The 72,089-nt window shown below is 36.8% G+C and overlaps 5 protein-coding genes and 1 long non-coding RNA gene across 12 annotated transcripts; 4 read left to right on the top strand and 2 right to left on the bottom strand.

The window, feature by feature from the left end:
* Positions 1-18,282: 18,282 nt before the first annotated feature.
* Positions 18,283-20,803, top strand: LOC127844369 (uncharacterized). Its single transcript, XM_052374507.1, has 5 exons — positions 18,283-18,387; positions 18,656-18,832; positions 19,234-19,284; positions 19,887-20,016; positions 20,374-20,803. The coding sequence occupies exons 2-5, from the start codon at positions 18,656-18,658 to the stop codon at positions 20,649-20,651; spliced, it is 636 nt and encodes a 211-aa protein (XP_052230467.1). The 5' UTR covers positions 18,283-18,387; the 3' UTR covers positions 20,652-20,803.
* On the bottom strand, positions 18,792-44,151 carry LOC127844370 (mucolipin-1-like). Of its 4 annotated transcripts, XM_052374509.1 has the most exons (6): positions 44,092-44,151; positions 43,198-43,311; positions 42,734-42,856; positions 40,810-41,025; positions 28,636-28,775; positions 18,792-18,915 (listed from the first exon to the last, which is right to left on the bottom strand). In XM_052374509.1, the coding sequence occupies exons 1-6, from the start codon at positions 44,095-44,097 to the stop codon at positions 18,897-18,899; spliced, it is 618 nt and encodes a 205-aa protein (XP_052230469.1). In that variant the 5' UTR covers positions 44,098-44,151; the 3' UTR covers positions 18,792-18,896. The 4 variants fall into 4 exon arrangements, 2 of the variants coding, with proteins under 2 accessions (XP_052230469.1, XP_052230468.1); XM_052374508.1 differs by lacking the exon at positions 18,792-18,915 and having other exon boundaries at positions 28,416-28,775; XR_008032693.1 differs by lacking the exons at positions 18,792-18,915; positions 40,810-41,025; positions 42,734-42,856; positions 43,198-43,311; positions 44,092-44,151 and adding exons at positions 31,149-31,278; positions 31,989-32,282 and having other exon boundaries at positions 28,416-28,775.
* Positions 22,491-26,980, bottom strand: LOC127844367 (actin, cytoplasmic 1-like). Of its 2 annotated transcripts, none has more exons than XM_052374502.1 (3): positions 26,925-26,980; positions 26,619-26,747; positions 22,491-25,933 (listed from the first exon to the last, which is right to left on the bottom strand). In XM_052374502.1, exon 3 carries the CDS (start codon positions 25,924-25,926, stop codon positions 24,787-24,789), a length of 1,140 nt encoding a protein of 379 aa, XP_052230462.1. In that variant the 5' UTR covers positions 25,927-25,933; positions 26,619-26,747; positions 26,925-26,980; the 3' UTR covers positions 22,491-24,786. The 2 variants fall into 2 exon arrangements, with proteins under 2 accessions (XP_052230462.1, XP_052230464.1); XM_052374504.1 differs by having other exon boundaries at positions 26,915-26,961.
* LOC127844368 (uncharacterized) lies at positions 30,711-38,235 on the top strand. Of its 2 annotated transcripts, none has more exons than XM_052374506.1 (4): positions 30,711-30,912; positions 32,674-32,896; positions 36,756-36,880; positions 37,108-38,235. In XM_052374506.1, exons 2-4 carry the CDS (start codon positions 32,869-32,871, stop codon positions 37,972-37,974), a joined length of 1,020 nt encoding a protein of 339 aa, XP_052230466.1. In that variant the 5' UTR covers positions 30,711-30,912; positions 32,674-32,868; the 3' UTR covers positions 37,975-38,235. The 2 variants fall into 2 exon arrangements, with proteins under 2 accessions (XP_052230466.1, XP_052230465.1); XM_052374505.1 differs by lacking the exon at positions 30,711-30,912 and adding an exon at positions 32,453-32,561.
* A 4,352-nt stretch (positions 44,152-48,503) lies between the features above and the next one.
* Positions 48,504-65,197, top strand: LOC127845008 (mucolipin-2-like). Of its 2 annotated transcripts, none has more exons than XM_052375621.1 (15): positions 48,504-48,592; positions 49,541-49,684; positions 52,180-52,358; positions 52,938-53,034; positions 53,581-53,675; positions 57,110-57,239; positions 57,509-57,632; positions 58,011-58,101; positions 58,626-58,728; positions 59,097-59,209; positions 59,759-59,935; positions 60,408-60,521; positions 60,859-60,981; positions 61,413-61,628; positions 62,509-65,197. In XM_052375621.1, exons 2-15 carry the CDS (start codon positions 49,603-49,605, stop codon positions 62,785-62,787), a joined length of 1,923 nt encoding a protein of 640 aa, XP_052231581.1. In that variant the 5' UTR covers positions 48,504-48,592; positions 49,541-49,602; the 3' UTR covers positions 62,788-65,197. The 2 variants fall into 2 exon arrangements, with proteins under 2 accessions (XP_052231581.1, XP_052231580.1); XM_052375620.1 differs by lacking the exon at positions 48,504-48,592 and adding an exon at positions 48,885-48,899 and having other exon boundaries at positions 49,264-49,684.
* On the top strand, positions 50,273-52,141 carry LOC127845009 (uncharacterized). Its single transcript, XR_008033006.1, has 3 exons — positions 50,273-50,603; positions 50,875-50,991; positions 51,802-52,141. It is a non-coding gene; the product is annotated as an uncharacterized LOC127845009 (long non-coding RNA).
* Positions 65,198-72,089: the final 6,892 nt, after the last annotated feature.

Here is a 72,089-nt window from a genome sequence, read left to right as displayed (position 1 = left end):
ATTGTCCTCTGTGAAGTAGATCCTTGTACTTCAACTATTACCTTTCCATAATCCTCATGGCCTTGGTCGACGCCGACTACAAAATCATTACATTTGGTATGAATTAGGCAGCAATGCTTTTCGTGTTCAACAAAGGGTTCTCATTGAGCCAATCGGCCATAATGACCTCCTTTTTCTCTGAATAACGTCTTCTTTTTCTTTAGGCGTTAGCTTCTGTGGGTGGTATTGATGGCTGTTGATCTTCTTGTAAATGTAATTGCAATCTTGATCTGGGCCTTATCCTGTTTATCCTTGTAGTTGCTGTTCTTTGTCGGTAGCGGATGCTGCTATCTTTTTGGAACTGGAAGGCCCACTTTAAGATACGTTTAGGTTTATGAGGTGGCATTTCGACGTTTTAGATATGTAAACGTGGCTACACCTTCGAGATTTGATTTCAGAATGATGGAACCACCGAAAATCAACCTGCTTAAATACAAGCTATTGTCGGTCCGGCGCATATCGTGATCGGTCCGTATGGATGCCGTGTTAGTCCATGTCGTTGTCGTGTAGGTCCGGTAGTGGTCCGTGTAGATGCCGTGATGGTCCGTGTTTATCCGTTTTCCTGCAGTGTAGGTCCGTAGCTCTGCCGGGACAGTCCGCGTAGGCGCCGTGTTGCTGCCGGGCTGGTCAGTGTGGATACCGTGTTGCCATCGGGGTGATGGTCTTTGAAAGACCGTCGACGCTCAAATCCCAAAAGGCCCCGAATCATCGCGGTTCGTCCCGGTTCTGATCCGGGGAGATCCGGGCGATCCGGGACTGCCAAGTCCATCCGTGCTTATATGGGACTGGGGCTTTAAAAAACAACATACCTGATGAAGACCAATACAACTCTGTACATAATTGCAAAAATGTTTAAAACAAATCCTTAAAAGTATTTACACAAATATTAATGAAAATTAACATGAAATATAAAGAATGGAGAGTAAAAACAATATGCACAGAAAAAGTAGCATTGGACTAACAGTTCGAAATTCATGCTTTAATATTAACAGACGCCAACAAGATGCACCCATATACAAATGTTACTCATCTTGAACAAGTTCAATAATAATAACAAACCACGGTCATTTACATCGTCAGACCGTCTGGAAATCGGCTATTTAAAAGACCTCGTGCAATAATGAGAGTTCTCACCTTCTGAAGTGTCACTTTTCTGAAATGAGACGGACATGAATGAGTAATGGAACAAATAGAAATTTAGCATTTCGTTTATTAAATGTTGTTCAGATATACTGCTTAGGTGTTTACACTATTCGCTTATGATTAAGATGTTTTTCCATTCGGACACCCCGATACAGTTATTATGCTCTTCTGTAATTTTGATAAAGATGCTCTGACTTTCGCCGATATTGCTCTGGTTTGCTGTAATTCCGATAAAGCTGTTATGCTATTAGATAATTCTGCTAAAAACTACCTGACCTTTTGCCGATGACGTTCTGGTTTGCTGAAATTCTGATAAAGCTGTTATGCTATTAGGTCATTCTGCTATAGACTACCTGACCTTTTGCCGATGTTGTTCTAGTTTGCTGTAATTCCGATAAAACTGTTATGCTATTCTGTATGCTATTAGAAAACGCCAAATGTCTAGGTAAAATGATTAATTATTATGGAAAGAAAGGAGATTATTAATTGACGCGATCGGATATCGCCGGGGCAAATATTGGAATATCAGGCGCGGACAATTGGCCGGTGATATTGCTTAATTAAAGCAGAGCTGTGGCTTAACATGCAAAACGACAATCGAATCGGAATTTTTCAAATAAAAAGGTGTTCATAAAAGAAATGTGTGGAATGAGGAAATTTCAAAGTCGTTTTATTGTTTAGCCCCGCCCCAACTATAAAATAATTTCGATCAAAGGGATCATTGTTATTTTTTGGATTGTGGTCTAGGTGATAGGAAAGCGGAGTCAATGAATAACTCTAGCATTGTTTGATGATCCTTGATATCAAACTATAAAAACACTTGATGGAAATTGCTGATGTAAAGATACATATCTGTGACTAATACAAGACTATTAGTCATTGTGAATGGAGAAGTATTTTATTTCGAAAAAGCGAGCAGATTTCGGCTAGCTTTTATTCATTTACAATGCAAGATGTTATTCGCATGTATTGAATCTACTCATAAGTTGAGTGTAAAAATGAAATTAATGTTAAAGCATGCCTAAATAAATACACACAAATCGATGTGACCCAATTACAAATATAACTTTAATAACTCGCGGTAAGCGATAAAATCGATGCTCAATCTAAATAATTGTGTTGTAAATCATGGATTCAGTCGTTTAATAATTAATGTTTGATATTAATGAGACAACACAATCACGTCGGAAATTACCAGCCGAGAAGCGATCGTACACGTGACAAGTGCAAAGAGAATGATGTCTAAAGTTACGTGGTGGCGAATTGGAGCCCTCGTGCTAATGAACGCGGCACTCGTAGTTTCAGCATTTCCAGGTGAATTAATTTGTCCTTTCTTTTATATATTTTATTAAACGAGTTCAGGAACTTTTGTTTGTACGCTTGCCTTTCGCGAGCACACGATCTTTTCTCCTGAAGGGTTGTAATAGCAAATGATATGAACTGGCAACGATGGTAAGATCTTTTTATTATATGTTTTTTAACGAAACTTTGCTATTTGTTTTAGCAACATACATCGACAACACAATCTTTTTACACAATATGTTTTACCCAAACAATCAGTATATCAAGCATGTCTTTATAGAACCAAAATGATATTATTTTCCTTTGATCCATTAAATTACAGTTTACAAACCCGTATAAATCCTGACTTGCTTTTTATTGTATGTGTTTAAATGTGTTTATACATGTACTATGATGTGAATGATTTGGTTGTAAAGTCGTTGATATTCTAAATTATTTATGTTTTATGATACAGTTTTATGGCAGAGAACCCACTTATGTGAGAACAGTAGTTGTTCTTGAATACTTTGAGCTTTAACGAGTTCATACATACAGCTGAGAGGTCAGTAGCTGAACGTTATATTATTGCAACTATAAAGAGAAAAATTCAGTTTATGCACATGATTCTCACAGTATAGTTTCCATTCCGATATAAACAATATCGAAACGGGCGCTGTTCTAAACTAACTTTGTTTTATGATACAGGTATATGGAAGAGGCCCCACTAATGTGAAATCTGGTTGGTTGGTTGATTTGACACAACGTAGGTGGCGGTGATGTAAACTATCTTTATGTTACGAGACAGTTTTATGGAAAAGGCCCCGCTAATGTAGGACAATTCAGAGCAATAGTTCTCTCTTAGAGCTTTTAAGAGTTCATTCACACAGCTGAGAGGGTCAGTATCTGGTATACCACATTTTCTTATGAAGGAAAAGGTAAAACAGAACAATACAACATTATTTTCTAATGAAAGAAACCCTTATACGCAAGTGTGGCCCTCAGGGCATTAAACGTATCATTTTCGTGATTTATACTCTTATTCATATCACGGCCCTTCCCAATTACAGCCCACTCGCTGTCCCGGCCGCTGTTTCGAGCTAGTTCCGTTCAAGGGCCCCGTTTCTAAAAACGAGTTGGTGCTCTGCATGGGGAGGCATATTATGCAGCAGGTGACAGTGCCATGCCCCGAGTACACGGGTACGTAGATTCTCAAATTCATGCATATTTACATATCTATCTATACAATTAAACTACTAGTATTTATTTAAAGTATATGGAATAATAACTTATTGCATTAAGTACGAGTAAATGTTTGTTTAGTGTTTGTAAAAGGTCTAATTATGTGTACTTATATCTATGTGCATAAACTTGCAAGCCCCGTTGCACTATCGTTCACACAACAGCAACAAGAAACAAAAGCAATACACATATAGAAAATAAATAATAATAAGATGCACACAAAGATTTATAGGCAAGTCTATAATGAGAAATATACCAGAAATAACACTGATATCCGTTTTGCCATTTTCTGTGCACAAAACAAGTTGATGTAATTATGGATTATAAATTATATTTCTCTTCCAAAATGTGTCACCGTTGGTCCTGTAGTGAATGGCTCAGACGATGCCGCCAGTGATGCTGCATTAAGAAGCTCAGTACAAGGTAATGTCTTGCCCGTCTGGCCCGCGTGGCCCAAATGGTCATGCTGTTGCCGTTGGAGACGCTTCGGGTGGTGGCCCTGCTTGAAACCCGTGTGCCTCGCCTACAACACCCTTGGCATCTGCGTCAACTGGGTTTGCGCCCAATCGCATTGGCAATGGCACTGGATTCAAGACTGCGTGTGTGGCTACGACTGGCCATTCTTTCCATGGCGGGGTTAATATTGATGTCACGTGAGAGAATGTTGCGCTTAAATGTTTCATTTTTCAAACATTCAAACAAGTCTAAGCAACGCAACGTTCAATATGCTTTTTTTGTTTAAAAACATTTTGAATAAATACCACGTTATTTGTTGTTTATTGTTGTTGTTTGTTTAGTTGATAAAATTATATATGTATACTCTCTGTGTATGTTAGATTGTTGCAAATGGTGTTTTCGTGTTAATACGAAATGAAGAATGGTATGCGATTGTCTTGTACAACATCGATATAAAAACATTTTGTGTCCATAATGTATCGAGGTGAAGCGACCGAATACTTTTTTTAACATAATGCTCGTTGATCTTCAGATAAACGAATGACAAAATAAATCGTTGTAAATTAACACGTAAACAATTCCGAAAGATTTCATCAACCTGAACAGCAAATAGCAAACAAATTTAACAGTTACATTGTACAATTATTTATGAAAATATTTTAGAATCGAAATGTGTATCGCTAGTGATTGACTAATAAACAACATGAAGTCACACTGCGTTTCTGCTTTTCGTAGTTCAATTATTACGAATCCTAACTCCAAATTGATGGGTATTGACAGATGAACAAAAATAAAACAAACTTCTTAAATAAACACTCCCAGGGATGGCAGTCGTATACACATAAATAGCCAGCTTTATTAAATACATTAGGATTATCATCTGTTCAACAACTATTTCCTCAATGTGTGTAGCGGTTGTAGAGTGAAGGAACATGGCATACACAGTCCATAGATGTGTTTTATACATTTTATTTTTACGTCGACCAATATAGTCGCATAACCGCAAGACCTTCACAAAGACAATAACAACAGTTGTTACAAATAGAACACAACAGTTGATACTATGAACTATGAATGAAATGAAATTAATTAACGCACAGTTCATTACACAATACCATAAAAGATTATATCAATATGAACCTTATTTTAACTAGGTTGGAATACAAGTCGACCACGATTAATTTAGTCACTAGACGGTCTTGTTGAAATAAATGACCAATGAGAAGCTTGCATCGGAGCATTTCAAGAACTATTGCATCTGCCTGCATGGTTGAATACAAATACAAATACACAATATTTAGCGAACAAATTATTCGACAATATTCAATTGCGCATACAAAGTTGTATCACTTAAAAAGCTTATGTGTCATAAAAAAGCAAAACAAATGCGTTTTAAGTTTAGTTTTAAACTGAGGTTAACTCTGAGTGCATTTTAAGTCTTTTGGAAGCATTCCACTACCGGGTCCAATAACTGCTATCGACCTATCAGCCATCTTAGTTCGAGTTCTTGGGATGTTGAAGTTGTTATCATCACTCGATCTAAGTCTGTGTTGCGTTGTAGGATTTTATCAATCTGCAAATTTTATTTGACTGTGAGGCTTCGATATTCATGTTGAAGTCGCCTGTTACAAGTATATTGTCGTAGTGTCCACATAAGGCCTGATCAAGACTAGATCTATGCTCCATATTCAACCACTGAGTGTTGTTTGAGATGGGTGGACGATATATCCCACCAATTAGAAGTTTACGTTGGTTGATGTGAATTTCGATCCAAAGGGCTTCTAGACCTTCTACTAAGAGATCCGGCCTTTCAGCCACCTTAATTGTGTTCCGAACATATAAAGAAACTCCTCCACCAGCTCTGTCTCGTCTGTCACGGCGGAACGGAAGAATAAAGTTTGGTATTACCCTGTTGTCGTTAGACACGGTTGCATTAAGCCAAGTTTTAGTGAAGACTATGGAATCATAAGGTTGAGCCTCGAGTTCAAGAATATCACGTTTTTGCCGTATGCTTTGAATATTGAGGTGCATTATAGCAAGACCATGAGCGGTAAGTTCCGTTATTGAATACAACGTGGATTCAGACATATTTGGCTCTAAAGAAGGACCAGGGTTAATTTCAACATCACCAGTTCTACAGATGTGTAGAAGGTGTAGATAGAAGGCAGTTGATAGTGGGCAAATGAATAAATTGTGTATACGCATCCAGGCTGATGGCGTCGTGGTCATTCGTCTTACACGGGAGAACATACTATGGGGGTAAGAAGTCATGCATATTGATGTTTGACACCATGAACAAACGACAGACACGTAGAGAGAATGATACGGATCAGAAACCGCCCGAGACCCACTGACAAGTGTGTGACAAAGTTATACAGATAGAGATAAACACATAAAAAATACAAAAGCATGCTGTTAGGGATGAAGGTTGGGACGTTATGGGCACATGTGATAATCATTCAATTCTTTAGTATGCGAACGTTCAGCTTGAGCAAATGAATATAGATGTTGTTGAAGCACGTGATATTAAGTATACAAAGTTATATAAATATAAAGCTTTTGGAAAAAGTTATCTCCAATAGCATAGTTCGTGAACAAAAAGAACTCCAACATGAAGATGAACAAGTTGACTAACATACATGAGATACACATACTACTAGTTGACATTTACATTAAGTCACAACAAGAGTAAGCAGAGTGTAATATATAATTTCATGCACATGATAAGTCAGCATCATGAGCAAGCAGTATCGTTAGAAAAAATCATCATAAGTTTGAATAACTTTGACAAATATCTGTAACAATTTTAACTCAATGCTGTTAGAAAAATGCAAAACGTAAAGAGCAAATAACGTTATCAGAGTTTTTCCAATGTTTGTTCATTAATAGGTATTGCGTTTCAAATACTCAAAAAGTGTTTAGACTACTTATTTACCTTTGAGTAATTGTTACCTATGTTTTGGATGATCAGTGTCTTCATGAAAGTAGATAATAGCAAAAGGTGTCTACACAATTATGTTCAATGGACATAATTTCAAGTATGCTATATGTATACAGGTTTGAGTCACACATATCAAATAACAAAGGGTGTCAGAATAGTTATTAACATTTGAGTAATTATTAACTATGTAGGATTGTAGAATTAACATTGATACAGTTAAGATTGTAGCAACAAAAGCAATCAAAATAGGCAAACTGTCATATATACTTTGATACACATGATAAGTCGGCATCGTAAGCATGCAGTTTTGTTCCAAAATCAGCATATAATCAGTTTAATAGACTTTGAGGCATAACTGTATACAATTTTAACAAAATGCTGTCAGCTTATACGAATTGCAAAACGAGCATGTGTACATTTCAATCACACATATTTCAATGTTTATCATGCGTGCGTTACTAATCACTAGTAGGTCGCTATTGTATCGTGCTCAATATGGTTTTATTGAGACAAGCCAGTTTAACGGTTCTTTGCGTATATCTGTCAGAGGGTTGATGTGAACGTGTACCGATTTAAATAGTTGTGTTGACAAAAATCGTGTATTGCGCCGATATGAGACACTGTACGCAGAAGAAAAGGAGAAGGCATGTTACGTTCCGTTTATCATTATGCTGTCAAGGTCACGTTTAGATTCGACTCGGTGGACGTGCTGCTGTTTATCCTTGACTAGGATGACACCATCGGATGTCCAAGTGCCACAGATCTTACTTGATTTGAGAATGTCCCTAGCTGGGCGATATACATCGCTCCTCTGTTTAGTGAGATCCTCGTTTAGGAATACACCTTTGAAGCCGTTGTCCTTAAGACTCGTTTTCTTCGTAAACAGATTTTGCCGAGCTCTGTAGCTAGTAAATTTGATTATGATATCCCTTGGGCGGGGGAATCTGACTGGTCTGCTGCAGGCCTAGGTTTTCCGACCCTGTGCGATCTTTCTATTTCGTTAAAGTGATATTAGACGCATATTTCACTGTTGAATGGAGCTGAAAAGAATTAACAGGTCAAAAGAGTTAGCTAAAATGTGGTAAATGACCTATTATCTGCAACTCATCTTGCTACCAGTTGGTTATTGAAAAATATATTATATTCGATATTTTACATGACTAACCCAGTCATCTAAGCCGAGCGGAACTGCTGCGTATTTACGAAAGCGATACGATTTGAATCTTTCTCATAAAGTCACTATACTGACACCTCATTTATAATATAGTTCTTTGAAGGAGCATGGCCGAAGATGAGGTTGACAGAGACACGAAGGTAAATGTATTCATAATTTCAGAATTGTCATATGTTTTCGCGATGAGTCCCAGATTTTAAACTTACCAAATATACGTCAAAAACGAAAGTACGGTTGATATTCAAAAGAATCCTTTTTCTCTTTCCGGGATATTGTTTTAGTATGTTGATACTGCATTAACAAATATAAGTGTATATGAAGTGAAAACACAAAAAATAAACAACGGTTGCGATAGACACCTATATACTGTTAGATGAGTCTAATATCCCTTTAATAGAAATCGTGGCGCCCACTGTTTTGCACATGCTCACGACAATATTGTCTGTTGATTCGTCAGGACCTTCGCGAAAACAAGTTATGCGAAGGCCATTTCGTCTACTGTACCGGTTCTGTCGGTCTTTGTTATCCTTAAAACTTTGAACTTTGGTTGTAAGGTCAGCCAGAGTTTTCCGGAGAGATTTGTTTTCGCACTCTATGGTTGATATTTTTCATGAAGCTCTTGTACGACTCGAGCAGCAACTTGTTCAACAATGGAGGTTATTTGAGGTTCAAATGATTTGCTTAGGGCATCGCCTATTTTAGCGATGTCGCTGTCAGAGAGGCTTATCTGAAGAGGCGCATCAGGAAGGGACTCGGTCGATGTTTTCTTAAATTCAGTCTGATCGAGAGGGGATGTAGCGGCTCTCTTTGAAGTATCTTGTGGAGCCACCGTGGGCGTGTTTGCCGCGACAGGAGTACTTGATGATTTTTGTTCATTTTACTCATTATGCCCTTTCTTATTTTGACCAGTATACGTGTAGTCCTTGTTGACAGTCCAACGCTGTGCTACGCTTACTGATTTATATAGATATGCACAATGGTATACAAAAGCGCAAGTGAACCGTGACCAAGACGGAATGAAAAAGTCCTCAAATATCACTTTTTACTTATTATTACGAATGTTTGAGATCAGAATAACATGGTATACATACAGTTCAAATAAGCGTCAATTTCCCGCGAAAGTTCACACACAAATTACAGAGAACTTTAAATTTAAGTAACCCAACGTCTACAGACGCGACTACCTATCCGCCATATTAGTTCACTCATTGAGGGCCCCTTAGTAATGTTCTCTCTGTATACGCAAGTATACGAATACATACCCATTCATGTGTATTATGTACATATACTTAAGTACTTAGTATTTCAATAACTCACATCTACGTGTATCATTAATCCAGGTTTACCATACCACAAACATGTTTTTATATTTGTAACTCGATACACATCATGACTCCTCATAATGTAAATAGTAATGCAAATCCAACTAATTTTGTTCAAATTAATGCGCGCATATTATCGAACAAAATACAGACTTATATTAAATATCGACGTAATTATGTATTATTTCTTATTTTACGGTGTTTGCAAATAGCACCGTAAGAAAATCGTTTAACCAAAACGATAACGGATGCGTTCCCAGTTATCGACTTAATATGTCTTTATATATAAGATTTTTATAATAAGCTGTCTTGATTTCTTCAACTTTTCTTCGTATATTGTGTAAGTTTCCCGGCATATCTTATGTGGGGTTTTGTAGACATTTGTCTATAAATGGAGATTGAGTTGATTCATTTGATACTTGTACTAAGACGTACATTTGTGTATACATATATATCAGTAATATGTTCAATGACTTGTTTACAAGTAGACCATTCCTTAGGAATCGTTGTAGAAGTACACAACAGAATGTACACTTGTTTCAACTTGACTCTTATTCAGTGTATTACTACATTTTCTTTTGCAAAGTGTATTTAAATTTTGGAAGTTCATTCCTGAATGAAGACACCATACGACATTGTCCTTTTAAAATTCCGCTTTTATTGATGAAATTAAATTACAACTGCAATTTGTTAAATTTAGACTTAATTTCTACTTTCTCGCATATTTCAGCCATCAAAACGCACGCGAGCGGGCTAATAAGATTACTATATTAAATGTATTTGTCAAATGGTTTGCCAAAGGGAATGTTACCCAAGCAAAACCAACCAAACAGCAATTAAAAAGACAACATTATATTACAACGCAATGTACATAGCTTAGTACGATTGTCATTGGTGACACCGGTAACCAATGGAATGCCGTTTATTGATGATATGTATCTTAATTAAAGCATTCTAAGTGGATCAGCGACATCATAATCTACGTTTTAATGTTACGTGTTATACACGCATTTTATGTTATGTTCTTATCTGAATGCATTAACATTTCGATGTTAATGTGTCTCGCTCAGATAAAACAGGGCTTAAAGCATGTGCGTAAAGTGTCGTCCCTGATTAGCCTGTGCAGTCCACACAAGCTTATCAGGGACGACCCTTTCCACTTGATGGTATTTTTCGTTTAAATGAAGTCTCCTTTTCGAGCTGATCAAGTTTTTCTGTGGACTGCACAGGCTTATCTTGGACGACACTTTACGCACATGTATTAAGCCCGTTTTTTTCTCCAGAGCACGGCTCATTTTATTACAAGTTACAAGCACAGGAGAAGTTTGTTGATTGAAAATCTATTTTTAACTGCGTCCTGCATAGGCTAATCTTTGACGACACTTTATACACACGACAAGCCAATGATCAGCTTATTAAGCTGACACCAGAAACCAAAGACTGAAAATCCGGTAATAAATGGGAACATGGATCTCAGTTAATAACATGATTTAGACAAGAAAACAGTAGCTGGCATAGAGTAACCCCCACTCTCAACATCGGATCAATCATCATCATAGAAGAAGGTGGTAAAGCATTATTAAATACAAACTCATTAGCCTTTTTTACTTCCTGAAGCAAATGTGACAAAATAGCAAACATACCATACCGCCAGTATGTAAAGAGAGTATATTGTATACACAATTAGTGTGCAAATAATGTTTGGTCCAACATAGAAACCAAACGGACAAAACCACACGCCTTTTATTAAAGAATACTAGTGGTTATATTAAAATGCAAAATTTATATTGTATTTCATCTTTTTAGCAGAAGTACATGATATTTCTCAATGACAAAAAAAACGTATCGTTTTAAAACTGATTATCAACAACACACAGATATGTCTCAAATCTGAGCTAAATTCTGAATGCAAATGCACACATATGCATTGGTGTTATTCATCGGTCAATAAACAACTTGTTGTCGTATTGATGAGTGGCTATTTTTTTTTTAAATTGGGTTCACACCATTTTAGTTTGAAATATACGCATCATAACTTCAAATTATTGTTAATTGATGTAACTATATGCAACAATTAATGGAGAAGTATTAAGGCCACATCCACAACCACTCATTATATAGAATTAAAATCTAGAGGTCCTGGATGGTCGTGAAACGCTCACCCGAGCTAAAGGTGTACCAAATGTCGATGACTTGACCTAGTGACTTAGTTCTTTACTGCATTCGACTTAGATTCAAACATGGTTTTAATATTGTAAAGATAAACAAAGGTTCAACATATTTAATCTTAAATGTTTCCTATAGAGTGAAAACAATGTTTTTTCTAAGATTTGTATTGGTGACCTTGCTTTTGGACGCACGTGACCTAGATTTGTTCTTGGCCTAGGTATTCAAGATAAACATTATGACAAATTTCATCAATATTGAGTCATACATGAAGCTATTAGAACGGTATTAAGGCTTGTCATTTTTTTGACCTAACGACCTAGGTTTTGGTCGCAATTAACCCAGATTTGAACTGGGCCAAGATGCACATTCTGAAAAGGCTTCATCATGAGTGGATAAACAAGAAAGAATCACTTTCACAGGTGCCTCTTCTAGCCGAGGTCGAGTGGCTAGGCTTCACAGAAACATCAAAAGACAAAGGACACAAGATATGGTTCAGCGGAGAGGATTCCAACCATAGCCACGAGCTTGTTTTCATCGTTAGAAAGTAGGTAGTCAAAAGCGTCTTCAGCAGTTGCACCTCACTCTCCAGCACACTCATCTCCAGCCGTATCTCAGCCAGACCTCACATTATCACCATCATCCAGGTCTGAGCCCCAACATCAGACTACGAAGAAGAGGAGATTTTTAAGTGTTATGAAGCGTAAGACCGCATCATAGCTGAGGTCCCGAATAAAGACATCCTCATCATCCAAGGTGACTGGTAGTTTGACCAGACGTCTACCAAGACAGGTCAGGGACAGTATGTAGAGTTGACATAGAAGTGACAAACGACAGAAGGCTGCGACTTCTTGAGTTCGCTAGAAGCCAACAACTCACACTGGCAAACACGTTTCACCCAAACAAAAACTCTCGCATTAGATTGGATAACAGAAGCATGTCAAGCACAGATAGGTGGAACTTTTGGAGCCCTTAACATTGCAGAAAATAACATCGACACTATCACCCACCACATCAATTAAGTCCTGCTGTCATCTTGTGAAAAAGTTCTTGGGGGATGGAGAGGGAAGAACAAGCCATGGTTAACGACCGAAAATAAATAGAGCTGAGGCATGATAAAGTGCACCAGCCAGGACTCTAGGTCAGAATACCAGAAAGCAAACAACGAGGTAATGAAGAAAATGAAAGAGACCAAAAAGGAGTGACTGGCGGAGCAATGTGTCAATATTGACAAAGCGATGACCACAGGCACCAGTAAGAACGCCTACAGCACCCTAAAGTCCCTAACAAAGACCAGTCAGCCCAAGGCCAGTACTATAGCAGACGCGGACGGGAACCTCCTGACCGAGAGTCCCGCGGTCATGAACAAAAGAGCCGAATACAGCAGTGACCTCTATAACATCCCGCTTCAACCAGACCCCAGTCTGCTTCAGAACGATCCCTTACCAGCAGCTGACAACGAAAGCCCATCCATACTAAAGACAGATATGGTGGAGGCAGTGCGCAGTCTGAAGGTAGAACAATCTCCACGGGTGAACAATGTCCTTTTCCAGCTGATTAAGCATGGGGGACAGGCAACGACTGTAACAATGACGTCACTATGCCAGAAGATCAGAGAGAAGAAGAAGTGGCCAAAAAAGTTGTCCCAATCTCTGGTCATCCCCCTACCGAAAAAGGGCATCTTCATGCTGCGCGCGAATGTCTGCACCATTAGCTGGACGGACGGACCATTATGGAACAAATGTTTAACTGCAAAGTCATCATGTAGAAACACCTGCAGCACCAACGTGAGATCTTCCACAACTCAATTGACTTTAACATATGCTTTCGACCGCGAGTGGCATGACGGCCTATGGCAGATTCTGAGATGTTTCAACATTGACGAAGGGCTGGTGCAAGTCATCCAAGAACTCTATGGAAACGCCAGTAAATGGACAGATGGATGCCTTATGCAGAGCATCAGAGGGCATCCGTATGGGATGTCTGCTCTGCCCCGTTCTGTTTAACCTTTTCCTTAATAAGATAAATTACGAGAATCTCCAAGACCACTTCGCTATCCATCTCCATGGGTGGTAGACCGATTTCCAACTTAAGATTCGCTGATGAAATTGACCTCATTGGTGGTACCTTCAGCACGGAGAAGTCAAAGATCATGGTGAACAGCACGACCAACACCAGTGCGGACATCACCATGAACGGCAAGTAGCTGGAAGAAGTGACCAGCTTCAAGTACTTTGGAGCAAATATGCCCATGGATGGTACCAGTACCGCTGAAGTCCGAATAAAAACTGAGCAAGCTGTGGACACGCAGCTACATCAGCTTCACCACCAAGCACAGGCTCAACAAGTCCCTAATAATTTCTATCCTAATGTACGGCTGCGATACATGGACACTTCACGCGGGCGCAGAACGGGCGCAGAACGCAGGATACAGTGTCAAGTGTCTACGAAGACTGCTCCGCATCTCTTACATTAAGCAAACGGCCAACGAGTATGTCCGGAACATGACATCAGCACTTGTTTGCCCACCAGAATCCCTCTTGGCGACCATCAAACGACGATAGCTTGCTTGGACAAGTCATCAGGCACGAGCCTCTGTACAAGACTGTGCTCAAGGGAACGCTTGAGAGAGGTCGCCGTTGAGGCCGTTATACGAAAAGCTGGATGGACCATGTTAAGACTATGGGCGTTCCTCCCCTTTGATAAGCTACTCTCCGCAGCCCACAACAGAACCGATTGGATCTCTGTGTTGTCGTCTCTCATTGCCCCCAACGACCAGACCGGTCAAGCAAATAATGATGATGAAGAACCTGAACCTTCTCAATAAGTCGCAAGCCAAAAGCTGGTCAAGGTCTCAATGAGGTCGTGTGAAGAGAGTGTATTGAAAGTGTTTAAAGACAGTAGCAAAGCTTTGTAGCAAGCAGTATTGATGTAAGACCAAGTGGATCATTTTGGTTTAACCAAGATTATGGACCTTCTAATGAATCGAAGTCCAAAAGCAGGTCAATGTCAAGGTCAAATTGAAGTCATGTGATGTGGTTGTATTGGAAGTATTAAAAGACATACATTATCCATGTAAATATAAAAGCTTTGTAAAAAGCATTATCAATGTTAGCCGAAACACATCATGTTGGACCAAGATCCATAAATTGGTGAAAATCAATGTCAAAACGAGGTAAGGGTGATGAAGGTGCGTTGTGACAATTTTCATAGACAACATCCAAGAAAGTATCGAAGCTTTGCAGCGTGTGGCACTGCTGTTGGATAAAACACGTAATTTCGGGTTAACAAAGAAGTTGATCCTTCTCAATTAGTCAAAAGGTATGTCAATGACAAGTTCAAATTGATGTCAGGTGGTATGGGTATGTTGAGTGTGTTCATAGATGCCCGTATAAGAGCTTTGTAGCAAGCGGTACTGATGTAAGACGAAACACGTCATTTTGTTAAAATGGTAAAAGGGTAAATGTTATGGTTTACACGTCCATAAACGTGAATGTAAACACATACACGAAAATATGAAAATATGATGATGAAAAAACACACTTTATTTAAAAACTTAAAACAGGCTATATGAAAATTGTTAGCACCAGAACCCATGTATATTTCCAAGCACAAAACAAGCATTTAATTCCAATAAACAACCCTGTCCTCACGTAATGCCCTTTCCGGTCTATCTGGTGAAGATGCTCATGGGTGCATATGTACTTGCCCTCAGTAAACTCGTTCACGGCCTGTCTCGTCTAGCTTGAACGAAAAACCAGTACAGGCGGAACGTATCGTCTCTGGTTAGCCTTTGCGGACTGCACAGGTGAATATGGGACGACAATTTACGCAGACGCATAAGGACCAGTTTCCCAAGAGAGACATGCTCATATATAAAGCATTTTAGTTACAAGGCAATTATTATGTTAAAGGAATTTAAACATGTTTTTCATTATAAGAACACATCGAAAAATTAAATTCACCATAGGACTATTTTCAAAACCGGTGGAAAGAGGGTATAAAGGTCAAACAAGGGACCTCTTCACAGGCAAATTTACAATTACAAAAAATCCATGGATTTCAAATAGAAAATATAAGTGACCTTTAAATAAGTGAAATAGCACTCGTGACTAAGAAAATATCTTTAAAATCGCGTTGTTTGTGGATAATAATAAAAAGAAAAAAGAAAATAACGACGCGTTTGTAACGTTGAATCGATAAATTGGAAATATGTGCTTATGAACACATTGTTTAATTTAGCCTCATACGTTCTAAAGCTTGCATGGCCCATTTATTCAAACCTTTTCTTTATTTTCATTACCTTATATTATTTTAAAAAAAATACAGTGTTTTAGGAAGATACATATAATAACTGTTTTCAACAATAAATAAGTCTATGATCAAGTCACTTTAAGCTTATGATCGTTTTTACTCATGTGTTAAGGTATTAATGGTAGGTTTAACGCATGGTTAAAAACAAAACCCGTATGCCCTAAAGCACAAACATTATGTGAACAAATAACTATGTACATTTCTTGATACCTTCCAACATTTACACCTAATGCGGATAATATCGTTATTTTCATGAAAGCACACACTATAGTAACTAACATATAAGTCAGTATTGCTGCTAGTTGAAATGACTTAAGGATTAAGAAGGGCGGTTATCAGTCACTGGCATAGGTATATGCACTTAGTATTGGTACACCAACTAACCCACGAAAACACGCTTTAAATTTATGAGTCATGTACACTTAGTGTAGTTTGTCAAGTATTTCTATCTACGCGTACATATAACATAGAGTTATACAAAATGTACCTGGGTACAATACCAATTGATGTTGATATACATTTGTTGTTATTTATAACATTTCCAACTCTGAGATAGACAATATCGTATAGGTAGGCAAAATGTACTAACTAAAACTTCAACTATCTGTATAATCATGTCACTAAAACAAGTCAGGAGCAAATACTACATGGTAGCTATGAGCACCACATGATAGCTATGAGCATATGTGCGACGGTTTCCGTCACCGCCACCGTCGCACATATGCTCATAGCTACGATGTGTGTACGTATCAAGGTTCTAGTGCTAATAGTGTAGGAGGAGATAGTGGCCGATCAAAAAAAAAACGAAGATCAATACAATATCCCCACGCTTTTTAAAAGCTTGGGGATAATTTCTTTCTTTTTGTATGGGGTAAGATACATTGTGTCTTGAATATAAGAACTGCAATAAACATGTAAACGTCTATTTTAATTTTTGAGACTTTGAACTTTAAAACATAATGTATTAGTCAAACAGGAAATGTTACCAACGCAAAATCGACAATGCAAAAAAAAACTTTTTATTTGAACAGCATGTACATAGCTAAGTGACATTGGCATTGGTGGCACAAGCAACCACTAGAATGTCGTAATTATATATTGATGTAATTTAGTAAAAGCAGTTTCACACCAGTAGCTTCAGAATCTTTGTTTTAATCTTATGCGTGATGAAAACGTTTTAAGTTCTCGTGTTAATGAATTAGTAGTATCAAGCATATGATTCATACTTGTAAAGTCATTTAACATTCACACGTCTTATTTCTTATTGGTTAGGTGTTTTTCATGTTGAGACGTACATGAAGATATGTTGATCGAATATGACCAATCAGGTTGTGTCAGCGATGTAGTTCATTATCCCGGATGAACGGATCAAACGCATGAAGGTGATTTCAAAACAAAACTAATTCGTTACACAATAATATTGAATTTGGGTAAATCAGATAGAAACAAACATATCCGGTTGTTTAAAACTCATGCCTAGGGCTGTTGAGCAGACATCACTTTACTTTATTTAAATAAGCATATATACAATTAATGTTTTGTTCGTAAAACTAACAACACAACACATATAGAAACCAGTATTCAGCATTGGACAATTGCAGTTTGTAATCTCTTCAAATACTTTAATGCAAACGTGCTTTAATTGAGTAAAATGCTTATAATAAATGTTCTAAACATGGTCAATTTATTTGCATCGCATTAAATTGTTTTCCTATAGATATTCAACACGTCACTGTTGCCCAGCCAAGGATGAAACCAAAAAGGAGCAGGATGCAAAACCCTGCTTTTTGACTCTACATGTACCCATACTTTATATTTAAAAAATATAGTTGGTCTTTTTTTTCATAGTCCTTGAGAAATGTGCCATTCTGTAAGTGAACTATTTATTCATCGATTCTTAATGCAGCAACGTCGTGCCTGAAAAACTGGCATTTTATTTTGGTATACAAAATATGTTGATTTATTTGGAAAACACATTAACAATAACGTACATCGATAATGAAAAAAAAGTTGCTTTATGTAACATTAACTATATAATCGGTATACCATTGTGGACATATCGAAACGCCATTTAATACATATGATGAAAATCAAGCAAATATTTCAGTAATGGATTGTGGATAATTCACGTGCAGGTATATCCATTAGCAAACACGGAACCTTTTTGATTGGTCGTATAAAAGGGTAAATGTATATCAATGAGTCAGTTTACATGTCTCTAAGTGATTGGTTATTTCTTTTACATTCGTTTATTATAAAAGCATAGGACGACATTGTTAGGTATCAGTTCTGAACTAGTTCTTACTGAAAAAGTAAGTTGATAGTTGGTAGGCTTTTGTTTTGAAGTTTTTTGACACGGAGTCATTTGTTTAAATTTTGTTTAAACGAAGTTATTACAGTTAATACTTTTTGAAAGTGTCTGGTTGTATCGTTTAATGTATGAAAACATTAAGTACAGTACTTATAGGCGTTGGACAAAACGACCTAGAATAACATTGTATCACTATGGAAACGTTGTATTTATATATTATTAAAGTTTAATGTTCGTGTTTTAAAATAATCTAATTTTGTTCATAACAGATGCGCTTGTTTGCGATTGTCTTGCTGTGTATCGTGGTCGCTGCCTTTGGCCAAGAAGTGCCACCAGAAACCTTAACGGATGACGAAGGCAATGTGTTCATCGTTAAGGTGGATCGAGAAAGTATGCAGCTGCTCAACAGCACCGGCAGCCTGGTATCGACGGTTCTCAACTCAAATGTACGTACAGTTTGCAATTCTCTTCAGTTTTTTGCTTTGTGGGCTTCTCTTATGTGTAGTTTCTTCACGTGTGAAATGTCATCCTGCAAAAATGTTATCACAATTAAAAAACAAAAATTATAATAAACAAAATGTGATGGAGTATTCAATCCGTTCAAAGCCTTGTTATTATTACGTGTGCCAGTATATATATCAAATTGGTTAAACCAACTGCTCTGAATCTTATTATATGTGAGCAGTATACAGGAAATCAACATACAAATGCGCGTGTTAGCAATTATTTTCGTTAAATTTCATGATTTAATTAAACTTATCAGACCTTGTTGCAATTTAAACACTAATTTTCATTGCGTGATGCGCCATGTACATGTCACTTAGATTTAAAGACCTTTAACTTTTAGGGTTGGGTTGTCGTGATCTCCTCTGACAAGCGAGAATGCATAATCTCGGATGTAAGTACATTTTTGACTTGATTAACTTCATTAATTAAACTTTGATATGATAGTACGTGATAGTAATGTCTATTGTTGTACATATTTATTTATTATCGGTAAAAAATAAGCTTACAACTCAAATTGTTTATTTTAACATCTAAAATAATATGATAACTAATGTGATAACAGGATTACAACAAGAGCTTACACATTGAAAAACACTAATGTACACATATGTTTGTGAATTTTCTATAGTAAGAACTATTAAATACATGTAGCAAAATAAGTAACATATTTGGAATCATTGTAAGAAAGTCTGAAGTAAAATAGACATAAGTTGAAGTGAATTCACGTATCAACCTGCCAGATTATAGATTTCCGCATTAAGTTACCAAGCATTTTAATTAAACCATGTTTAATTATTATTTCACCGAGTGATGTCATGTCAGTGCTCTTTTCTGCCCATGATTAGTGTTCACCAAATGGTCATTCCAGGCAGGCAAATCCTCTTTAAAAGCTCAAGATGCTATCATCATGTGTGAAATAAACCTTGATACGCAAAGTGTGGCCCTCAAGGCATGCAATATTTAGTGCTCTTGATCTATCGCTCCCAATTACAGGCCAGTGTCTGCCCCGGTCGCTGTTTCAAGCTTGTTCCGTTTCCGAAAGGCGTTCCTGCCGAGGTGCTGGCGTTCTGCAATGGGTTACCTATTATGCAGCAGGTGACAGTGCCATGCCCTGAGGACACGGGTACGTAGATTTTAAAATTCTTAAAAATAAAATCATCTATTTTTTTAAATAAAACTTTTTATTTAAACTAAGTTTTTGGATAAAGTACGTATTGCATTCAGTACGATTACATGTATGTTTAGTGTTTGTGAAATGTCTAATTATTTATACTAATATCAAAGTTCATAAATGTGCAAGTCCTGTGCTCTTTCTTACACGCTACAGCAACGAGAAACAACAGTAACATTTTAATAGAAAATCAATTCAACGTAGCTGTAAAGATTTAAAGGCAAGTCTTTCAACCTGATCTTAATGAGCAACATACCAGAAATTGCACGAAGCGAGTTGAGGTAATTATAGATAATATTTCTCTTCCAGTAACCACCGTTGCTCCTGTAGTAACAGGCTCAGAAGATGCCGCTGCATTAAAAAGCTCAGATCAGCTCTTGCCCGTCTGGCCCGCGTGGCCCAAATGGTCATGCTGTTGCCGTTGGAGACGCATCGGGTGGTGGCCCTGCTTGAAACCCGTGTGCCTCGCCTACAACAGCCTTCGTATCTGCGTGAACTGGGGTTGTGCCCAATGGCATTGGCACTGGCACTGGATTCAAGACTGCGTGTGTGGCTACGAATGGCCATTCTTTCCATGGAAGGGTTAATATTGATGTCACATGAGAGAATGTGGCGCTAAAATGTTCCATATTCCGAACAAATCCAATAGAAAACAAATAACAAGTTTAAGCAACGCAACGTGCATTTGTTCCGTTATTCTGTGTTTCAAAACAGCTTGAATAAAAGTTCATACCACTTTTTTGTTTTGTTTGTAGTTGCTGTTTGTATAGTTGATAAATTTATATATGAATACTCTATGTGTATGTTATATTGGTGCAAAAGGAGTTTTCATACAAAATGAAGAATGGTATGCGATTGTCTTGTATAACATCGATAAAAAGCATTGTGTGTCCATAATTGCATTAAGGAAACTCGATCTAATGATGATTCGTTTTTCGAACATTGATGTCCGCTGATCTACAGATTGACGAATGGCAAACATAGCGTTGTAAATTAACAAGTAAAGAATTCAGAAAGATATCCATAACCGGAGCAGAGAATAGCAATAACGTTAACCGTAACATTGCACGAATATTTGTGGAACTATTGAAAGGGACTTGTTCACAGATTTTGGCATGTTTTGAAGTTTGTCATTAAATGCTTTAAACTGATAAATATAAACATCAGAGTTAAAGAGCTGAAATATAAAAACAAGAATGAAAGTAAAACATAAAAAAGTTAACCGCACCAGGGCTCGAACCACTGATCCATGGAGTAACGCCAAGCGCCGAAACCACTCAGCCATCCGTCTTTACGAGTGTATGTGTGTAATTCAGAGTTAATGTTCGGGTCGTCGTTGAGTCTTTACGACAACATAATGTGCGGACCTGACCATCCGTCTTCACATGGGTTGCCATTTATTTTAAACTTTGTATAACTATCCACGTGTTGTTACAAAATATAACGATAACACAAGAAATCGATTGTTTTGGATCGCTTCGATTTAATAAAAAAACATGAAGTAACACCGCATCGTTTCCGCTGTTCTTAGTTCAAATCTTACGCATTATAAATCCAAATCGTTGTGTTTTGACAGATAAACAACGAAAAGTAAAACACTTTTCTTAAATAAACACTCCCACAGATGCGCGTCATAAGCGCATGAATAGCCAGCTTTACCAAAAACATTTGATTGTCATCTGTTCAGTGATATTATTTTGCTCAAATGAGAATAGAGAGGATATTTATTTTCATTTCATTGTAAGATAATATTTTTATACCTTCACGAATGTCGGGTTTTCATTCACTTGTATAATAACATCAGTGCACTAAATTATAATTGGTCAGGTATTGTAAACGGGATGCGGAGGGGTTCAGACAATCGAACGATTGAGTGAGTTGGAAAGGTTGCAGCACATAACAAGAGACCGTATTCCCCACGGAAGCTAAGCTCGCTCCAATGCTGACACGCTTCAATAAATATCCTCGACTCTGTAACTCTGTCGTTTAATTCAGAGAACTGGTTCAACAATCTCTTAAATTGTAGCTCTGGTGTAAATGATATTAGTTTAAGAAACAACCTTTAATCAGCTTCGTTAATGTTTAAAGAAGCAATTTACTTAATAATATCTAAATGTCTGACACCACTACAATAAAATAACTGAATAACTAGTGGACATAAAATAAAACTAACGTACTGTACACTGTATAATGCGTATTTGCGTGCTCTGAATTGATCGAGTTTCCCTTATAATGAACTCTCTGTATTCGAATGTATACTTTACGAATGCATACCCATTCGTGTGTATCATGTACGCATACACAATCTCGACGCAAAGTTGTCGTTCCATGTTCTCCCATACAACTATGCTGGTTACAGTCAAATCTCTGTGCGGAGGTTGGTAAGCATAATGCAGTACTAAGTATTTCAATAATTCAACTCTATGTTTATCTGAATATATTTATTACTCGATACACAACATGATTTATTATAATTTAAACATTAACGAAATTCCAACTTTACTTCAAATTTATAAAATGATTGAATGAATATTTAAACAAGTTATTAAAAACAATTCTGTTAATGCTTTTCTTTATCGTATATTAGAAAGTATTCACAACAAGACATACCAGCCTCCTTACGTTCACTGAAAGCCCGGGCCCGCTTATCATACCTTCTATTCGCTGGTTGAGGAATACCAAGATTATACGTGTATTATACTTTTGAATTGTCGATGCTAAAATGAAATTCGTGTTATATAAAATTGATATTTAACATCAATATTTTTGTCATCGAAAAATTACACTTCTCGTATCAATACGTTTTTAAACAACAAAAATAACCGACGAGTACACATTAAATGTCTTGAAGCCAATAAAGTACGTTCTTTTTGTACTAATTTTTTAATTATTAGTTGCTATGTGTGTATGCAAAAACAACTTTTATCATTCGAAACATTTTCTTTTCTATTTAAGACACCATTCTTTTCGCTGTTAAAACCATGCTAATTTGAGTTAAATAAAACTACCCTTTTCGAAGTTTCACAAAAGTTTTGGCTCATATCTTCGAGGTGCCTGTTCCTCTTACTTACAGGTAGCAATTTACTTCGAGATGTCCTTTATGGATGCCCACTGAGATTACGGTCTATTCAAATCAGCATGCAATGTTTAAATGTGGTGTTAAACGTTTTCTGTTAGTAAATCGATACTTTGCCCACAAAAAAGTAGTTTGCTTTTCAAGACATATGTTTACCTTTTATTGGGGTTGCATTATAAATTCAGCTTCATTTTAAATAATTAACCTGTTTTTGTTCTTTATATAAAGATATTATATTGGATATCAAAGTCGTAATTTAATTATGAAGTTTACTAAATATGTTTAACAGCATTACTATATAAGATTCGATTTCATTTATATATGCACATTTTTTTTAAACGATTGTTAAAAATTAACAGGATATCTTAAAAGGGTCCATGAGCCTAAAACCCCTAACCATTATTTTATTTCTTGTATACATATACAGTAAAATGTGTCATATAACTGTTAAACTATCTGTGTAATTTTATCTGTTATAATATATGTGTAATGCATTGTAAAACTATATTAGTAATACATATGTTAAACTTAGAGCTTTGAATTAAATGATTTGCAGGGATCGCTTACCACCTAGTATATTTTTTCCACAATTCGACACGAGTCGATAATCGATAGATGACAGTCCGCGTTTACAAAAAGGAAGTACGATTTAATTAAACGATAGACTAGTTACGATTTTAATTATTTTAAGATGATATAAAATATAATATAGTGCAGTGCAGTGCAGTGCAGTGCAATGCAGTGCTGTGCATTGCAGCACAGCAAAGCATAGCGCAGCACAGCACAGCATAGCACAGCACAGCATAGCACAGCACAGCACAACACAGCATGGCACAGCACAGCACAACACAGTACAGTACAGTACAGTACAGTACAGTACAGTACAGTACAGTACAGTACAGTACAGTACAGTACAGTACAGTTTAAAATAATATACAAATGTATAAATGGTTCATTATCATTCCGATGATACACAATTGGGACTACACATTTTTACAGGAAGTAGAGCACCATACATGTACTATATATATGATATATCGTCTGACTAAAAGAAAGTTGTTTTTGGAAACTTTTTTAAACAGCAAAAATAGAAGAAATAACGTGGACGGTGCGAAGTGGATGTTCTCTTGGTATAAGCCTACTATTGTGTTTGATCACTCCAATAAAATAATTGTTTTGTCTGTATGCGTTTATTAACACAAAGTTGTTAACAACATGTATAAAACGCTAACTCTCACTATCTAAATTCTAATAAAACGTCATGTAAAATGAAAGACATTAGTTATTAGTAATAATAATGGCGTTTTTTATGTCCATTCACGTTTCTTTGTAAAGAAGAAAAGAATAAACCCCTTGGCACAGTATAAATGTGCTCCATCTTTCAATATTTAATCACTATTATATTAACCTTAACTTGCCAGGTATAGAAAGTGCCATCTACGTCTTTATGAAAATGGTCGTATGAGTAACAGTTCCATAACACGTGTTTGCGTTTTCAAAGAATAAGTACCATTTAAGGAATAATTCAACCTGTGCCAGCAAAACGATTTACATCACAATTGCGTTTAAGCGGAGCAACAACATAGACTATTAGAAAACTTTAACTTTAATCACGCCATTCTCAAGTAGGGACCTCAGTCTTACACCTAGAAGCACTTCCGGTGAACGATTTCCGGTCCGACCTCGTCGTACTCCTGCTTAGAGATAAAAATGGCCTTGTAACACGTAAGAGAGGCCAGGATAGAGCCTCCAATCCACACTGAGTTCTTCCGCTCCGGCGGTGCGATTACCTTAACTTTCCTTCCGCTTGGTACCAGCTTGTTCAGCTCCTTCCTCATCCGGTCAGCGATGCCGGGAAACATCGTCGACCCACCGGACATGACCACGTTGTTCCACAGATCATTTCTTAAGTCTATGTCGCACCTCCTCACCGAGTTGTAGAGCAGTTCATGTACTCCACAGTTCTCCAGTCCTATGAAGTGAGGCTGGAACATGGTCTCCGCGCACCGTAAACGCTCGTTTCCAATGGTGATGACCTTTCCGTCCGGCAATTCGTAGCTTTTGTCAACCGATGATGTGACAGCTGCAGACTGCATTTCACTCTCAAAGTCCAATGCACAATAACACAGTTTCTCCTTGATATCACATACTATTTCCAATTCCGAGGAGGATGTAAAGTTAAACCCGCGTTCTTTCAGGATCCTTGCAAGGTATATTGTAAGATCCCTTCCGGCGAGATTCGTCCGCTCGACCGCGTGCGGCAGCGCGTACCCTTCGTAGATCGGGACAACATGGGACACACCGTCACCGGAATCGAACACAACTCCCGTCGTGCGGCCGGACGCGTAAAGCGACAAAACCGCCTGAATACCTACGTAAAAGGCTGGCACGTTAAAGGTCTCGAACATAATCATGGCCATTCTTTCTCTGTTCCTTTTCGGGTTTAACGGCGCTTCCGTTAGAAGAACCTTACGTTCCTCGGGAGACACTTGAAGTTCGTTGTAAAACGTGTGGTGCAAGATTTTCTCCATGTCGTCCCAGTTCGTGACGACACCGTGTTCCACTGGGTACCGCAGTGAGAGGATTCCCCGTTTGTTCTGCGCCTCGTCGCCGATGTAGGTGTCCTTGTCTCCCATTCCCGCAATCGCGATGTCGTATCGTGGACGGCCTGCAATGGCCGGAAAAACGACGCGGGGTTCATCGTCGCCGGCGAAACCCGCCTTGCACATTCCACTTCCGTTGTCAATGACAATGGCGGCGATATCATCGTTGTCGTACGTTGTCATGGTTACACTAAAACAATATGATATTATTAATATGTACATTAAAAAAGGATAAAATTGTATTTCACGTCTTACATTTTGTGTAAATGAATCTTTAGTTTGATTTCTTTTAAAGGAACACAACTAAACGTAAGTAAAATATATGAATATTTATATTAACATGATGGCGTTTTATATGAATAATTAGTAAACAATAAAACAGTTTAAAGCATTTATAATGCATTTTTTTCGGCGTTTACCATAACATACATGACCCGGGACATATAAATAAACTTTGTATTAAAGGCTCCTTAGTTATGTTTTGAATCAGTTATAAGATGAGGCAAGGGTTTTTACTAAAAGACAGTTATATATATATATATATATATATATATATATATATATATATATATATATATATATATATATATATATATATATATATATATATATTGATATAATTAAGTGAGTTACAGTTTAGGCATTCACATGGGTGTTTTTCCAAACACACTAAAAGCAAAAACACTTTAAATGGATTGCACATGCTGTGTTTAAATGGAAAAACGACGTCTCACTGCGTATATATCGAAAAGGAAGTTAAACTGTTAATTTGAAATAGAATCAAAATATTTGTGTAAGTATAAAGACTTAGAATAATGAAACACGCGTATTTCTCAACACTTTGCAGTAAAAATATAAGAATAAATAACACTTACCTTAATATTTATATGTAGGTGAACCCTTTGCTTATTAAACTTTCCTGCGGTTTCACTTGTCACTATTTAATTCTTGTTTATTTTATTGGATACAATAAAATTGATTGTATCCATGCCAGAACTGCTTAGCTGGAAAAATAAAGGTGTTTAATAACTTACTTAGATTCATAACATCTTGAATTAAAATAAGTCACCATAAAATGAGAAAATAACTATCTTTGTATAGCTAACAAAAGTTGACTTGAGTCAGCCTGTTAAAGCGATCGATCGCTATAGAATCGGATTGTTTATCATACCTGTATTTACCTGTTATATACCAACCCTACGCTCTACGGCCGTATTAAGTATATGGTATTGTGATCTATAAATAGTTGTTGGCCGTATTATCGACCCAAATAGAATTATATCGCATTCGTGATATATCGACTATCTCCGGAATCCTCCGTAACATAGATTTAATAATAAATCACCCTGCTGATCCCGAGTGCACAAATCGATGATAAAGTAAAATCTATGTTTTATGGCGCTGGCTTAAACGCAAACGAGAACGCTATAGGTGCAGACGAAAAAATACGATATTTATAAAGAAGGAAAACGCAGACGGAATAGTGGTTTTATAAAATGGGTTCTTGTTTTATTTTTGTTAAAATATCGAAAATGTTTCATACACCTATAAATCATATAGGTTTTTGGAAAACAGCAGCATGTAGTACTGTATATCTTGCCGATAGTTTGGAAACAATAATAGGAAAGATCGCATGTAATGTGAACGAGTGTAATGCTTCGTTTTTAGGTGTAAATGGCGTATGAAATAAAAATAAAAATGGAAGAAGATCTATGTTTGTTAAACACAATTTCCTCTACTGCTACTGCACTTTGAAGCCGCGCAGCAACAATTTCAAAAGTCAAAGGCCTTAAAGGCACGTAACTTCTTAAAAAACAATTGACCAGCTCGGCGAAACTCAAACTTGATCTGCAAGTCATGTAGGTAGACTCACACATTAAAATGAGGTCATTATCAGAATGCGCTTCGGGAAAATCGGAAATTCTTTAACAGAACAGACCAATGCCCGTTACTTGGTAAAAAATCAAACGACCGGAACGAAAACCATACTTGATCTAAAAGTCATATAGGAAACCTCACACGCCAAATTCATGTCAATATCTGCAAACGTTTAGGTAAAAGGTCTGGAAAATTGTCATTCCAAAGGACATGTCTAAGTGAAAGGCCCATAACTTCGCGAAAATCAATGCAGCAAACGAAAATCCAACTTGAATCTGTACGTCATGCAGGCAGACTCACAAACAAACAATCAGGTGAATATCTGTCACTATAACTTATAGGAAAAAAACTCCGGAAACGAATGCCGGGCGGACGGATAGACCGACAGAGGGACGAGCAGATGGACGGACAGTGCGACCGCTATATGCCACCCTACCAGGGGCATAAACAATGTGTATGTTTGTGTCGTTTAATAATAAAATGACATGTTTGTTAAATCTTAAATACATCAATTTAAAAAAAATGTATAAAAAATACATCCGGCCCATTATTAATACGAAATATTATTTAATAAATTAATATCTTAAGTTGTACATAAATAATTATATTTGTAATACGTTACAAATAATACATATTAAATAACCAAAACATGATTGTTTTCCAATTTGTGTGATTAATTATTTTCTTCTTAACCCATTTATGCCTAGCGTCCTGAAAAAAGGACATTGCAAACAGCGTAGACCCAGATGAGACGCCGCATAATGCGGCGTCTCATCTGGGTCTGCGCTGTTTGCTAAAAGGAATTTCTTTACGAAATATTCTAAATATAGAAATAAATATACTTGACATCCCTAATTTTGGAAATAAATTGATCCAATTTAGAAGGATGGGAGAGTCAACTAGGCATAAATGGGTTTATTTCATGGTTCGGAGTGATGTCATTGATAATGGTTAGTTGACCGCAACACCCGATGTTACCACGGTCGCCATTAGTTTAATATCCTCTCTATTAACCTGCACAAGAGAATTTGTCTTTGACCACAGGCCAACACTTGCTCTGCTGGGCCCACGAGATTTCCCTTTTGGTCCCGTGGTGCATGATCGGCGAAGGTCACGCGAAGATTGTCGGCTTTTGACATCCTTAGGAGAGTGTTCTGTGAATAATCGTAGACATATGAGCCTCATTCCGTAAACAATTGGCTAATTGCATTTACATAAAATGTCACTCCTGGTTAGCCTGTGAAATCCGCACAGCCTAATCAGGGATGACTCTTTCCGCTTATAATGGATTTTTCGTTTAGAGGTGGTCTTTTCTAAACGAAAATCCAGAGTATATGAAATGTGTCGACCTTGATAAGACTTTGGGAACTTAACAGGGTAATTACATTGAAATTTGTTTTGAAAAATTTAAAAAAACAACATAAAACAGCATCGCAAAAATACGTATGTCGTCACAAAGTTATTTATTGAAACTGGAAGACATCATAACATTATCAGAAATGAAAGAATTTGTACTAAAATAAATATTAAAATATTTATCTGTTCCGTAAACACTTGATTTACTTTTGCGTTTTGATTAGTAAAACGTTTCATCCAATAAAACAATTTTCTTTGTTTGCAAATAACGACTAAAGGGAATTTAATTAATACAGCATAGTTGGAATCATATTGTTTTTAATAAAAAAAAAAATTTTGCAAAATGAGTACTTCAATTTATCAATAAAAGGGTTGTCATAGATACTCCAAACATATGAACCATTAAGTATAATCGGCGCTACTTATGAATCGTTCAACGCTAGTTTTGTATTGACATCTAATTTGACAAGGCTGATAATATATACCAGATGATGACACGCTATAATTGCGCGTTCATTTAATATATAACAGAATCAGACATATTTCCAGTGAAGTGGAATTGTATACCCAAGAACACACAATTATTAAACATAAAAGAAGTCCGAATATGACATATCCAGACTGTTTTTATACATGATAAACATTGGCATATGTACTTTTTATCATGGTTATCATTTAAGATCTGGTTTAATCAATTATATTCATAATGCTTCGTGGAAAACTTTATCGAGTGCTTTTTTGTAATCAATAACTGCACAATATAATATATGTTTTTGCAAAAGAACATAGAGGATAATTGTTGGATTCGGTGGATTATCGATTTTAATTCACGAGTGATCATAGAAAATATATATTTTATATGATCACGAGTGAATTAAAATCGATAATCCACCGAACCCAACAAATTTTCTTTTTATTTTATGCTTAATTTCACAGTTTATATACATTGTTAAAGAGTTTAACTACAGAATTTCGTTTGGAACATGACGTCATTTTGTCAAAAAATGACGTCATTTAACATAAACAGTGAAAATTATCGATAATTTTCACTGATAATTTTCATTGTTTAAAACAGTGAAATTATCAGTTTTAATTCACTGATATTTCTCTATAAACCACCGGAAAGCATAAAATAAATTTTGTATAATGCTGTGTAACATTATACTGTAACGATATGAGAATTATTTTCTTAACTTAATCCGCTCGTGCAGTTCAAAAATGAAAAATATTGATTTTGCAGCAATGTCTGCTACATGTATTGACTTCATTGAACATTTAAATTGCAATATAAACACAATAGACCGTATACTTTAAAACGTTAAAAGGATGGTCTGAGCGTTAAGTGTTTGAAACAAAAAAATATATCACTGTTTTGAGCAGATGATATATAGTACATTAATTTTGCACCTGTGCAATCTGAAATTTAACTTTAAAAAGATAAATAAGACAGTTTAAAGAACAGTATTCTTCAATTTCATATTTCATTCAATGCACAATCTTATCAGAACAGAACAGAACGATTGTGATTGAACGGTGTAGCGGGGCTGCTTCAAAACTAGGATTTGCTTATTATCTAATCAGAATGCACTACACATGCTTGCGTTGATAAGATAAGAATAAGGATATTATATTTGCTTTAGATACCATCATATTGAGTAGGCAAAAATAAATTGAGATAAAAACCAATACGTTCTTAGTGTTTGGGCATGTCACAATCATCGAAATTACCGTAGTTCGAAAACAATAGATGTAAAGATATAATAATTGGGATGCAGAATTAAATAAGTTTTCAGCGATTTACACACTGGCAGATCAGAATGTGAACACACCGTTGAAAACTTTATTTTTGCAAATATCTCAAGTTATTGAAATACACTTGGACAAATCTTTAGTGCATAATAGAGTTCTTCTTGCAGTTTGCGCCGTTATTTTAAGGTATATGAATAGATCTATGAATACGTCTGAAATCGGTGACAAAAGTTCACGTTGCGTGATGCGTAATCGTGCAGTATAAATAGATTTTTTTAAACAAGAACACAGGCTTATTAAATAAAGTAAGTATGATGTATTTCAAATTGCTTAAACAGCATAAACATCTGTCTTTTATGCACAAGTTGAAATTCTTAAGGAACATTGTTTTTAAAAGTTATTTGGAAAAAAGAAGCACTTACTGGTGTGTCTACATCCATTAACATTAAATTGTGAACCAACAGAGTCACGTGATCCTGCACCCTTATAATGTAGATATGTATTTGTTATACCAGTTCTTTCAATTTAGTGATTTTTTTTATTGTTACAAACCTAATATACAAGGGGTGTTCCAGAAGTTCGTGGATTTTCGCTATAACTTTCATTTGGTAACATAAATGGACAAACAAATAGCATGTTAAGAATATTTCGTCCTTTCCAAATCTACTCTCCAAATATCATGGAAATACATAAAACAATAAATATATATCAGAGATTTAAACATGTGCACAATGCGCACACCGACGCACGTGTAACGTTTCTGTTCAACGTAAATGACGTTATGAAGTTAACAACTGTCAAATCTTTTCCACATTATTATCTCCAACGCGAATGCACTTTATGTGTCGGGAAATCCACTTGTCAAAAGTGTCTCTTTACCAGTCAGCGTCAAAAGACAGCACGATTCGCTTTGCTGCAACTGTAAGTTCCTGTTTACTTGCAAAGCGAATACCGCGCAACTGTGATTTAACTTCCGGGAAGACGCGGAAGTCCATAGGGGCCAAATCCGGGCTGTAAGGAGGACTTAGGCGCTGTAACGTGAAATTTGCCGTAAATTCTGTTTATCAACGACATTTAAGCCAAATTTAAATTCGCGTAACGCTCATATTTATAATAAAATACACGCCTGCGCCGCATGTCGTTACTGAGGTCTCTATGGCAACGCGTTTCAAACGCGCTTTATGGAATTCATGCATTTTTAGCTTATATATAAAGTCCGTGATAATTGGTTTGTATAATATGTAAATTTCATTGACTTTTACCAGCAAACTCATAAGTTATAGCGAAAATCCACGAATTTCTGGAACACCCCTCGAATACCGGCACATATGATCTCTTCTTTATTACAACAATGCACCGTTTTATTTGAACTACCCTTGATCACCAATCAGGAGTGTTTAATTAATTTTCATACTACATTTATTTGATAAACCAGTATATTAATTCTGAATCCATTTTTTTATCATCTGCATTTGCAACTTATACGATATAAACGAATGTGTGCGCAATTTATAATCTCGTCTACAATAAGTAAAATGTAAATGTTATTAATAGATTCCTTAATATTCTTGACATTTTTAGAAGTAAACAATACATTGAAATATTTAAATGTCAATATCAGTTTTAAAAACACATGCAGAATAAGTCAGTTAGTAAGTTTGTAACAAAAGTTTGTATACACAAATTGTTAACCGCTTGTATGGAATCGTTTTACAGCAGTTGAGACGGACGCGTTTATAGCTGATATGAATATCATTACATTACGAAATGTGATCACTTTTTAATTTGATCTTGTTAATGAATAACCCAAATGACTGTTCATTGGATTTTATTTTGTACGTAAATGTTTCGGTATTATTTAAATAGTTTGCTTCGATGTTATCTTCTTTGTTAAGCTTTCTTTCATTAAATATAGTTAGAATTGAATATCGTTCTTTAAATTGCCAGTGGTTTTCTGGGGACGTGTGGCGGGAGATTGCGATGCCAACACAGGTCCACCTGGCGGGCTGGAGTGCGTCTCATTTGCAGAATACAACAACGCGTACCAATGGGGAACCTGCCTAACAGACGCCTATATTCGACAAAAGTCGGGAGCAGCATATCAATGCAAATCAACCAAGTGTGTTATGTCATTACCAATGTATGATTGAAACCCATGGCATAGCAGAAGGTAAACGTTTAGTTTTTCTTGAAACTTCTAAGCGATACACATTCATACTTGATTTCCATTACTGTCCTTCATTTAAGTGTTTCGTTAGTGTCGTATTTGCGCATACTACATGTACAATTGCAAACGTATACCTTAAATATCAGCGACACAGGACCGTTTAAACAAGTATCAAAATTGCAAAATTAAAGGGTTCGTTTGTTTAATTTATTCTAAAACTAGCATGCGCTTAAAGGTGCCGTCTGTGTCAGGGTCTACGTAACTGTTTTTACCCAAGTCTGTCCGAACACACAAATAAAGGTTTATGTTCTAAACTCTGATAACTTGTTCAATGGGTGGACACTTGATTGAATCCTGTGATACGTACGTCTTATTATGTTTATAAATTTATTTTTATTTTGGTAAACATGATATTTTTCATAATGTATCAATATCTTTTAATACCATTACAAACACACTTACTAGATTTCAACAAAGTAGACTCCACGGTCCAACAAACAGTTACTGTTTGAAGAAATTGTTCAGATTATTTGCCAATATTCTAACGCCGATGTTCTTAATTTAAACCATTTATGTGATATAGACCAAAATAGTAGTGCGTTCCTCTATTTGTTTGAACTTACGTCATTTAAAAAGTTAAACTGTATTCTTGAAATAAAATGTAACAACAGCCATATCAAATACAAATAAATTAGAATTACTTTTTCACAGATTGACACATTGACAACTATATGCTACGTCTTGAAAAAATAATGAACAGAGTACAAAAGGTAGCAAATCAAAGCGCTGAAGGCACCGAAGTTGTTTGCTATTGTATAATCTGTGCAACTCATTTTTCAAAATTAATCGCAAGTTGGAAATGAATACAGGCCATCCAAATTTATAAATAGTGTGTCTTAACGCACGGGTCGAGATGTGTGTGCACTGTTTATCATCCTATTTATTTAATAGAGATAACTTAGACAAAACAACAACAACTTGGCCCTTTTTTGACGTTCTGAAAGTATAGAAAGTATTTTGAAAATGGTAATGAGAACTGAATATAAAGACAATTTGCTAGCACCATCTTATTAAATCAATATTGTTGGAATATCGAATACGTATCACAAGCATATAATTTCATGATGGAAATTCCCTGTAAAAAACTTTGGACTTTTGACACCATGTGCAAATTCAAAATATACAATAAGAAAATTAATGAAAATAAATAAAATATAAATCTACGAGAAATACTTTTTACTCACGAATAAGGTAGTCATAAATACAGCCCTATTGACCCATACTGTGTTGTTTATGCATTATTTGTTACCCTTGCAGTTCACACGGTGTCAACAAGTCTCTGACCTTAACATGGTTATAGAGCACTTATGCGCTATTTCGGCGTAGCTGTTTTTTTTCTCCATCTTTTCATCTTAAAGACCTTTACATAACGCCAGCATTGTGTCTGTGCTCAGCGCAAAGGATGTAGCACTGTTCAGTGTAAGGAATTGCGGACTACTCTCTGTATGTTCAAACGACTGAAATTGTGGCCCAGTTAAAAATTACGCGTTAAACTCCATCTCGCAGAATTTCAGGGTCAGTAGTCAATCACTGAATCGTCCAGGGAAGACATAATAGATATCGCTAAACACAGTTTTGCTTTCAAGATGAGAAAACAAACACTACAAAAATAGAATAGTGTCACGATAAGAGGAAAATCGTTTAATTCTCTAACCACAAATGTTTGCCGTACTCGGTCATCACGGTCTGGAAATCAATCCTGAATGTCTGGATAGGCTACCCTTATTTACCAGTTGGCTATATGCGCCCATCATATACATAGCCAACTCAGCCTGCGCATCTCTCAGTCTTGCCAGGAGACACAAAATGAGACCATAACACATTGAGTGATTTTATAGTCAACAGCATCTCCTCAGACCAGACTGCGCAAATGCACAGGTTGGGCTTAAGCTACGCTGGCTGAAACGCTATAAGACACATGTTCGCATGACGCGGCAATAAAAGTGTGATTTTAATGTGTCGAAAGAAAACTGTGTGTCGAAAGAAAACTAATCAAATATTAATAAACGAAATATTTCGATGGTGAAGAAATACACCCATACTAAGGCATGTGAGGACACATATGATGTGCACTCCCGTAGTCTATTTTTTATCTACTTACACTTATGTGTGGTTGGACTATGATAACACACATTTCATGCGGTGAACATGTGAAAAAACACAAAGGTTAAACTTTTGTATTCAATTATTAATTAGGAACGTACATTTCAAACTTTATTTCAAAGTCAGCATTTACGCTTACTACATTTTTAAAAGATATTTATTGTTATATTTAATTGTTTTTATATTCGGTTTTAGTGATTATAAAGCGTTTCTGCTGTTGTCTCTAGTATACCTGTAGTTATTGGTGAACGTTTAATAAATTGAGAACTGTGAATATAAACAAGCTTAACCTTATACTATTGCGTTGTTATCACCCGTGAAATTGAGAATACATGAGATATCGCCGCTACGTGTTGATAAAAACTGAACGTTTCCCAAACATATCAAATGTAACCCCGCTGTTGTAGCAAGCACTATCAACGAGGGTACGCAACAGACGCGGGATAATGTATTGGACATCCACTATACTTGTTGATCAGCGTTAGTTTTATTTTCCCGCATCCCGCATTCCCGCATCATCCCCGCCTCAAATTATGAATGACCTTTGCTGAGACAAAAATACCACGTTATTAAGACGCAGCAAATAGTTGACTATTATAATAATTCATAAACATTCTCTTCCGCGATACCTATAATTCAAACATTGTTGATTGATTCTTTTCTATATACGCTCCGTTCAAAAATATTCCATTTAACACGATATTCACATTATGTTTCCAATCGTGAATGCATATAGTTGAAGAACTCAAACCTCTGGTATAAATTATACAACGCTTTCTCGGCGCGGCGGCGCAGATGCGGCAGTTATCACGCTCATCGTTGCTAAGAAATTAGGCTTGAAACGCGTGGTATTTACCTTAGTTGTTCGCAAGCGAAAAACTAATATCGGAACATACATATTCTTAAACTGAACATAGCTGTTCTAATCACCAATGGGACAACAATTTAGTTTCAAACTATGTCTATGTGATAATTTATGTATTCTATTTTATTAAAACTTAAAAAAGGCAAAAATATGTGAACACATCACTTTACTGAGTAACTTGAAAATTTTACAATTCGGTTAGTTATACAGTTGAACTATTAACGAAACTCTGTAAATTAGTAAAACTTATAATAGAAATAACAATAATTATGATGTTGATGATGATGTTGATGATGATTATGCTGATGCTGATGATGAAAATGACAACGACGATGACGACGACGACGATGATGATGATGATGATGATGCTGCTGCTGCTGCTGATGATGATGAAGATGATGATGATGATGATGATGATGATGATGATGATGATGATGATGATGATGATGATGATGATGATGATGATGATGATGATGATGATGATGATGATGATGATGATGATGATGATGATGATGATGCGAGGATGATGATGATGATGATGATGATGATGATGATGATGATGATGATGATGATGATGATGATGATGATGATGATGATGACTACGAAGACGACGACGATGACGATGACGACGATGATGATGATGATGATGACTATGATGATGATAATGATGATGATGATGATGATGAGGATGATGATGATGATGATGATGATGATGATGATGATGATGATGATGATGATGATGATGATGGTGTTGACGATGTTGATGATGATGATGTTGTTGATGATGATGATGATGATGATGATGATTATGATGATGATGAGTTGTAAATCCAGGTCCAGTATACGACGACTGCGCATGTGATCCTTCTTCTCCTGTGAAGTCAACGTCCATTCCACTGCCCGCCAAATGTTACAGCCCTAATGGAACTGATTGTTCCTGGTACAGGGACTGTTTAGAGGTATTTATATATAGTTTATTCATTCCACTTATCTCATATTAAGTTCTGAAACTGTACACAAACTCTATATGTTTTATCGTAAAAAAGGTTTGCCTTTATTCACCGTTACGAGTCTCTGCGACTCTGACACTCAACGGATTTTTTCTTAAATCCTTCATTCGAATACCATTGAACATCTTAAATAGATACCTTTGTATACCTTTATAAACCTGATAATCGTTTTCAAGGCAAAATACCAGTGCAGCAAATCCGGAAGCTCATATGCTACAGAGTATGGTGAAAAGTTTTGCAACCTGTACACTCAAAATTACTATAATTTTACTGAGATCGGTCGCAAATGGATTGACGCTGTAAGAAAATGTCTACAAGTGGCCCTCGTACCACTTATTCGAGAGTATAAGACTGTCAATTGTTCCAAAATTAAGAAGGATGCATTTGATAGCCATTCTAGATGCTATACTAGCCCATTCCCCGGTGCTCCGTCTATCTGTTATATCGTCTCGGACTGGCTTAAGGTTTTCAGTACTATAAAACCAGCATTCAGCGCTGCCCGTGGAGCAACGACTTATCAACTTCTGGAGACGGCAGTCAGGTGTGGAATTGACTATCTGAAAGTGGTAGGAAACTTGCCAATGGCAGTAATACGTTTTGTAATAAAACCAGGGAAAGGTGTGGATTCTTCGTACAACACACACAGGAAGATAGAAAACTTCATGAAAGGAACGTCGTCTGATGATGAAATAGTTATCTCACCGATTTTACCAGAAAAGGAACGGAACAAACGAGCGGCTGAGGACACGTTCTTCAACATTCTTTTCTTGTCTAGAGCGAAATACGACTTGAATTACAAAGGAAATCCAGATGTAAATGTAACAGCTGTTGTTGTCAAAATAATTAATGCTATCGAGAAAGGTGACATTTACTTTGGATCGGAAATACGCTCGGTTAGCCAGTGCGAAGATTTTCACTGTGCAAACACCAGTTGGACCGTAATACCGCCAATATCGCCAATCAACGGAGAAGCTGAAAAGCATATCAGCATACCCATCCTCATCAGTAGCGGGGTTATTTGGTTAATTTGGTCAACGGTTTAGTAAATTGAATGCGGACTAATTGCATTGTGGTGGATTGCGACTTAATGAGTAATGTATGCTGACTATTGTTAAATGTGGCATTTGTACCCTCTGAATAAAACAACAATAAACGGTTTGATTATCTTAACAGAAATGTTTCATACGTCCTACTGGTTGTTGTTTGTTACATATTTAATATTATACATATTTTCTAAATCCATAGACCTCTTTATAAAAAAATGTGTTACAAATTTCAGTGGTTAGTAAAATTGCATATACGTTTTTAACCATTTACTCATGTTAATTTGTCTGCCACCATTACCTTAGTCTTGTTTGCAATAAACTTGCATATATATAAAATTATAAACACTTATTTTAATTATGCAAATGTTTTTACAATTGACCATTACCAGGCGTTTTCTTTTATGATTTTATAAACGTGATTTGAAAAGCGTTAACACATTAGCGTCTACAATCAGTACGAGATATTTCTAGTTTTTAAGTTGCTTCAGTTCGTAAGCAATTTAGTTACTCAGGTCGGGCTACCATAACCTCGTGAAGAGGCCAGTAGGACCTGTAAATAAACTCTGAAACACACAAGCAATTTAGTTACATCGCTTAAATAAGCGTATTCCGGAAGAAACTTATTCAGCGTATGCATAACTATTCCCCTTTTCATGATACGACTCGTATTATCTTAAATACATTCATGCAACACCTTTGTAATCACATTTATACGACTACATGTCAAAATCTTGTTCTGCTTCAATCAATGTCGTTGCATTGCGACAAAAGCTTTTGGTGGCATTATGTTTATATATGACATGCAAACCAATGATATTATCCATGTCTCATTCATAATTTGTTATTTTAGTCTACCCTTTAAATCTTGCGTCAGCTTTGTTGTCGACTATTCGCTCGGTACGTGACTGGTTGCATTAAATAGAAGTCTGAATGTATCTATAATTGACGGGCTGCTTCTCAAAAGATGACAGTTGGAACATGAAATCAATTTGTTGGCAGTGAGAGGTTTGTAGAAATTACTTAAAAATAGCCGAAATCACTTATTATTATTTTAATTAAGACTTTTTTATCAACAGTTCAGCGCCTCCTTCAATATTGTGTGTGTCTGATCCGACTCTATCCATGTTTCTGCTATTGTCTATGACCAAGGTGCCGTTGCGTTTCTTAATTATCACTGGGTTAGTTTTATTATATGTATATATATTTGCAGTTTATCATCTTTCATGCAGTGATCACTGCCGGTTACAGCACATCTACATATAGCTACATCGACCCTAAGTGCTGTTTACTCTTACCATTTAGAAAGCTTTATATGGTTATTGGCCTCATCAGCTCGACGCTCGCTGCATTGCTCGACAACCGGACCAGCTTTTGCAACTCATTTCGGAACGAGTCCTCGTCGGAGGAAGTGGAGTCTCGGTCGCTCTTGGAGAGCATCTCGTGAAATGATTGTCGGAAGTTTCCACTGACGCTTCTTTATCTCAGCACACCACGGATAGCCGACTCGAGCGGCCGCATGTTGCGTTCATCTGGCGGTTTCTTGTTCTTTTTCTGCATTTGGGCAAAATGCAAAGTGTTACAAAGTTATACACCCTATTCGTACAAACGCAAATTCACAGTAAGAGCTGATAAATTCGCTCACTTTCATCCCATACTAACTTCAGGTGATTTCGTGTAATGAGTCAGAACTTTTTTCGAACTATTATTGCAAGTTCTTCATACAAGTCGTTTACGTATTGTAATAACTTCGAACGATCCCTTCGTGTGAGCTTTGAGAGCGAGCTCTCGACAAATCGTTTTAAACCATAATTTGTACGAGCTGTTGTACGAAACTTCATTCAAGCCATGACCAAGCATTCCTGGCAGTGGTCTTACCGTCATGCGGTCGTAATGACTGTTCAACATGGGGAGGAACAAGTCGATAACTCTTCGTCATGACTTCATACACGCATATGCATATTGCCACGAGAAGTTAGGTGACGACGACGACGACGATGATGATGATGATGATGATGATGATGATGATGATGATGATGATGATGCTGATGATGCTAATGCTGATGCTGATGATGAAGATGCTGATGATGGCGATGATGACGATGATGACGTTGACGATTGCTTACCGTTATGACATCGTCAGTGCCGTTCATTATTGCCATACGCAGATTTATGATGATGGCAAACACTTAAAGGGGCTTTTTTCACAGATTTTGGCATGTTTTAAAGTTTGCCATTAAATGTAAACATTGGATATAAAAAGCTGCGGTTAAAAATCAAGAATAAAATTTAAAAAAAGAAAAAAGGTAACCCTCTGCAGGGCTCGAACCACTGACCCCTGGAGTCTTGGAGCAAAAAGTCTACCATTAAGACCACTCGACTATCCTTCCGGATACAATGCCATATGTGTTTTATGCTTTGTATAAGTAATCCTCGTAGTTCAACAAAATATAACGACAACAACAGAACTCTTAAAATTATTAATTCGTTTCGCGTTGCAACGCTTTATACTTTTTCAAAAATTATAAAGCGTTGCAACGAGAAACGAATTAATAGCCATTATATGCATCTTTTGACGATTTAAAAACCCAAAAATTATTTTTGGGTTTTTAAATCGTCAAAAGGTGCATTTAATGGCTATTTTAGAGCATGGTAAATGTTCAGTATTACTGTTTCCTCACACATATCATAACTAAAACGAAAATTTGCGAATCTGAAACAACTTTTTTTTCAATTTTGTCAATTTACCCAAACATGAAAAGGCCCCTTTAAGGCTATGTCTTTTTATAAGCTGTCTATTTCTGCCAAGAGCACGTTTGTGATGATCGTACTTACCATTATGACATCGTACGAGCTGTTGAATATTTCCACTAGAACGTTGAGGACGATGACGGTGAACATTCCAAAAAAGACGACGACGTAGACTCTGGAGAACCACAGAACCGCCATGTTGCCGACCTTATGTGTCTCGACACTTGCCAGCGTCATGAAGATCTCTTCCCCCGTTACCATGGAAGCCAGCCACTCCATGGCAGCCGAGGGCGTCTGGAACTGAATGGAACTGAACCATTTTTCCTTCAATATTGCAAACAATATACAGGCAAGCCTGAATTCAGCGGTCAGTCAAGGGAAATGACCAAAGTGACCGTTGTCCACAGGTAACCGTTGAATTCAGATCACAATTTTAAGATGGTTGGTCAGTTGGTAGTATTGCTACGTCGTTACCCCACCCAGTCGTTTGCATACAGTGTACAACAAATGATCATTGCCGTTAACTAAGCATAATTACAGAATTTACTTACATTGAATAATACAGAATAATATCTTATAGATTGATTTAATTTCATATTGTTAAACTAAAGCATTGACTTTATCAACGCTAGTATAATTGTTTACTCATGCATCTCGTTGATTCAGTAAATAAAGCTTGTACCGTACCATTGACGTCACGTCCGTACAAGTCTAAAAAGCGGATTCGCTGCCATCAACCGATAGTACGGTCTAACTGTATCGTTCTCATTCAAAGAAAAAGACGCACACAATTTTTTACAATTTATTCGTTCGCAAACATCACACAAACAGCATTTTCATTAAACAACCTCATTCAAAACACAAACATTCATTCATTCATTATAACAAAAAAAACATAGCACATCATTCACAAAAAAACAAGATAACTAATCACGCAAAAAACTTCAAAACACACACAACCATTATTACTCGCAAAAATCAAAACAATTAACTCCACGCAAAAAAAAACTCGCTAATCTTCTTTTGAATACTAGAACACTTGACCCGGTGCGCAAAGAATTCGTCTTAAAATTTCATGATGGAGTCAAGCATTACCTGGTTATTCTTTGACAAAGCAACGTTCTTTAAGTGATCGATGTACTGGCACGTTTCGCTGACGGAGCAGACGGTGCTGGATGGTGGAAGTGCAGAGTACTTATTAGCGGTCATTTTATTAGCGATAATTACTTTAAACGTGTCACAAACGCTGACATATTTTCTTTTGAAGATACCCCGACAATTATACCTGGAAAACAAATCTTCTCAACACCATATTATTTGTATACTCGCAGCGGGCCACTTTTATTATATCATAGGCAATTACCGCTATCAGACGCTTTAACCGCAAAATAGACGGACAAATGATGTGCTGTGTTTCTAATTTTCGCTACTCGAGACGACTGACGCGTGATTTCAGTTCAAACATGAATTTCGGAGTGAAATATAGTGGCCGTTGGCCGTTATGGACAGGTGGCCGTTATTTTCAAGTGTAATATAGAGTGTTTTTCGTCGGGGGGGGGGGATTCCAGACTGACCGGTGTCTGCAGGTGGCCGTTAATTTCAGGTGGCCGTTTGGTCAGTTTCGACTGTACGTACAGTCTGCTGCCATTGTGAACAAAAGGCTGACATGCTAATTTTGCGGTTGATATACTATGTATTAAGTACGGAATATCTATTCTTAAAAAGAGCACACGGTGTGTATTATTCGGCGGTGTATGGTGGACTAGGGCAAATCAGCCTACGGATATGAGATGTGTCTGTGTATTTCCTGATTTAAAATTAAACAGTTAATTACGCTATAGTCAAAGCTATTGTATTTTATACAAAAATGAACATTACATAACTAAAAGCTTCACTTACATAAACAAACAAGCATTGTAATGAACAAATGTCTTCTTTCTGCAAAATACGTCATTAATGTTGCTAAGATGCTGCAACCTTTGACGGGTGTTTATATAGTGTCTCATACCTTGACGTGGCAAGGTCCCAGAACGACATAACCGCAGATCCAGAAGCCCATGAAGAGAACCAAGACGCAGAAAATGAAGGCGAGCACATCTCCAAATGAGTGGTAGAGGGTGCTTAACAACAACTGAGAAGATATGTACACAAATACTATGATATATCGAATAACTTTGCACAAATATTTAACGCTCATTTTTTTAAATATTGTTATTTCCTCACCATCTTAAGTACATGTTAAATTATATGTATTTGTAATAACTGTCAACACATGGCATTACAAGCGTAGTCGCGTTTCTAGACACGATGTTTATTTTTGTCTCTTATGGGAAAGTTACATTTAATGTTTCCAGGACTGCATTATAATAACTGCTTTAAATTAAAATCCTCAAATAAATATGATTTATTAATCATAACACGCAGAGATTAATTTATTTAAGTTCATTATTTGTATCTGTAATACTAACTTACAAAGAATTTCTCGTGGATCTTCAAGAACCTGAGAAGACATATCCAGGAGATTAGACAGCCCAGCCCAAGCCACGTGGTGTAGTCATCCAGCAGGCCTATCACCCACTCACTCTTCTGAATGTAAATAAATTTGTATCAATTTGGATCTTTCGTAAATAATTTTTACGTCGGAAGCCATTTTTTATACGACAAGCGCGAAATACCAAACACCGGTTATTAGACGAAATGTTTTGATTATGATCTGGTAAACAATATGATATGTTTTCATAAAATTGTATTTTATAACTCGAGGTGTTTAGTTTAATCAATACAGCAAACATATAAAACACGATAAATGTTTATGGAGAGAATAAAACACTTTTGTGTATTCGATTCGTGTAGATTTATAGTAAGTTATAGTAATAAAGCAAATATCAACACATGCTACTAATACTTCATTACTTCTTTGAAAATGTTGAGATAACTGAACTCTTTGCTTATATCGAAGTCGTATATGACGTCACCAGTTTTGGTATCAATGATTTAATTCAGGCCTTGGCCGATTTCCAAACATGTTTCTGTCAAAAAGAAGAGTCAATCTGTTTATCAATTTTGTAAACCATATGTCTTATTAAACCGATTAAGCATCTGTTATTGCATACTTTCATGGTTGTTAAACGTATGATTAATTCTTTTATGTATCAGCTGTCGTTCTGGCTTTACATATATTCTAATTGACAATTGTCAAATATTTGAGACCAATTAAAATTGGCATAACGTTCGTCCAAATGAAATGCACTCGATTATGTTTACATCGTAATAAAATGAATGATTTATTTATTTCGTACCTCGAATCCGCCAACCGAAAGTAAACATTTGGATGAATCCTGACAAATCGAAGTATTTGAGCTGTACCTTCATTTTGTCGTCTGCCAGGCTCGTGTAATAGCAAATGGTCTTCGTATGAGCGTTGTAATACTGAAAATTAATATATATGTTATTCTTAATAATAAAATGTGAGATTACATAAAAGTATGACATATGTAAATGGGCTAGAATACACTTTCATATAACATGTCAAAAAGATAGCATAACATACCATTTCTTGTTACATTCAAAGTGGAATTGAGAACATTAAAAGACAAATATTGATTGTACCCATTTCAACAAATGTTATTAAGGTGAACAGTTTTGAGTGACAAATTACACAACATCACCGAATAATAAGGAGACCATTAATACGCTTATGGGCGCAAGATGGACTTTTTGGATACACAGCCGCTATAAAACTTATATAAGGACATTAAATGATGATTGTACAACCAAAATATTACTTAATCAGTATAAAATGTGCATATGTGACATAACGGTATATCCATATTGATTATTCTTATGATAGAAATTGTAGTACAGATAGATTTAATAATAGGAAAATATTTTAATAATATGTTTGAGTAATTAATTAGTAACTGTTATAATTACTGATATGTAAGAAAATGTTGAAAGGTTATTTACATCAATATTTCTATCGTATACGTAAACAGAAGTTAAAAGTTTAAAGTGATCAAACTATTTGAGAGTTCATCTTGTAAAGTAGCTGTATGTTGCGTGTATTTAGGAATTAACATAGCAGATGTCTTCGGATGAGGTATGTAATGAAGATTGAAAAATTGATTATGGAAGTATGGTTTCATTTCTCCAATGTAGTTCAATTATCGGGAACATCTGTCAACATTACTTCAAACCAATACATAATTCAGATATGACAATTATATAAGGGTAATTCCAGTTTCCCAAGATACATAACGATACAAATTCGGATTGAATGTGTATTGAATGTGTATTGGGGTTTACATAATTGATTATAGAAGTGTTAGGTTTCATATTAAAAATATGGATTGTCCATAGAGAGAATCTGTTTGTATGATCAAGTATGCTAATGAAATGAGGTCTCCTGTTTCCAAAGTGATAATTGTGTATTGCACTGTTCTGCTTTGACGTGTGATAGATGCATGAGCATCAATCCAATCAACAAGGGTTATTCAAAGGGGTGGGTTTAGAATGTCGGGGGAAGAGAACAGTTAACCAACCAAGAATGAGATAGGAAATATAAAAATTTTATGTTCATGTACCTTGGAATAAAGTGCTGTGCTTTGTTGTAAGAAGGAATTCTAGAGTCCTAGTTTGACAATCGAGTAGAGCAGTCACGCTTTCTTGACGTGGCGGCCAATTGGCCGCCGCGCTGTGAAATTGTACTTCATGAACATTAGAAGCGTTGTGTTAGAAATTATTTAACAGAAATGAATCTGGATGAAAACAGAAATGAACTTTGTTCGTTACTGTGTGTTCTCCACGAACAATGTGTAATTACGTTACACATAATTCATGGTAGCTGGTGCGCAACGTCATGCTGGAACTTTGTGTAAGTGATATATTACGAATGCGAATGCATTAAACCTACAGACTGCACGACCCTACCTCGTGAATACATCATTTGAATCAACATAGACCTATATTTATGGCTGCAAAATGTATCCAATACACCTAATTGCTACCATACTTCATTGCGACTATACCCGCCAGATACTTCATGACTGACAACACCCGCCAGATACTTACCCTATTGACTCCATGATTGAATCACACGCCAGATATTTACCTTACTGACTCCATGATTGACTCACCCGGGAGATACTTACCCTATTGACTTCATGACTTGACACACCCACCAGATACTTACCCTATTGACGTCATGACTGACAAACCCGTGAGATACTTACCCTATTGACGTCATGACTGACACACCCGTGAGATACGCACCCTATTGATGTCATAATTGACACATCCGCGAGATATTTACCCTATTGACGTCCTGACTGACAACACCCGCGAGATACTTACCCTATAGACGTCATGACTGACACACCCGCGAGATATTTACCCTATTGACGTCATGACTGACACAACCGCGAGATACTTACCCTATTGACGTCATGACTGACAACACCCGCGAGATACTTACCCTATAGACGTCATGACTGACACAACCGCGAGATATTTACCCTATTGACGTCATGACTGACACAACCGCTAGATACTAACCCTATTGAAGTCATGACTGACAACACCCGCGATATACTTACCCTATAGACGTCATGACTGACACACCCGCGAGATATTTACCCTATTGACGTCATGACTGACACAATCGCGAGATACTTACCCTATTGACGTCCTGACTGACAACACCCGCGAGATACATACCCTATAGACGTCATGACTGACACACCCGCGAGATATTTACCCTATTGACGTCATGACTGACACAACCGCGAGATACTTACCCTATTGACGTCATGACTGACACACCCACGAGATAAATTATTTACCTTACTGACTCCATGACTGACACTCCCGCGAGCTACCTACCCTACTTCCTTCATAACTGACAACACCCACCCGGTATTTACCTTATTGACTCCATGATTGACACACCCGCAAGATACTGACGCTATTAACTTCAGGACTGACAACCCCATCCCGGTATTTACCTTACTGACTCCATGATTTACACACCCGCGAGATACTTACCCTATTGACTTCATGATTGACACACCCGCCAGATAATTACCGAACAGACTCCATGATTGACCCACCCACCCGGTATTTACCCTACTGATTCCATGATTGTCACACCCGCGATATACTTACCCTATTGACTTCATGACTGACACACCCACCCGGTGTTTACCCTACTGACTCATTGACTGTCACACCGACCCGGTGTTAACCCTACTGACTCCATGACTTACACACCCGCAGATACTAAACCTAATGACTTCACGATCGACATTACCCACCCGATATTTACCCTAATGACTGACTCCATAATTGACACAACCGCCAAATACTTACCCTACTGACTCCAAGACTGACAACACCCACACACCCACAAGGTATTTACCCTACTGACTGACTACATGACTCACACCAACTCCCCCCCCCCTGATTTCTAAATTGCTGACAACATTATTCATACCACTCACCTGTTACCTTCGCAAATGGCTGTTTGATTGACCCCAACTGCCTGATACTGACCTTACTGATAATTGATAATTGATTCATCCACGTGGGATCTTCCCTGCTGACTGCATCACTGTCTTCGCCCGCCTGGCCTTCCCTTCTGACTGCACGATTGGCCTCTCCTGCCTCTTACCTAATGACTTGATAATGGATTGTTCCATCTAGAATGTCCTACTGACTGCATGACTGACTTCACCAGCCTGCGAAAAAAAACCTTCTGGCTGCATTTACAAACAATACTGACTGAATTATTGACTCACCTACACGGAACCTACCCAACTTACTGCCTGACCGACCCTGAAACTACCTTGAAAACTGTCCTTTTTAGAGTGTATTTTTTTTTTAAATAAGATTTGACTCGCTTCAAACTGGCGTGTGATTTGCTTTATCTAGATATGATTTTATCCTAGATCATATGCGGATCCGGGGGGGGGGGCGGACGTGGCCTACGCCCCCCCCCCCTAAAATCGCCAAAGTAAAGTCAATTCATTTGGTGTTTCACACTTAACTAGATCTAAATCACGTATTTAAACTAGTCAAAGCCTTCAAAATCAATAAAATCGTGGAGCTTTCGGGGGGGGGGCGGGCTTCGCCCCCCCCTGGACCCCCAAAACTATAAACTATGCACTTTTTTGGTATTATAAGAAGGTACTTTGATGAAAGTATATAAGGCGTGACATGCTCGAGAAGTGGTTGTCAAAGCCTTCAAAATCATTAAAATCGTGAAGCTTCCTGGGGAAGCTTTGCCCTGTACCCACCATGGGCCATAGCGGCCCCCAGGACCACCGGCAAATCTTTCAATATCCTCCCCCCCCCCCCGCTAACCAGAAATCCTAGATCCGCCCCTGTAGATATTAATAAGAACATACTGACCAAGATTTATCGAGATTGATAAATAATATAAATAATCGGATTATGTGACACGTATAATGGTTTGTTTGAATACTGTTTGAATAAATATACTGACAAGTTAAGGTTATCCTGGAAAAAAATTCTCTATCGTTTAATCTAAATATTTCCATCAAAAGCTCGAAAAAAAATAAGACTGTTCCTTTAATGTTGTCCGTAAAGGTAATTTACCGTGCAGTCTTTACAAATATGCCTCTCATAAGCCAAATAAGTCAGCGTATGATATACATTTTTTACAACACAACACTCTTTAATGCAGTAACATAATCACACGTTTAACTATAAATAATTTGTTGAATTCAAGCATAATGCGTATTTGAAAACACTTGAATAATTCAGTATAAAGCCAGTTTTTACATAGCAGCGTTTAAGGAATGAGGAAGTTAGATGGTCTTGAAGTTGTTTGAAGGATTACAATCGACGTGCATGCGTTTCTTAAAAGTTAAATGTGTTTTGTGTCAAACATATATTTGTATGTGAACATTCACTTAGCAACAGTCATCTAATCTGTATGTTCATTAACATCATTAGAAGAGTTAAATCTCAAAGGGACGTTATCTGTTCGAATGTCAGTATCTTGGCTTAACTGGTTATCTCGCAACTGAAGGGAGGAATATTTACATACATTAGCTAAGAAACTGCTGCAAACTTATAACACCGTGGATGTTATTCAATATTAACTTCCAGTTAATTTATTGACACATGATTGCTGGATACCCTATAAAATCTTTGTAAAAGCTCAATTCAAAATAATATATTTACTAGTTTTACACAGAAAAAATCGGGCGAAATGCAATCGCGGAAAGTATCTGCACGTGTGAGTCGCGTTCTGAGAAAACTGGGCATAATGCATGTGCGTAAAGTGTCGTCCCAGATTAGCATGTGCAGTCCGCACAGGCTAATCAGGGACGACACTTTCCGCTTTATGGTATTTTTATTTTCAAGGGAGTCCCTCCTTACCGAAAATCAAATTTAGGCGGAAAGTGTCGTCCCTGATTAGCCTGTGTGGACTGCACAAGCTAATCTGGGATGACACTTTACGCACATGCATTAAGCCCAGTTTTATCAGAACAAGCTTCATATTACCTTGCGCAGTCCGCACAGGGACGAAACTTTCCTTATAGACCGGTGTTTCCTGTAGAAAAGACATCCTTTAAAAGAAATATTCAAGAAAATAATCTGTTTGTGGTAGTTTCTTAAAGTATCGAGGGGTTATTAAAGGTGATGTTTATGAAGTATAATGTTAACCCTTTTAACTTCTAAAATAATAATGCTGATGGTGAAATTAAGAATCAGATGGAGTCTATAACACCAAATGAGGAACGGTTGCTATTGTTAAAAACACGTAAATTCGGTGATTCACTTCCTTTAGTTGAATGAAAGAAGACGATCAGTGAGACAGTGTGGATAAGAAATTAAATGGTGTGAATAAAAATGGAGGAACACAGTGAAGACATGATCTCAAATCCGTCAGTGAACGATGTAGATCAACGACATCACTTGCCGACAAATATGAGTAAGAGTTGTTTGGTTGTAAACTTTGTAAATATAGCTGTTTTTGAGTTGTCTATTAAGGCTATTATAATAAACAACCATGTTGAGTTCCGACTCATATGATTTGAACACAGAGAAGGCTAGGATAACGTAGTTGTCCATTTAATGTAAAAAAAATAGCCATGCTCTGTGAAAAGGGGGTGTAATTCATGTGCGTAAAGTGTCGTCCCAGATAAGCCTCTGAAGTCCACAAAAACTAATCAGGGACGACACATTCCGCCTAAACTAGATTTTTGTTTGGAAGAGACTTTATTTCAAAGACAAATATCATAAAAGCGGAAAGTTTTGTACTTGATTAGCCCGTGTGGGTTGCACAGGCTAGTCTAGGACGACACTTTACGCACATAAATTAAATCCCAGTTTCACAGAGCGCGGCTTAATTATAACGTATAATTTAGTTCGATTTTAAGTTGACTTGACATCACATTCAACAATCAGTATATACTAAGCGACAAACGTACAGTCGTGTAACCTGTATTAATTGCATATTTCACATGTAACGTTCTTAATGCACGCATGTCGTGTTGCAATCCTTCTTTAAGGTCGTACAGATAACGACTTAGGTATTTATTTTATATTGACAAGACATGTATTAATAAACAAAGTGGTAAAACGAAACATGTAAAATGAAGTTAGCGTATCCGTTTAAGGAAGTGCACCATAATAAACTTCCGCGTTATTTTTTTTATGTCGGCTTATGTTGGTATTTACCGTACCGTGTAGTCGATCGTAAACGGCTACATTCGGAGCAGCCTGGCTTACTTCGTGTTAATATTATGTCGGAGTTTTTTAATTGGAAATTCAATTTTTTTCAAGATAAATGGTTCACTTGGAGCATATTATATCGCTGGATGTTTAAAGCCACACACCTTGAAATGAAAGTAAATTTAAGTATAAATAAGAAACATATTTTATCTATGCCAATTAGAATATATCTGGTGGTAACAAAGTAGAAATCCGTCTTTTTGCCCTTTAAAACTAAAAATAATCGCTTTTGTCGAAATGGACGTATACGTATAGAAATCACACTTTCGGTTTTAAAATTTTATAAAATAATAAACTACTTGCTAAATAGGCTATGGATTTAATAACAATTTTGCGCACTTTCAAATTGCATCTGTATGTACTAATTAACACGTATTTCATTTCAAGGTGTGTGGCTTTAAGCAGTGGAGAAATCACACTTGAACACGAAATATGAGGGAAACACGAAGATTATGAGCAATACTTTTTGAACTGAGTTAAAGCTGCAGTAAATATCAACTGAATGTAAGATCATTCACATAGTAGTAGGACTTCCGTTTGAAAATGCAGTACAACATAACACTGATTATAAACGTAAAAAATGAGTTTTTACGCATGTTTATTTCTATTACATGTATGTTGTATGTAAGAATCTTCTCATTGTCATGGGTTATATAAATTTGACAATTATTTTTATTGGGAGTTACGTGAAAATGCTGACAAGTGTTTCACAATTGACTATACACATGCCCAGGCTTGTCTGGAGCTACATGGTCGCATATGACATAAAACCCACTTGTATCTACTATCTATGCACTAACTAAAACTTTGATATATAGAGAACAACAGGTTACTGCCTGATCTTTTTGTAATATATCAGGCAAGGCTTAGAATAATATAACGGCGAGGCTTGCCGAGGCTTGCTCTGGAAAAACGGGGTTTAATGCACGTGGTTAAGTGTCGTCTGGAATTAGCTTGTGCAGTCCGACTTTCCGCCTTACGTGGATTTTCGCAGAGAAAAGACTTCCATTTAAGGGCATATACATAAAAGCCAAACATGTTGCCTTGTTGTAGCCTGTGCGTACTGCACACTCTACTATGGGAAGACAATTTACGAACATGTATTACACCCCGTTACTTCATAGCAAGGCTGATTTGTTTTAGATAACTATGATCATTACGTGACATATAACATACTACTTCATGAATAAAAAAATCTTCAAATTAGGTGGGTATTGTGTCCGCTTTGTAACTTATCATAACCGGATTTTGGCCCAAGCACTGAAAACGTTTGAAAGATTTTCTCTAAGAACATCAAGTACTTATATTTCCAAGGAAACGGATGATTTCTCAAAAACGATGAAAACGAGCTAAATACATAGTCAAAACTGAACCTATATTAGGTGCCAATTAATGTGTTATACTTAAACAAACGTGGTATAATGTTTGTGCGTCAGCAACGTGTCTTTCTATTCAAATTATAATGATGGTGAATAATCCTAAAAGTCAAATCGAGCGTCATTTAAATAAGGTGAGTTTAATTTAAGAGAATGATAAGTAATAAGGGAAATCGAATTAAATGCAAACATTTCTTAATAATTGCAACTACTTCTTTATATTCAAAATAACAGAATTTGCGTGCATAATAATAAAGATTTACATATTTAAACACGTTTACATTTGCTAGTTTAATGATATCCATCGTATTTTCAGGTAAAGTCGATGACGCGACCGACGTACAGTACCGGAAGTCGGGAAGCTCCCTGCAGCGCCTCCTTCGTCTCAGCCTGCAAAGAACGTTGAGCGTGGAGTGCCACGGCTTTTCTTTCTACGTGCCGTTCCTGGTCCTCTTCGCCCTTCAAGTGATCAAGGTGTCCCTTCTGACCACAGAGGTAAGACCCCGGGATCACACTGAAATTTAGTGAGTTGGCAAATTGCCTGTATGGTTTTTGTCCAACGGTTTGAATATTGTGAGGTAAAAAATAAAATGCTTTGTCTTAACCGTTCCAAGGCGATGATCCCCTTTTAATTCATGGTTGTGGTGTATTTGTGTGTATTTGGAAAACAATTTATACTTCACAAGTTTATATCGTCTGCTTTGACCGAGACCAAAAACACTTCCAGAAACAAAAAATTTGACCATCAATACGTAAATTGGTACCATAATTTAAGATGATCAACTTCGACAAAAACGCACATATCTTGGTTATAAATTTTAAACTTGAATAAGGCCGTAAACATGTGCACCACACTTTCAGATAATACACCTCGACCAGAACCGCATACAAGTGTATCACAATTTGAGGTGATAAACATTGTTCAAGACCGCATTTTATTCATGTGAACACAAAATAATTTCGGATGATAAACTTTGGTCATCAGGCCAATATCATAATTGTGTGTACCACACTTTTATATGATAAACATTGGCCATCAGGCCAATATCATAATCGTGTGTATCACACTTTTAGATGATAAACTTCGGCCAGGACCGCGGCAGTTTTAAAGAGATTGTCAGCAAGGGGGAACTGGCGTTAAAACACCTCCTGATCAAGGACTGGGACGCAAGTAGGATTATGAATTTACATTCTATAAATGGGTCATGCTCTGTGAAAATGGGGTTTAATGCATGTGCTTAAAGTGTCGCCCCGTTGTAGCCTGCGCAGTCCGCACACGACACTTTCCGCATAAACTGGATTTTTGCTATAAAGAGACTTTCTTTACACGAAAAATATCATAAAAGCAGAAAGTGTCGTCCATGATTAGCCTGTGTGGACTGAACAGGCTATTCTGGAACGACACTTTACGCACATGAATAAAACCCCATTTTCACAGAGCGCGACTCAAATATTTTCTGAATGTATTTCAACAATACAATACGGTTAAACAATGATCAGTAAATTTTACAGTCAAAAATTTGTTAAAGCACGCGTATTATACTGTAAATTTTTGGGAAATTGTATTCACTACTTTCACATCATTCAGTTTCGCAAATGGTTTTCTTGAGAATAACTTTTACTTATATCCTTCTTCGACTAAAGAAAGAAAGTGGCAAATCATGGTAGAATACGAAATAAAATTATCGATGATTGTTGACAAACACTGTACATTCAGGCTGGGAGACAGTAGCATATCCACCGGCCCACGGGGACTTTGCTGTGTATACTGTGGATGACCTCGTGGACGGAGTCAATCATGCAGTCCGTATGGTAGGTATCAAGCAGGTGGGGCAATCATGCAGTTTCCAAGGTAGGTTCTGGGTCAGTCATGCAGTCAGTAGGACAGGTCCTAGATGGAACAATGTAAGAGGCACGAGAGGCCAATCGTGCAGTCAGAAGGGAAGGCCAGGCGGGCGAAGGCAATGATGCAGTCAGAACGGAAGATCCAGATCCGACGTGGCGTGGCTGAATCAATTATCAACTCAGTTAGGTCAGTAACAGGCGGTTTGGGTCAATCAAACAGCCATGTTTGAAGGTAGCAGGTTGGTGGTATAAATAATGTTGTCAACAATGAAGAAATTGTGCGGGCGTGTAAATCATGGAGTCAATAGGGTAAATATCGGGTGGGTGTTGTCAGTCATGAAGTCAATAGGGTAAGTATCTGGCGGGTGTTGTCAGTCATGGAGTCAGTAAGGTAAATACCGGGTGGGTGTAACAGTTATGAAGTCAATAGGGTATGTATCTGGCGGGCGTGTTAGTAATGGAGTTAGTAGGTTAAACACCGGGTGGGTGTTGTCAGTCATGAAGTAAATAGAGTAAGTATCTGAAGGATGTTTCAGTCATGGAGTCAGTCAGTAGGGTAATTACTGGATGGGTGATGTCAATCATGAAGTCAATAGGGTAAGTATATGACGGGTGTGTCAGTCATGGAGTCAGTAGGGTACATATCGGATGGGTGTTGTCAGTTAGGAAGTCAATAGAGTAAGTATCTGGCTGGTGTGTCAGTCACGGAGTCAGTAGGTTAAATATCGGATGGGTGCTGTCAGTCATGAAGTCAATAAGGTATGTATCTGGCGGATGTTTCAGTCATGGAGTCGGTCAGTAGGTTAAATACCGGACGGATGTTGTCAGTCGGGAAGTCAATAAGGTAAGTATCTGGCGAGTGTGTCGGTCATTAGTCAGTCAGTTGTGTAAATACCGGATGAGTGTTGTCAGTCAGGAAGTCAAAAGGGTAAGTATTTGGCGGGTGTGTCAGTCATTGATTCAGTCAGTAGGTTAAATACCGGGTGGGTGTTGTCAGTCATGGAGTAAATAGGGTAAGTATTTGGCCGGTGTGTTAGTGATGGAGTCAGTAGGGTAAATACCGGGTGGGTGTGTCAGTCATGGAGTCAGTAGGGTAAATACCGGGTGGGTGTGTCAGTCATGGAGTCAGTAGGGTAAATACCGGGTGGGTGTGTCAGTCATGGAGTCAGTAGGGTAAATACCGGGTGGGTGTGTCAGTCATGGAGTCAATAGGGTAAATACCGGGTGGGTGTTGTCAGTCATGGAGTCAGTAGGGTAGGCATCTGGCGGGTGTGTCAGTCATGGAGTCAGTCAGAAGGGTAAATACCAGGTGTGTGTTGGCAGTCATGAAGTCTATAAAGTGAATACCGGGTGGGTGTTGTCAGTCATGAAGTCAATAGGGTAAGTATATGGCGGGTGTGTCAATCATGGAATCAGTCAGTAGGGTAAATAACGGGTGGGTGTTGTCAGTTATGAAGTCAATAGGGTAAGTATCTAGCGGGTGTATCAGTCATTGAGTCAGTCAAAAGGGTAAATATCAGATGGGTACTGCCAGTCATGAAGTCAATAAGGTGAATATCGGGAAGGTGTTTTCAGTCATGAAGTCAATAGGGTAAGTATCTGGCGGAAGTGTCAGTAATGGGGTCAATCAGTAGGGTAAATACCGGGTGGGTGTTTTTAGTCATGAAGTCAATAGGGTAATTATCTGGCGGGTGTGTCAGTCATGGAGTCAGTCAGTAGGGTAAATTTACTGTGGGTGTTGTCAGTCAGGAAGTCAAAATGGTAAGTATCTGTCGGGTGTGTCAGTCATGGAGTCAGTCAGTAAGTTAAAATCAGCGGTGGTGTTGTCAGTCAGGAAGTCAACAGGGTAAGAATCTGGCGGTCGTAATAGTCATGGAGTCAGTAGAGTAAGTATCTTGCGGGTGTTTCAGTCATGGAGTCAGTCAGTAGGGAAAATACCGGGTGGGTGTTGTCAGTCAGAAAATAGGATAAGTATCTGGCGGTTGTGTCAGTCATTGAGATAGTAGGTTAAATACCGGGTGGGTGTTGTCAGTCATGGAGTCAATAGGGTAAGTATCTTGCGGGTGTGTCAGTCATGGAGTCAGTCAGTAGTGTAAATAACGGGTAGGTGTTGTCAGTCAGGAAGTCACTAGGGTAAGTATCTTGCGGGTGTGTCAGTCATTGAGTCAGTCAGTAGGTTAAATACCGGGTGGGTGTTGTCAGTCATGGAGTCAATAGGGTAAGTATCTTGCGGGTGTGTCAGTCATGGAGTCAGTCAGTAGTGTAAATAACGGGTAGGTGTTGTCAGTCAGGAAGTCACTAGGGTAAGTATCTTGCGGGTGTGTCAGTCATTGAGTCAGTCAGTAGGTTAAATACCGGGTGGGTGTTGTCAGTCATGGAGTCAATAGGGTAAGTATCTGGCGGGTGTTTCAGTCATGGAGTCAGTCAGTAGGTAAAATACCGGGCGGATGTTGTCAGTCGGGAAGTCAATAAGGTAAGTATCTGGCGGATGTGTCAGTCATTAGTCAGTCAGTTGTGTAAATACCAGATGAGTGTTGTCAGTCAGGAAGTCACTATGGTAAGTATCTGGCGGGTGTGTAAGTCTGAGTCAGTCAGAAGGTTAAATACCGGATGGGTGTTTCAGTCAGGAAGTCAATAAGATAAGTATCTGGCGTGCGTGTTAGTAATGGAGTCAGTAGGTTAAATACCGGGTGGGTGTTGTCAGTCATGAAGTAAACAGAGTAAGTATCTGGCGGGTGTGTCAGTCACGGAATCAGTAGGTTAAACACCGGGTGGGTGTTATCAGTCATGAAGTTAATAGGGTAAGTTTCTCGCGGGTGTGGTCGCAATGAAGTATAGTAGCAATTATGTGTATGGGATAGATTTTGCAGCTATTTATATATGGTTGTGTGTATTCAAAGGATGTATTCAGGAAGTAGGGTCAATCATGCAGTCTGTAGGTTTGCCTTTCGCATTCGTAATATATCACTTACACAATGTCCCAACATGACGTTAAGAATCAGCTACCATGAATTATGCACATTGAATACTGATAGAGAAATGTTGTAGTTGGAAAATCATCATTTAATGTCAGTAGTTTTGATGTATTTCTTAAGTATTATAGCGGCTGTCTATCCAAAGGTCCATCGGGCGCCCATAAGCGTATTACTGGTATCCCTTTCAATCGGGGATATTGTGTGTTTTGTAACTAAAAAGTGTTCACCTAAATATCATTTTTGAAATGGATGCAATCAAAATTTGTCTGTAAAATTTCTCCATTCCAGTTTGAACTTTAACAAAAAGTTGTATGTTATGCTATGAGTCTTTTATACATGTTCAATGAAAGGGTATTCCAGCCCATTTGCAAATATTGTACTTTTATGTAATGTTGTATTTTACTTATAAAATATATTTATTTTCAGTATTACAACGCTCACACGAAGGCCATTGGCTACTATATGCGCCTGGCAGACGACAAAATGAAGGTACAGCTCAAATACTTCGACTTTTCAGGATTCGACCAAATGTTTACTTCCGGTTTGCGGATTCTAGGTACGAAATAAATAAATCATTCATTTTATTACGAGCTAAACATCATCGAGTGCATTGAAATTGGACGAACGTAATACCAATGTTGATAGGTGTAAAATATTTGAAGATTTGTTAATTAGACATATGTTAAACAAAACCGACACAAATACATAGAATAATTTATCATATGTTTAACAACCTTGAAAAAATGCCATTACAGATGCATAAGAGGTTAAATCAAACATATCATTTACGCACAATTGATTAACCGATTGACTTCCTTTCGACAGAAACATGTTTCGAAATCGGCCAAGGTCTGAATGAAAGCATTGACAACACAACTGATGACGTCATTTACGACTTCGATATTAGCAAAGAGTTCAATTACCTCAACATTTCCAAAGCAGTGAAGAGGTAGTGCTAACAAGTGTTGATGCTTGCTTTATTACTATAACTTACCCTAAATCTACACGAATGGAATACACAAACGTGTTTTTTTTCACTCCATAAGCATCATCGTCGTCGTTGGATTCTCCTAGTAACCACCGCCGCCTTTACAACCTTCATCATAGTCATCAGCAGGAGAAGCGAGATATATTTCATCATTAGAAACAACATTTTAATCATCAACATTACCAACATCAGCAGCGTTATTGTAATCAGTATAAGATAATGTTTATATCATATATATTGATTAGAAACACAAACGCACATGCATTGTCATATATCTTATTTCGCGATTGTGTTATGTTGATACGATTTGTTTTTAATTTCGGTGTCAATTGTTTTCAGATTACTATCTCTGACTTTGAACTTCACTCTGCACTCCGTGCGCGTGCACGCGACTGACCAGAAGGCAAGGTGCCTCGAGGTCAGCGGCAATGTGAGTAGTCCAACCCATATCAGCTGACCTCCAAAGCGTTTTCCACTGAAGTCATAAGTAAACTACCCCGAGATCAGTGCACTTTGCTACACGCAATGCATTTCATTTTATTAGTGGTTAAGATTAACCAATGAAGTTAAAAATGTACAGGTAACTAAGTTCAGCCTTACATCCAAACATTTTTGAAAAAAACAACAACAACACATTGCTGTAGTCATTTGAGATGCTTTGCCCGAAACCAGACATTAAAACAATGAATGTACGTTTAACCCATTTATGCCTAGCGTCTCGAAAAATAGGCCTTGGCAAACAGCGTAGACCCAGATGAGACGCCGCATGATGCGGCGTCTCATCAGGGTCGATGCTGTTTGCTTAAAAGAATTTCTGTAAGAAATATTCTAAATATAGAAATAAATATACTAGACATCCCTAATTTTGGAAATAAATTGATCCAATATAGGAGGAAGGGAGAGTTCACTAGGCATAAACGGGTTAATGGCGAAATGCGATTGAACTTTATCTAGATCGTGTTCGAGGACCTTGACAACAATGGTCAGGTGGAGGTCGAGTTCAAGACCACAACCATTAGGATCACGTGTGCGGAAATGAACATCCGAAATGTATCCGGTTAGTACATTGTAACAAATACACAGAGTTATGATGAATCAATGTTTGGCGTTTTAAGTGACTTTTATGAATTTTTTAGGTAAAAAAATCAGGAGCGCAGTGCATTCCTTACATAAAGCTTTCAAGTGTATGCATTTATTCATTTCAATACATAATAAATATCAAAACTGGTGGGTAAGAAGCGCGGAATGTTTAACTCAACAGGTTGCTTGGCGGGTGCATGTATCAATACACAAGTTTGGTTAAAACTGTTTAGAAATTAAATGTAATTAATATATTCACCGATAATTCACCGGTTATATGATAAACCTGGCGAGTCAGTCACTATCATATAATAAACACTGGCTAACTTCCAATTTCCCTTGCAGACTTGGTATTAGCGAACACCTCGGAGAAGATCGGTGTTGCCCTGCTGTTGTTCACTGGACTATCTCTTGTACTCTCCGTACTCAGTGTCATATTTGACGTCTACGTTTGCTTGGTGAGTAGCTGAGCGATTGTTCACCCACTATCTCTTGTAATAAATATTATCGGTGTCATGTTTTACGTCTACGTCTGTTACTTTCTTATACTCTCCATCCTCAGCGTTGTCTTCATGTCTTTATCAGCTAGGTGATCAGCTGATTGTTCTTGACGTACTCGCTTGCGCGTCATTAGAGTGGTTTCTATGTGAGTGTCTTGGAGAGTAGTGACCATTTGACCATATAACATGTAAAACCATCTACAACATAAGTCATAATCATTTTCAAAATCGACGCAGTGTTTGTCGGGTGTAGGTATGCGAATATCTGATTCATCTGTCTTACCGGTTAAATTCCTGCATCCCTGCATTTATAACTTTCATTCTCATATTTGTCACTGAAATGTGTTATTTTTTCTTTATTGAAAACGAAGTTATGGTTATTCGTTTTTCTGACTTATATACTTGATGTATCTAACGCCTAGTTTATTGCATATATATGAATGGCGGTACAACAACGGCTGTAAAATCTTTGATTTTTCATATAAGATTTTTTTTAAATTACTCCAGAAAACGAAAGTGTTCATGGGTAAGTACTACACACGGTTCTACCAGCCTGTGTCCTCCGAGGAGACGGACCTGCCTCTCTCTGAATACTGGCACCTCATCAAGCTCTGGGACATCTGGGTCATACTCGGGGACATCTTCAGCCTCTATGGCACCGTCTGGATAGTATTCATGGTCATGGTGAGTGCCTTGGTGGACGCTGTTGGAAAATGATTCATAATATTTTCGATGGAAACGTATGTATGTGTGTGACATTTGAAATTACGATAGACAATTGTGACTCGTAATGTGGGACTTAACTTGTAATGTAGGACCTAGGGCTTTGCATTCACCGTCCCCAGTTGTTGATCCCAGTCTTAATCATTTTTTGTTTCTAGTTGGTTTTCTGTTATAAACGAAGAGGATAAGAACAATAATTTATTTCATTATATAATTTATTGAGTTTGCGTGTTTGCTGTATTGATTAAACTTAACACCTCAAGTTTTTAGAATACAATTTTATAAAACTGTTTACATCGTTTACAAGATCATAAAAAAACTTCAAGTCTAATAGACGGTGTTTGATATTTCGCGCTTGCCATATAAAACATGACATCCGACTTTCACATTATTTACGAAAGACCCAAATTGATACAAATGTATTTACATTCAGGAGAGCAAGTGGGTAATAGGCCTGTTGGATTACTACACCATGTGGCTTGGGCTGGGCTCTCTTATCTCCTGGATATGTCTTCTCAGGTTCTTCAAAATCCACGAGAAATTCTATGTAAGCTAGAATTAAACATACAAATAATGAACTCAAATTAATGTATGCGTGTTATGATAAATTAATCATTTTTATTTTAATAATTGAATTCATAGCAGATATTATAATTCGGTCCTGGCAACATTTAATGAATATTTCCTCGTAAGAGAACAAAATAAAAATCGTGTCTAGAAACGTGACAACGCTTGTAATGCCATGTGTTGACAATCGTTATATTTGCGTATAATTAGATATGTACTTAAGATGGTGAAGAAAAGCACTATTTAAAAAAATGAGCGTTTAATATTTGTGCAACTTTATTCGATATATCATAGTATTTGTGTATATATCTTCTTAGCTGCTGTTTAGCACCATCTACCACTCGTTCGGAGATGTTCTCGCCTTCATTTTCTGCGTCTCTGTTCTCTTCATGGGCTTCTGGATCTGCGGTTATGTCGTTCTGGGACCCTACCACGTCAAGGTAGGGGACATTATATAACCCCCGGTAAAAGGTTGCCGCATCTTAGCAACACTAATGACGTATTTTGCGGAAGTATGAAGTGGTGCATTACAATGCTTGTTTGTTTAGTAAGTGTAACTTTTAGTTATGTAATGTTAATTGTTTTTGTAAAATACAACAGCTTTGACTGTAGTGTAAACAACGGTTTGATTTTAATTTATGCAATACAAAGACACAGCTCACATCCGTAGGCTAATTTGCCCTAGTCAACCATACACCATCAAATTACACACATCATGTGCTCTTTTTTCAAAATAGATATTCCGTACTTAATAATTAGCATATCAAACGCAAAATGGGCATGTCAGCCTTCTGCCCACATTGGCAGCAAACGTGCCCTTGTACGTATATTGTTGGCTATATTGAAGGACACATGGTTTAGTTCCATTCAGTTCCAGACGCCTTCGGCTGCCATGGAGACTCTGGCTGCCATGGTAACGGGGGACGAGATCTTCATGACGCTGGAGAGTCTCGAGACACAAAAGGTCGGCAACATGGCGGTTCTGTGGTTCTCCAGAGTCTACGTTGTCGTCTTTGTTGGAATGTTCACCGTCATTGTGCTCAACCTTCTAATAGCAATATTCAACAACTCGTTCGATGTCATAACGGTAAGTTGTCGCGGTTATCATTAAACCTGCTCCTGGCAGAAATAAACAGTTTGTACACAGTCATAGCCTTAAGTGTTTGCCATCATCATAAATCTGCGCATTGCAATATTCAACAGCACGTACGATGTCATAACGGTAAGCCATCATCATAATACTCATCATCATAGTCGTCGTCTTCGTCATCATCATTGTCAGCAGCGGCATTATCATCATCATCATCAGCAGCAGCAGCAGCAGCAGAAAAAGCATCATCATCAATTGCATCATTATCATTTTCATCATCATCATCATCATCATGATCATCATCATCATCATCATCATCATCATCATCATCATCATCATCATCATCATCATCATCATCATCATCATCATCATTATCATCACCATCATCACCAACATCATCGTCACCGAACTTCTCGTGACAAAATGCATATGCGTGTACGAAGACATGACGAAGAGTTATCAACTTGGTCATACCCATGTTGAACAGTCATTACGACCGCATGACGGTAAGACCACAGCACGTAAAGCATTTTAATCGTAATCTTTTAAGTTTTACTTGTATTTTAACTAATAATTTGAAGTACAAATGTAAGGGAAACAGCTCGTAATAAGTATGGTGGTTTGCAACGTTGTGTCGAGAGCTCGCTCTCAAAGCTCACACGAACGGATATCGTACAAAGTTATTATAATACGTTAACGAATCGTATAAATAACTTGTAATAATAACAAGAAACAAGTCATGACTCATTACAACAAATCACATGAAGTTAGTACGAGATGAAAATGAGCAAATTTTTCAGCTCTCACTGTGAGTTTGTGTTTATACGAATAGGAGGGTGTATAACTTTTTAACTCTTTGCATTTTGCCCTAATGCAGGAAATGAACGAGAAACCGCCAGATGAACGCAACAAGCGGCCGCTCGAGTCGGCCATCCGTGGTGTGTTGAGAACCAGCAGCGTCAGGGGTAGCTTCAGGACATCCATCCATGAGATGCTATCCAAGAGCAACCGGCAATTAACTTCGTCCATTGAGGACTCCTTCCGGCAGGAGCTGCAGAAGCTTGTCCGCGTGTCGAGCAATGCAGACAGCGTCGAGCTGGTGCGGCCCAGAACCATAGAGTGCTTTATGAAGGATACAACCTTCATAAACGAATAGAGCGGCGCTTTGAAACGTTAGGAATATGTGGTTGTGTTGTAACCGGAAGTGATCACTGCATGATTAGAGGATAACATGTTGTATAAGGCAACTTCCCCGTTGATAAGTTACAGGCGCTACGGCACCTTGGGCATAGGCAATAGCAAATAAATTAGGATCAGCTCTGGATCAAACACACACACAAAATGTAGAATCATTGTGCATACCTTTGGTACAAGACTTCTTTCCTTCAAAAACTCTTTGCGGTCAATTCCAATATATTCGAGCCGTGATCTTTGAAAAGGGGGTTTAATGCATGTGCGTAAAGTGTCGTCTCGGATAAGCCTGTGTAGTCCGCACATGCTAATAAGGGACGACATTTTCCGCCTAAACTTGATTTTTACTAAGAAGAAACTTTCTTTAAAATATTTTTTTTTTGCATACATTTTATTTTTGCCATATAGTAATACATACATTCATGCATAATTCATGTGAAATCGTGCAACATACATAGCAAATAATAAACACGTACATGTAGGGTGTGTATAGCCTTAGGAGTAGTTATCCAAAAATTATATACAACACATGTTTCAAATTCAAATTTGGAAAAAAGAAAAGAAAAAGACGGTATATACTTCATAGATTAAAGATTCACATTAATTGATATTAACATAGTTTCGATCATATCCCATTCCTGTTTAACAATTAACATATATTTGTCTTTCATTTTTAGCAACAAAAAAAAACAAAGAAAAAACAACAATATTGGTTTACTTATAAAAGTAAAAGTAACAACATTGGTTTACTTATAACATGCCATAAAAGTAGAGTAACACGTGTATGTGTGTATATCTTTTTTCTATTTATAAAATAATATGCACATATGGAAGATGAATTATTTAATTGCTGAGTTGCATTATGTGTATTAAATTTAAGTGCAGATTTAACAAAATGCAGATGTGATGAACTATACATATATAAGGTGTTATGATTAATAAGTTAGTTGCAGGGGATGTCTGAAAAAGCTTTGACTACATGTATATACCAGTTTTTCTATTCTTCTTCTGTTTTTATTGTAGTTTTGTATATTTCAAATGTTTGTTTCATGCTATTTACAAGTCCAAATTTTGAGTGGTTTCTATTTTTCTTTTGACAATCAAAAATGTACCGTTTAATTTCAAGGCAAACAATGTTTATATCAGTCATTTTGGAATTTGTAATCCCAAGTATTAGATCCTGACATGTCAGCTGAGTATGTAAGCTAGGTCCTCTTCTCTTGATGATTTCAACAGCAAATTTAACAATTTCTTGGGTATAGGGGAAGTACCAGAACAAGTGTGTTATGTTTTCTTTTTCATTATTACAGAATGTACATAGATTATTGGCAACAATTTTCATCTTGAACATAATAGATTTTGTTCCCAAGATTCTGTGGATAATTCTACACTGCAACCATCTAATATATGTATCCCTAGTTAAATTGAACACCAATGTATATACCTTTTTCCAATATATATTTACAAATTCTGAATTACATTTTGTTTTACTAGTTGGAATATCACTATTTTGAATAAATATTTTATAAATATGTTTGTCTTCTTTAGAACTGGTTACTATTTTCTTTATATAAGTCGGTAGTATAGGCCCTAGTGTTTTATTGTTTAAATTTGACATGTTATGACAATTTCCAATGTATCTTCTTATAATGCTGGTAAATCCTTGGTATAATAGGAAATTAACATGTGTTCCTAAAAGTAATTCCAGAGATTCTTTGGAAATAATACAATCACTTTCTATCATTTTATCTCTAACAAAACGAATACGTCTTTCATATAAACTTTTCATATAAATATGACTGTTGTTCAGTTTAAAATTATGATTATAAAATAGTGGCGTGTCCAGAATATCATCACTTTTTAGTATTGGCAGCTTTTCAATATAAAATATATATGCTTTCAATACATCAAGCCAAAATTTATTTTTTAGCTGTAAACATAGTTCAAACCTTCTCGGCGTACAATTTACCAGTGTTAACAATTGTTTTAAAGTCTATTATCGATTTAACAAGTGTGTAACACTTTTCTTCGCTTGACACTTATCTCTTTAGACATGTTAGTTTCATGTTTTTCTCAAGTGAACATATATCAATCATATTAAAACCGCCTTCATTGTACTTTTATTTTGCTTGGTCCTGCCAAAATAAAGTCGTAAAAGAACCAGTTTGATCTTTGGAGATTAAAATATCAAGTACAGTTTTTAGTCTATTTGCTATGGATCCTGATTCTAGTTTGTACACAACATTTAATAAAGCCAATGGTCTTAAATTGTTCTGATGACACTTGGGCTTGTTTTCGTTAGGTATGCAACTTATAATTCCATGTTTTTTGTGTTATGGATAAGGAGTTTGTAATAAAAGAAAGGTAACTTCTCATTGACGATTCATTAAATTTTGAAAAAAATGTATACATGTAATCGGTTTTACTGGCCAATCAAAATTGAAAAACAAGTTTTATCATTAGATTTTGGGGCGATTGCCTTCTGCAATTCGCCCCATGGGTAACATTATATACGTATACCGAAGAATGTAGTCCGTTACTGCATTTAACCACTTTGCATCCAGATTATGAATTTGCAAACAAAATAACTCCAATGAGCGCGTTCCATCCATTGCAACGTCTTCTCACTGTGGCATTAGCACCCGAGTAACACGCAGTCCTCATGGAAGGTGTATACAGCGACGAAATATCGGTTCAATACTGAACTATCTACACTTTACCGATACAGCGCATTTATGTTATTTCGTTTTAAGAAATCAACTGCGTTCGCGATATGGGCGGCACGATTTGATTACCACGCGCTACATTTTTTACTGCCAAAGTAAACATCTCAATGTTCAATGCGCTACAAAGTTTTTATATGACTATTCGCCCATGCTTTTCATGCAAGTTTTGAACTATTTCCTAACACACGAAATACATGTTGTGGATGTCACATTCACAGCAGCTAATTAATTTGCGTTAATGTTTTTCAAGTAATCAAAACAATCTTCGAATATGTCCGTACTAACAGTAGAACATTATCAACATTTATTTTTTGTTCCCATAAAGTCGCTATATGACTCCACTGTGTCGGTGTGATTTAAAACCCAGAAATAAATTAATTGAATGTGTATATGAATAATAATTAAATCTACATAATGTATAGAAACCTTATGACAATGTTTGTCTTCACAAAATCTCAGATACATATAACACTAAGTCAGAGTAAAAACCTAGGTCACCAGTTCAAATGATAATAATCAACATTGTATTCACAAACGATTCGCAGTTATGAATTGGCACGTACGACAATGAGTTGTTTTAAAAAGCAGCATTTACTTTTAACCCCAATAGCTCAATCATATATTATGTTGACAGCCTGTTACCCTTCCTTAATTCCATCTGTTTTATTCAAGAAAGGTGATTGGTTGGCATCACGGTGTAAAGTGTTTTTACGACCACAAAATTTGAAATCGCCCCACCAGTACTTTCAGTGTGATTAAAGAACATGTGTGTAATAATAAATATTTAAAACTAAACAACCGGTCGGGCGTATATAATATGTCAGTTTACAGGTGTAACAATGCATAACTCTTTTTGTAACCGCAATTAAAACCATTTTGCAATGTTGGATTTATTTAACAGTGTACCAAATAACCCAAATTGCCCAATTTAAAAGAACGAAAAAGTAGTTCTGCATTTCAGCTGTCACGTAAGATGGTTAGGTTAACGAGTTCTTAAAGCCAGTACCGTCGCACTGACCCAGCGTGTGTGAGATCCAAAATGAACGTCACCTCTCTCAATTACATTAATGATTGCGTCTACAGCATCACTGATAATAACATCTAGACTGACGTTTCAACTAAGACCGTGTATTGCTCTTGAAAAAGATATTTATATGAACAGTCCTTTACAGTCGTCATCCGGCCAAAGCGTTCCGATAGCCGATGTAGCATCCTAACAATGTCTTTAATGGAGAAAGAAAAGTCCTTCACGTATTTGATTTCAAAACTGTTTCCGTCATTTGCAAACTATTTATCACATAGTAACGCCGTCTCTAGATATTGCTTATCTGTTGCAGATAAGCCATCGATGGGCGCTGGCTGTAGGCGAATCCCGGAAATATGTTCATGGGACTGAGATAGCAATTCTCTTTCAGTCAGTGTTGCAGCAATAATTGCTATAGAAAAACTAGTTTACCTTCCGTGAAACCAATCTCCTATTTAACAATCAATCATCATTTGGTTTTAAAGGGGCCTTTTCACATATTTTGGCATGTTGAGAAGTTTGTCATTAAATGCTTTATATTGATAAATGTCATCATTGGGTTTAAAAATCTCCAGTAAAAAAACAAGAATACAATTAAAGAATTTAAAAAAAAGTTACCTTCAACGGGACTCGAACCACTGACCCCTGCAGCAAAAGTCTACCGCTCTATTCACTAGACCATCCGCTCTTATACCAATCGAATGTATTTTTTTTACCTCATATATGCAATCCACATAGTATCAAAAAATACAACGATAACACATTATTCAATCGTTTCGCGTTACAACGCTTTATAATTTTCAGGTTTTAAAATCGTCAAAAGATGCACATAATTGATATTTTAGAGCATGGTAAATGTTCAGTATTACTGTTTTCTCACAAATATCATAACTTCAAGAAAAATTTGCGAATCTGAAACATTTTTTTTTCAATTTTGTCCATTTACCAAAGCGTGAAAAGGCCCATTTAAGTCAAACGAGAAATTTGCGAGAATGGTAGGTTACATATCACTATAGCCTTTCGTTAAAATCGGACTATTGAAGGTACATAATAAGCAGTAAATCGCAGAGATTTCATTCAGTTAAAAGACAGATTAATAGATGAGGAAACAAAAGAGTATGAATTTGTATTTTTATAATGTATGATACCAAAAGTTGCTATGGACAGACGTTTATACACAAGAATACCATGCATTTAAGAACTAATCATGCTAATTCTATGTAACGACAGGCAATGCATGTCTTACTACGAATTTATGGAGATATCGTTAAAATATCATGTTTTTAAGCCTTCTATTAATTGGGTGTACGCTTGATTAGTGTACATTCAACTGCCTGTATTTTTGTCTCTGAGTCGAAAAAAATTATATGATGTGATTGTGCATTGTGTAACACTAATTCTGTAATACTGTGACGTTGTCACACAAATGTGTCATACATCATTTTATAGATCCATACATCAAACCAACAAGACGGGATTGTTGTTTCGTTCACTTGTTTGTATTTCACGACCGACGAATTAAATTGTATAAACGGTCTTGATATGTCGCACTGTTCGTGTTGTTTTTTGGCAGAAGTTAATATGTATGTATTCGTTCAAAGTATTTACTGACAGATATTCGTGCCTAACTGTTAAAGCTTTGATATACAATACAGTTAAAAAAAAGCATTTTTTGTGTACTAGACAGTTGTTTAAATAGGAAAGTTAGCAGTCAGTTTTATCTCAGTAACCAGTTATGGATTGTTCGTGAAGATCAGGAAAATGTACTTCCTTAAAAAATATATAACCAAGTACACAGCCACTAGACTGTAGCTAATATTGTCATCACAAAGGCACTCTCCAAACAAAGTATATGGGTTATCTAATATTCACTGAGACATAACAAAACTAAGTTTACATTACATTACATCACCATCTGTGTTTTTTTGTTGTTTTTAATTTTTGCGGGGAGGGGGTGTTGTTTGTACCTTATGAAAGTTGTAAAGCCTTTATTTATGTGTTTGTTTTTGCCAACTCGGCGTGTCTACTATGAGTTTAATGTTTGGTTTACCACCACTCATTTGCAATAGGCAACCGGATCTCAGTCAGTAAACTTGTCCATGTTATCTTTATGATAATCGAAAAAAGAGTTAGTAGCAATTTAACCTTTGAAATATAACGTTTATTTGTTTGACTTGTCATTTATACGCCGAATGTTATTACGACATTCAGTCAAATGGGAAACGATATGTTAACACATTTGTTTGGTACACAAGAAAAACATCTTCTAAAACTGATATATAATATGACCGTTGCACACATTTGCCGCCTGTACTGGGGAATAGCGGTAGGTCAAATCTATTGATTATATGAAGAACCGAAACTAATTGTATTTATGAGATATTTAAATAATAAAAAAACTATACTCTTCTCTTTCTTTATAAATTGTGTTGTTTTTTTGTTGTTGTCGCAGATGTTTACTTTAGAAGTAAACTTAATTATGCGATTATAACCGGGAAAATACATAGCTCATGCTAGATGATTGTTATGCCTTTGCGTAATTCACTTATTCTGTATTCAACTATAACTCAAATACCTCAAGTTCTAAGCAATTTAGGTAGATAAGGAAATGAGCGAATAGAAAGTAATTAAAATAAAGCATTAAATCTACCTGACCGTGTAGTGTATTATGGTCTTTATGTACGTATTGTTTCATATCTTGATTTGACTTTGTAAATGAATAATTTACATGTAATACATGTCTTAAAACCCAGTATAAACCTATTGCAAACAGGCATTTAATTAAACCAAATTAGGCTTCGATATGAAATTTCGAGAATATTACCGTAAGTTCTTTTTAGTGCAATGTCGATACCGCAATCGTATACGGTGCAGAACCAAAAGTTATGTCTTTGCGTCGTATTAACAAACTACAGTGGGGTTTACGCTACGGATTAAGTCTGTTAGCGAAACACAACAAAGAACCAATTCAACCAGATTTTTCATATTATTACTAAACGTTTTACGATTTGCTTAGTTTAGGTACCGGGGTATTCTTAACCAATACGAAATTTCCAGTTTTCACACGGGTGGGAAATTTCTACAACATTTTATTGACTATTGATAGAAGTGAAAATTTTGGTTAGAAAGATAAGCACGACCAAAGGTGTCTTCACAATTAACGAATTGAAATAATCGTGCGAAACAAACCATGGCAGATTTCAAGTTAAACCTATTTGCGCTACGAGTATGCTGTTGTTGACAGAGAATGACAAGTCAATCATCGTCTTGGTGTATTTATTGTCTGTAAAAAATTGCCGAACGTGTTGGAAGCAAATAAGGCGTTTGTAAATATAAGTTATAAAAAAGGCAAGAACGGGTTTCTTTTCAAAATAATAAATATAATGCTCCAACGACATACTTTCTTTGAATTCGAATGAAAATATTTTTTTAATTTTGCTTGCGTGTGACTAATCTTAATTTTATTGTGTATACTTTTGTATTTGATAAAGTTTTAGTTTTTGCAGATTAAAACGAATAAACACGTATACACCGTTATATATGTGTATATGCAAATATATATTAAGATACACGAAACGTTGCCCATTGTTTGTTTTAAATATGACTTATGTTTGTGGTTTAAATATCAAATTAGTTTATCATGCTTATCACCGTTACGGCATAACGGAAAAGATCACAAATACAATAAATCATGATACACCTGTCATTATAATAAGTTTAACAATCCGTCAATTATCCGTCAAGGAAGCCATATATTTTCTCCCATTTATTGCTGAATTGCAGTTATTTGAAAACAGTTAAGATCAATCCAAGGAGCGCATATAAACGGTTGGAATTACACACATATACATTCGCCAGTATGTTTATGTAATACAGTCTCAGTTTTTTTTACTTAAGATAAATCTTACACAATTGCCATCCATACCTTTTGTGTAAGTAGCATGATGTATAAATAAGAGCAAAATATTGTGTTTTTGTAATGTTTAGAAATGACAAGCATAGTGTGAAAGCTCATAGCGACAGTAATGCGCCCTTATAACGAAGGATTTAAATTGTTTATAAGTATAAGCCTCTTTCTAGGAAATATGACTTATTGCATATGCGTTTGTTCGACTTTTGCCGGCCTAGCTACGCGCAATTTGCGTACTTTGGGTTCGACGACAAACTATCGAATCAATCGAGGTTTAAAGTTTTAATAGATCGATAAAGGTATCTGAAATAGAAACAATTAATACATGCAATTAGGTATATACTCAAGATAATATATGTATGCATTCAAATGAAATACACATTAATAATGACTAGCGTTGCATGGCGGTGTGAATATTACTCGCAATAAGTTATTTTAATAAATAACTAATAAACACAACCGTAACCGTCAGATGTCTTAAATTACAATACAAAACAATTGACCGATAAAATAAATAAAAGATTCAAATAAGTTACCTGCAGGAATATAAAATGTCCTACACATAAATATAATGTTTCAATCAAAATAGAATGGATGTCTGAAACAACCTTCAGTAAACAACTGAATAAAGGGGGGAAAGTGAATGATTGGTTGTTACGTGCACGTGCTAAAATAGGTTAAATTCAACTATAGGTTAACTAGAAAACAACTAAGACACAGTCTAGGTTTTATATCATTCATGAAACCAATTTTTCCAAACGCGAGGCACAATTATGAGATACCGATACGGAATCTGGTCATCTTTTTGACGGTGCTGGAACAGCATCGTCCAAGGTTTGATAACCATCTAAAAAAATTCACAATGGCGACCTATGTAAAAGACCAAGCCAGTCCGATTGAGATAACTCGATTTTTTAGGTTACTTCCCTTTTGCATTCACCACTGCGTAGGAGATTGCTCGTCATTGATAACATTCTCCTAGCAGAGTTGTCGTTCGTGTTTCAACATTCAACAATGGCCGTCCCCGTGAGAGTCTCATTTCAAAACTTTCTTACTGAATAAATTGGCTTGTCTCGCTATTTAGAAGCTGTCATTTAGGATATATGAATTATTCATTCACTAAATCTCCGCTTATGACAACAATAGTTGGAATTCGAAGGATATATACTCGATGTGAATGAAGGACGTTCTGGATCGTAACAGCTTGACACGGCAAAACTGGCATACTGGTATTTTTAGTTATCAATATAAGTCACATTGTGCTTTATAAATTGTATTCGAGCATTTTGCGACTTATTGAATGACTATGATACGTGATATCAACATTTCATCGGGGATTTGCAGATCACCAAGCTGTCCTGAAATTCAACATTGATTTCAAACTCTACTGGTTTGTACCATTTCTTAGTGTTAGTACTTTTTATCATTTTAAAGTTAAATGAACTGTGTCACAGTAAAAGAGACATTAAGGCGATTGTGGCCAGTTTGGATGTAGATCAGCCTGCAGTCGCTTGAAAGCTGTTTGCTTAAAAGCGTTTTTCTGACAATAACAAATAATTTAATTGGATACTGATTTGACTGCGCTTTTCCTGTGACCTGGCTCAAAT

This window comes from Dreissena polymorpha, chromosome 9 (assembly GCF_020536995.1).
Source record: "Dreissena polymorpha isolate Duluth1 chromosome 9, UMN_Dpol_1.0, whole genome shotgun sequence".
NCBI lineage: Eukaryota > Metazoa > Mollusca > Bivalvia > Myida > Dreissenidae > Dreissena > Dreissena polymorpha.
The sequence above is the reverse complement of the archived record's forward strand: the minus strand, read 5'-3'. Positions and strand labels throughout refer to the sequence as shown.

Bases quoted from the DNA above. Each gene is read 5' to 3' on its own strand.
- LOC127844368 (XM_052374506.1), top strand. From the start codon at position 32,869: ATGATTGAAACCCATGGCATAGCAGAAG. The intron at 32,897-36,755 runs GTAAACGTTTAG...TTGTAAATCCAG, and splicing joins AACCCATGGCATAGCAGAAG to GTCCAGTATACGACGACTGC. The intron at 36,881-37,107 runs GTATTTATATAT...ATCGTTTTCAAG, and splicing joins GGTACAGGGACTGTTTAGAG to GCAAAATACCAGTGCAGCAA.
- LOC127844369 (XM_052374507.1), top strand. From the start codon at position 18,656: ATGCGCTTGTTTGCGATTGTCTTGCTGTGTATCGTGGTCGCTGCCTTT. The intron at 19,285-19,886 runs GTAAGTACATTT...TCCCAATTACAG, and splicing joins GAGAATGCATAATCTCGGAT to GCCAGTGTCTGCCCCGGTCG. The intron at 20,017-20,373 runs GTACGTAGATTT...TTTCTCTTCCAG, and splicing joins GCCATGCCCTGAGGACACGG to TAACCACCGTTGCTCCTGTA.
- LOC127844370 (XM_052374508.1), bottom strand. The intron at 42,857-43,197 runs GTAAGTTAGTAT...ATATCTTCTCAG, and splicing joins AGATCCACGAGAAATTCTTT to TTGTTGTTAAGCACCCTCTA. The intron at 41,026-42,733 runs GTATGAGACACT...AGTTCCATTCAG, and splicing joins TGGGACCTTGCCACGTCAAG to TTCCAGACGCCCTCGGCTGC.
- LOC127845008 (XM_052375621.1), top strand. From the start codon at position 49,603: ATGGAGGAACACAGTGAAGACATGATCTCAAATCCGTCAGTGAACGAT. The intron at 53,035-53,580 runs GTAGGATTATGA...CTGTACATTCAG, and splicing joins GATCAAGGACTGGGACGCAA to GCTGGGAGACAGTAGCATAT. The intron at 60,522-60,858 runs GTAAGCTAGAAT...ATATCTTCTTAG, and splicing joins AAATCCACGAGAAATTCTAT to CTGCTGTTTAGCACCATCTA.
- LOC127844367 (XM_052374502.1), bottom strand. From the start codon at position 25,926: ATGACAACGTACGACAACGATGATATCGCCGCCATTGTCATTGACAAC.